The sequence below is a fragment of the Akebia trifoliata genome, chromosome 6 (genome assembly GCF_017979445.1).
Source record: "Akebia trifoliata isolate Shusen 1 chromosome 6, ASM1797944v1, whole genome shotgun sequence".
NCBI lineage: Eukaryota > Viridiplantae > Streptophyta > Magnoliopsida > Ranunculales > Lardizabalaceae > Akebia > Akebia trifoliata.
This window is the reverse complement of record NC_141380.1, coordinates 24,701,363-24,773,451: the sequence shown is the minus strand read 5'-3', so window position 1 is coordinate 24,773,451 and position 72,089 is coordinate 24,701,363. Positions and strand designations below refer to the sequence as shown.

At 34.7% G+C, this 72,089-nt stretch overlaps 3 protein-coding genes across 12 annotated transcripts; all 3 read right to left on the bottom strand.

Moving 5' to 3' along the window:
- Nucleotides 1-545: 545 nt before the first annotated feature.
- Nucleotides 546-5,053, bottom strand: LOC147400476 (uncharacterized). The gene is made up of 10 exons (XM_086444519.1): nucleotides 4,219-5,053; nucleotides 3,953-4,021; nucleotides 3,699-3,784; nucleotides 3,315-3,504; nucleotides 3,060-3,218; nucleotides 2,801-2,872; nucleotides 2,481-2,566; nucleotides 1,966-2,296; nucleotides 1,776-1,869; nucleotides 546-1,659 (listed from the first exon to the last, which is right to left on the bottom strand). The coding sequence occupies exons 1-10, from the start codon at nucleotides 4,669-4,671 to the stop codon at nucleotides 1,535-1,537; spliced, it is 1,665 nt and encodes a 554-aa protein (XP_086300645.1). The 5' UTR covers nucleotides 4,672-5,053; the 3' UTR covers nucleotides 546-1,534.
- Nucleotides 5,054-24,156: 19,103 nt separating this feature from the next.
- LOC147400475 (LIM domain-containing protein HDR3-like) lies at nucleotides 24,157-31,272 on the bottom strand. Of its 6 annotated transcripts, none has more exons than XR_015179351.1 (10): nucleotides 30,797-31,272; nucleotides 28,882-28,963; nucleotides 28,504-28,623; nucleotides 27,752-27,871; nucleotides 27,484-27,554; nucleotides 26,892-26,963; nucleotides 26,561-26,772; nucleotides 26,415-26,477; nucleotides 26,208-26,307; nucleotides 24,157-24,761 (listed from the first exon to the last, which is right to left on the bottom strand). XR_015179351.1 is itself a non-coding variant. In XM_086446174.1 (10 exons), the coding sequence occupies exons 6-9, from the start codon at nucleotides 26,899-26,901 to the stop codon at nucleotides 26,257-26,259; spliced, it is 336 nt and encodes a 111-aa protein (XP_086302300.1). In that variant the 5' UTR covers nucleotides 26,902-26,963; nucleotides 27,484-27,554; nucleotides 27,752-27,871; nucleotides 28,504-28,623; nucleotides 28,882-28,963; nucleotides 30,269-31,272; the 3' UTR covers nucleotides 24,157-24,761; nucleotides 26,208-26,256. The 6 variants fall into 6 exon arrangements, 5 of the variants coding, with proteins under 5 accessions (XP_086302300.1, XP_086302301.1, XP_086302303.1 ...); XM_086446174.1 differs by having other exon boundaries at nucleotides 30,269-31,272; XM_086446175.1 differs by lacking the exon at nucleotides 24,157-24,761 and adding an exon at nucleotides 26,014-26,083 and having other exon boundaries at nucleotides 30,269-31,272.
- Nucleotides 31,273-36,281: 5,009 nt separating this feature from the next.
- On the bottom strand, nucleotides 36,282-56,508 carry LOC147400474 (Aldolase superfamily protein). Of its 5 annotated transcripts, none has more exons than XM_086446168.1 (9): nucleotides 56,421-56,508; nucleotides 54,990-55,330; nucleotides 51,069-51,267; nucleotides 50,226-50,405; nucleotides 44,692-44,772; nucleotides 44,433-44,596; nucleotides 42,545-42,681; nucleotides 37,546-37,661; nucleotides 36,282-36,680 (listed from the first exon to the last, which is right to left on the bottom strand). In XM_086446168.1, the coding sequence occupies exons 2-9, from the start codon at nucleotides 55,310-55,312 to the stop codon at nucleotides 36,441-36,443; spliced, it is 1,440 nt and encodes a 479-aa protein (XP_086302294.1). In that variant the 5' UTR covers nucleotides 55,313-55,330; nucleotides 56,421-56,508; the 3' UTR covers nucleotides 36,282-36,440. The 5 variants fall into 5 exon arrangements, with proteins under 5 accessions (XP_086302294.1, XP_086302297.1, XP_086302293.1 ...); XM_086446171.1 differs by having other exon boundaries at nucleotides 54,990-55,182; nucleotides 56,421-56,489; XM_086446167.1 differs by lacking the exon at nucleotides 56,421-56,508 and adding an exon at nucleotides 56,130-56,396.
- Nucleotides 56,509-72,089: the final 15,581 nt, after the last annotated feature.

The window sequence follows — 72,089 nt, the reverse complement described above, 5'->3', positions numbered from 1 at the left end:
CCAGATTCCCTTCTCCTAGATTCATACTTCTCCCTCCGCCTCACCCGGCAATCAGCAAAGGGAGTTTCAAAAATTTCCGATTCCACATCGGAACCCTATTTGAGTGTGTAACCACAGCAGTCAAAGCGGCCATCTGTTGGGTTAAGATTTCAATCTGTCATGTGAGTCTTGCTGCATCATCACGTTCATGAATTTCTTCCGAAGGATGTCATTTTTGAGTCATGTCTAATCTGGCTCTAATACCAACTGACACAGGGTTGGAGAAGAACAAGTGATGAATCTGGCTACAAAACGCAACAACCTTCTGTAATTAATCAAAGCTCTCCAAGGAGAACCCAAAAAAATGACAGACAAAGTAAATAAACTTTTGTTTATTAAATTCTAAAGGAAAAATGTTGCAGAAAACTTACTTTCTTCACAACTTGGACCAAGAACAGCCAAGAATCAAAAGAATAAAATAGAATAGAAAAACCAATGAAACAGAACACAAAGGTACCAATCTTATTGCATGCTTACACAATAGAAGATTGAGATGAGATTCAGCATACTAAAAAATTAAGTTTTCCAAGCTAGAGGTTGAAAACGACTGGCTCTGCAAAGAAAAATCAAGGACTTTTTCGGTTACTTAATGAAGACTGTTTTGGCTGCCCACATTGGCTTGGTTCTGTGAGCAATCGGAGGTCATCTTCTGCTGATATTTCCACACATACACGAGCATAGGAAAAGCGTTTCTTCTCCTCCGTAGCTATATCCAAGTAGAGAGGATTCCCTACTGCGCTTGCAGCACACCAGAGACCTTCTACTGTCCTAAATTGTTTGGGTAATTTGTAAAGCTTAATCCAAACAGGTAGTTTAGCTGCCTCCCTTTTATCCAACTCAATCAGTTTATTCCAAGGCCTGGTAATCAGCAGCTTCCCTCCCACAAACCATGGGCCATTTTCCAGGACTCTAAACTCATCTTCGAGGTCCTCGAACTTAAAAAAGAACAGTCTATTGTCGTCTGAGTAGACTTCCATGCCACCTTTTGGTTTCCAAAGTCTTTCCATGTTAGTCTTTACCACTGTGAAAGGGACTTTAGCATTGAGGAAATGGCCTACAACACAGCTCTCACAGAACGCAGCTCCGTTAGCTACAACTGATTCAGGACATCATCCATGCCACCTTTTTCTGGTTTTGTAAAGTGAAATGCCCACACACACATCATCCCCTAACCCAGGAGATAGTTGTACTTCAAAGAATATACATAGAATCTCCAAGCTCAACTTCCACTAGATCAAGAGCTTTGAACTCATTTTAATTTAACACCAATAGTTAAATTCTGTACACACAGTTTGTAATACACTTAAATGAAAATCCCTTCAATATATATTAAGTACACTTAATTAACACATCAAAATTTTCTATCTATGTCTATTACACTTTCATACATGTATAAACTTTTTCTTACTTCCATTGCCAAAACTCAACAACTCAGGTCAAAGCAATAAGCTAGCACTGTTTTGGATTCTTAAAACAGTAAAATATGAGAAACTAGCTACCACCATCCATTCATCCGATGCTGGTTGCGGTTCCCATACCGTACAAGGAGACTTTTATGAACACGGCCTTTTGTCTTGCTTTTTTGCAACTCCACGATCTGTATCTTCCGTTGCTTCTTAACTGTATATGTATAAGAAAAATGTATTAATCCATCAGATTGCCTACAACACAGGTTGCCTAAAAATTAATAAAAGAAAAAAAATTATTTGGGGACTCGTAAGGGTGTTGAGTTTAACCATTTTCAGCATGTTGATAGCCTTCCCGCAGTTTCCTCTTTGCAGATTCCAGTTTTTGTAGTAAAGCTGGATCTTCGTCTGAATTCTTCGATTTCTAATAGTAGAACAAATGAGAAATTTAGATGGATATATAATTTGGGTTGAAATTGAAAGTCAGAAAACAAAATATTCCTGCTCTTAGAACACTTACGTCTTGTTGAACAGAGGTGGACTTATTTTGAATTCTGAATGCAATTGGTCCCTCCAACTGTGGCTTCTTCTTATCGTTAGTGGGTTGGTGCCCCAAACATAGCGTCGCTGAATCATCAGTACTTTTGGAGGGTCTGATTACAGCAGGTTCTTGTACTGTTGTCATCCTATTATACTGTCCATTGTTGTTCTCTGTATTGTTGGTGAGAACATTTGCATTATCATGAGGTGGTTGTATTTTTAGAACAAAGGGTGGTTGCTCATGTTGGTCCCTAACTTCGATAGCTGATGGTGTAACCTTGATCCATTCATCTACCACTTTCTTCCACTCACTGCAATTCACAGTAAAATATATATATAGTTTAAACTCTAAAGAGGAAGGAAGTGTTGTGTTAATTCTAAAAGCATAATTAGATTGGTAAATCATCTAGAAATTGTAAGTTGGGGAAGGCAATAGACCGAAGAAATACATGTAATTAATTAAAGTGATAATAAGATCATTTTATTTGATCATACATGATTAGAGTCTGAGAAATGTTACGAATTTGCTCTGATTTGTGCTTCTTCCGGAGAGAGTTGACAACCTTTCCAATCTCTGTATCCTATAAATTAAATCATCAGAAAAATAATTAAAGGAACTCCATGAATGCACGAGAAGTAGTCCACCAACTTATCTAAACATCAAGGAAAGAAGGAAAAAAAGAAAAAAAAGAAATGAATTCAATTAAAGAATCCAATCCAATTTCTTAAAATAATGAATACAATTCAAGCCAATCCTAATCAACAAACAAGATTTGTTTGTAACAAAAGTTTTTGTTTTAATTAAGGATTCAAACCTGGAGGGTCTGGACAGAGATAGCCATTAATTGAAGTCTCTTTAATGATTCCAACAACACCCCATTATTAGACTGTTAGCAACAACCAGCAAAAAATTAGAACCAACTAAAATTAAATTCAAAAAATTATGTAAGTACGTAGGCAAAAGATAATAAAATCTTTGATACATAAACAACAGAATTTCAAATTGTAACCAAACAAACATGGAGAATATTTTTGGAAATATAGACTAGTTAATATATTTGTAAGGAGACAAACCTCGTCTTTATTATTGGACATAAGTAGATGCTCTTTGATCCTCAGAACCTCCCCAATAATATTCAAACTCTCATCCTTTGATGCCGTGATCTCTCGTTTCACGTTCTTCTCATGATCATCATTTTTTTTATCATTGGTATATTTCCTTTCATCATCATTCTTATGATCACACATAACAAAAATAGAATTTAGTCATTAATTTGTCCTTTGAATAATTATAGTTAATATATGAAGAAAAACTATGATCACTACTACCTTAGGCTGAGGCTGAGAGAGCTCTATAGTATTAGGAAGGTCTTTTTTATCATATTCCAAGTGGTTTTGACAATTAGAAACCCTTTCTTTGTCAACAAGAGATGAGGTTTTATTAGAAGAATCGACAACACAATCCGATATAATAGCTGGTGTAGCCTCGATCCATTTGTCTACCACTTTCCTCCACCCACTGCAATATTCAAATTTAATGTTAATCGAAAACAAACAACTCAAGAATTAAAAAAAAAAAAAAAAAAATGAATTGATAGACAAAAGCATAATTTGCTAATTAGCTAATGTAGTCCATTAAATTAAGTAGCATGGCATGTATAACCTATTAATTAATTGAAGTGATAACAGTATCATATTTTTTTTTGATCATACATGATAAGAGTTCGACAAATGTTACGAATCTGCTTGGATTTGTCCTTCTTCCGGAGAGAATTAACAACCTTTCCAAACTCTGTATCCTGAAAATAAAATCCTCAAAAAATTAATTAAAAGAACTCCATTGTGCATAGGAGAAGTAGTGTCTACTACATCAGAATCAGAAATAAATTAATTAAAAAGATATACAAAAGTTTTAATTAGTTGGGGATTAACTTCAAGTAACATATATATTAGATTATAATTCGAACCTTGAGAGTCTCGAAAGAGAGTTCCATCAATTGAAGCCTCCTTAATGATTTCAACAATATCCCATCAGACTGTAAGCAACGAACAGTTAGAAGTTAGAACCAACAAATTAAAAAAGAAAAAAAATAATAATAATTGAAATATGTATGTAACCAAACAAACATCAAACCATTGACTCTTTTCTTTCTAACTAACCATCGAGAACTTAATAATTAGTAAAATTAAAGTAGAAAAATGTTGATTATTAATTAAGAGATTACTAGGAAACCTTATCATCATTATTTTTGGATAGAAGATGAAGAAGAAGCTGATCTTTGATCTCCTCAACCATTGAACGTTCATTTTTAATATTCTCCTCCTTTGATGATGTCGTCACTTGTTCAACAATTGGTTGTTTCACGTTCTTCTTCTTCTCATCATCAGCATCATCATCATCATGATCACTCTCATATTGATCATCAGTACAGTTTTCACTATCATCATCACCATCAGAGCCAGAGGAAACAATAGTGTTAGTGTTAAACCCAAGTAACTCAGCGATATCATCCCTTTGAGTCTTGAATTTGTTTGGCCAATCCAAAGCAGCGACGTAGATTCCATATTTGATAACCTCAAAGATATCAGAATCATGAGGAGCAGTCTTAAAGAAGTTACGCCAACTATCCATAGTCTTAAAATGGTTTCGCCAGTTATCGTCAAGATACCCAAAATGAGTAGCCATTAATTTCTCACCACCGCGTGTAACAGTTATTTTGAGGTAAAAAATAAAAACCCTAATGGAGAGAATTGCAATGGAGAAAAAAAAAATGGAAACAGAGCTGGAACAGAGCAGGAGACGAGAGGAGAGAGTGAGTTTGTGTCTCAATCTCAGATATTTTTTGTTTTTGTTAGTTAAGAGTGAGAAAAGCAGAATAAACTTTCTAATCTGCGCTTTCCAAGAAAGTAGCAACGAAAATAGAAAGTCGCTTTTTTATCCGTTGGTGCGACTTAAAAGATAACAGAATGATGAGGAGCAGTCTTAAAGTAGTTACGTCTTAATGATAATATTACTGCGGTGTTTCAAAGGCCATCCTACATCCAATACATCTTACTTTTAATATGCATTTCTCCTTTGAGCCCATTGAAAATGACTTAAATGTTTAAATTTTCTTGACCCACACACTAAGTGTTTGTTATTTTATATATATATATATATATATACATAGAGTAGCGTTCAATGGCCAACAGTTTGGCAAACACATTTTTCAAAACATGGGTTAGAGGTTTTGGAATGGACTGATTTTGGTGAGGATGATCTCTACGGTGAAGAAATCATCATCACCAAAAATCAGTCTATTCCAAAACTTCTAACCCCATCAAAAATGATTTATAAAAAATGGACGGTTCACAATTTTTCAACTTGTAAACTGGGGCTAAAAGTTTTGGAATAGGCTGATTTTTGGTGATGATGATTTCTTCACCGTAATGATCATCCTCACCAAAATCAGCCCATTCCAAAACCTCTAACTTATGTTTTGAAAAATGTTTTGCCAAAATGTTTGTTGCTGAACGTTTCCCATATATATATATATATGGGAACAAATCAAGGGACATGGAAAAATAAATGTAAAAACAATGTAACATTAATAAATTTTCAAAATATGGGTTAGAAGTTTTGGATTGAGCTGATTTTTGGTGAGAATAATCTCTGTGATGGGAAGATCATCCGGAAAAAAAATCAGTCCAATCTGAAACTTCTAACCCCCTTTAAAAGTGATTTAGAATGTGGACCATCGATTTTTAGCCAATTTTTGCCAATAATTTGTGAATCACTTTTGATGGATTTAGAAGCTTCAGATTGAGCTGATTTTTTGTGAGGATTATCTTCTCATCATAGTGACCATCCTCACAAAAAATCAACTCAATCCAAAACCTCTAACCCATATTTTGAAAAACCATTGTTTTTACATGGCCCTTGAACCACCCCTTATATATATAATAAATTTACATTAAAAATTTATAAAAATAATTATTTTAATTTAAATAAATTTAAAAATTTTATAATTCTATTAAAATTTCGGTACTATCTCCTCCTAAAAATGGATATATGAAATTTTTATAATAAAAAAATATCTGTATACTACACAATCCAACATCAACATAAAGATAAAGGGTGTTTTAGTAATTAAATAGTGATGATGAATTGTTTTTGGTCTCTATAGTAAATATGAAGGGTATTTTAATAAAGATGAAGGTTATTTTGGTAGTAATCCCCTTTTGAAAGATGAAGGGTATTTTGGTGAAGATGAAGGATATTTTGGTAATCCTATTTTATTTTTTAAGGTTAAGTTTAGTTGGAAATTTGATTAAAGATGAAGAGTATTTTGATAATTACTTTATATATTTTAAGGTTAAGTTTGGTTGAAATTTTGATTAAATATGAAAAGTATTTTGGTAAAGATGAAGGGTATTTTGATAATTTACTTTTTTTTAAAAGTTAAGTTTGGTTAAAATTTTAATTAAAGATGAAAGGTATTTTGATAATTCTCTTTTATTTTTTAAGGTTAAGTTTGGTTCGAAATTTGATTAAAAATGAATGATATTTTAGAAGATGAAAGGTATTTTGGTAATCTCCTTTTATTTTTTAAGGTTAAGTTTAGTTGAAATTTTGATTAAAAATAAAAAGTATTTCGTAATCTCCTTTCATTTTTTAAGGTTAAATTTAATTGAAAATTTGATTAAAGATGAAAGGTATTCTAGTAATCTCTTTTCATTTTTTTAGGTTAAATTTGGTTGGAAATTTGATTAAAGATAAAAAGGTATTTTGGAAGATAAAAGGTATTTTTGTAATATGAAGGGTATTTTGATAATCTTTTTTTGTTGTTTAATGTTAAGTTTGGTTAGAAATTTGATTAAGGATGAAGGGTATTTTGGTAAAGATGAAATATATTTTGATAATCTCCTTTCATTTTTAAGGTTAAGTTTAGCTGAAAATTTGATTAAAGATGAAGGGTATTTTAATAATCTCCTTTCGTTTTTTAAGGTTAAATTTAGTTAGAAATTTAATTAGATGAAGGGTATTTTGATAATTACACTTGAACCACTTTACATTTTTGATTTCATACAAAAATTATTTGAAAAGTTACTCTTTGACAATTTTCATTAAGAGTTGTTTTGGACTTCATTTGAATCCGTAGGAATAAAAAAACACTCAAACAAACAAACCCTAAATCATCCTTAATTAGTAATTCGTAATATTTTTGACAAAATAAATGAAAAATCCACTTAATTAGGAAAATTATCCTTATCATGGGGATATATACAATTAGGATAGGCATAAAATCCAACAATTGGAAATTATCCTTAGGGTGATTATCATGCCCTATTTCTCTAGTCATATATACCCAATTCCAATTCAATTTTAACCCCAAATTTAAGTATGGATATTGTCGTTCAAATTATACTACCTCGTGGTGCCTAGTTTCAAAATTCAACTCAACTAGAATGTCCATTGAGTCGAGTCAAGTCCAAAATTTGTGAATCAACTCGGACGAGTCAATATTTTAAAAGTAATTTTTAATAATTATAATAAATAAAAATAATTTTGTCAGGTTTTTTTACTTGATTCCTTGCAGTTTCAAGTTGACTTATACAAACTGTTGAGTTGACTCAATAAGGAATTGACTTGAGAAGGTGATTCCATCAAACTTTTGACTGCATTTTATCCACAAAATCCACTTGAGTGAGTCCATTCAATTGATTTTTTATTCAATTTGACAAGTTTAAAATTATGCAATAGTATAAAATTATGATTTGTATTGAATTCCTAATTGATGATATTTGGATCCACTAAGATGGTTGATAATATTTGATCCATTTCATTTAATGACTGCTGCATCTGTAACGTGCGGTTCTACTCCTAAAGTGAGTATCCAAAACAACAAAATCGGGCCTGAGTTAGTTTGTCCAACCTTAGCTTGAGCTTGAGCTTCAAAATCGGGTTGAGCTCAGGTCAACCAAAGTTCGGTAATTAGGGGCAGGTTGGACTTGTTCAACATCCCTAAATTGTACATCTCCAAATCCATCAATGAAAGAATACCTAGAAAAATCATACTAAATCAAAGTCCACATTAATAATATCTAATTGCTCACAAACCATAATAACAAGATAAAATAAAAATAATAAATTGAAAAAAATTCTCAATGATGCTTCTTTTTACTCCTTAGCCCTTAATATCAATACGATTAATATATTGACTCTTCATGTTGAAGAAATTTGTGCATACCACATATGAACAGGTGCGGCAATGGACTCAAAAAGAAAAAAAAAAAACTCATTTTTTTCCTAATTATAGGAAGGAGAGTACAAAATGATGATGAGGTGAAAAAGTGTACAAGCAATTTCATATTAGTATTCATCCATCAATTCAAATATTCAATTGTAGCTTGGAGAAGAGAATGGACAAAAGAAATACACATTAATTAAAGTGATAATAAGGTCATTTTATTTTATCATACATGATAAAAGTCCAAGAAATGTTACAAATCTGCTCTGATTTGTCCTTCTTCCGAAGAGAATTAACAACCTTTCTAATCTTTATATCAATTAAATCATCAGAAATTAATTAAAAGAACTCCATACGTGCATGAGAAGTAATCCACTAACTTCTCTAGACATCAAGGAAGGAATGAAGGAAGAAAATGAGAGAATACAATTTCTTAAAACATGAATAAAAAATCAAACCCACATCAAGAAACAACATTTATAATAAAAGTTTCAGTTGAGGATTCAAACCTAGAGAGTCTAGACAGAGATAGCCATCAATTGAAGTCTCCCTAATAATGATTCCATCACCAACCCATCATAGTGTAAATTGCTTGTTTAATTAGAACCAACAAAAGAACATGGAAAGTGTAGACCAAAGTTAATAAATTAAATCCTCCATTTCATAACAGAGTTTCAAATCTAACCAAACAAAGCCCTAAAATGAAAAACTTCTTAAAACCAAACTCAATATTTCAATAGAAATTCAGCCAAAAAAATAAAAATAAATCCCAACTTTGAGAATACGCAATTGAATCTTTCTAGAGAACCAAGATCATAATTATTAAAACTAGCTAGTAGTAATGTAAGGAGACAACCCTCGTGTTTATTATTGGAAAGAAGAAAAAGCACTTTGATCCTCAGAACCTCCTCAACAATCTAAGTCTCATACTTAAACTCCTTCTTCGATGTTGTGGCCTCTTTAACAAAGTGGTCATTAATATTGCTTGATGTCTTCACGTTCTTCTCATCATCAATCTGAAGACCACTAATATCTTCCTTCCATCACCATCAGAAACACCACTACTACTACTATTACTTCCAATATCAAACCCTTTGTACTCCTATTAAACCCTCCTCCAATATCTTTATCTTCATCTCCATCTCCTACTAGTGCTGCTAATTCAAAATGATGATGAGTTGAAGAAGAGTACAACCTTTCCACAATTTGAGCTCTTCGACTCTTGAATTTGTTGGGCCAATCCAAAGCAACTATGAGGATTCCATATTTCGATAACCTCAAAGATGTTTGAATTCTGAGGAGCACTATTAAAATAGTTCCTCCAGTGATCATCATCAACCTTACACTAAACAATATGTTAAAACTGTCATAAAACAAACAAAAAATATTTTTTTATAGGTAAATTTGAAAAATATCTTTTTAAAAATTAGGAAATTTTTTAGCAAGGTGAGAGGCCAAATTTTATTGAGCTAGATCAATTTTTTTTTTAAATATAGAAAATAATTAAACAAAGACACAACTTTTAAAAATTTTAAAAACAAAACCTAAGCTCCGATGGACTAACATGGCTTCAGAGCATCAATGGCCTATACTATCTTATTTTTCTAACCTATTTTAGGACCATGTCACTCCATTTTTCCTTATATATATATTTGTATAAATTATTATTTTCTTACCTCTCCGTCGACTCATCAACTAGTTGCAGTGCTTCAACTACTTTCTTTCTTTTCTTCTGGCTAAGCTCTTTGGCCATAGTCGCCTTTGCTAGCCTATTTCACCCCTTTATTGGGCTCTTCCCCCTTCTTCCACCTCCTCATCCTCAGACCCTACAATAGCTCATGATTTTTTCCCTTTTTCACTTTTCTTCTTGTCTCTCTCTTCCTCTTCAGCCTACTTCTTGGCCTCTTCTTCTTAAACCTCGAAATCAATATCGTCTACAGCTTCAAGTTCCTAAAAAATCTAAGTCTCCCAGCAACCTTTACATCACATCCCAATCCATTACATGATCTGTTACCAAATAGCTTCCTTTCGATGTCCATAAGGTGTGAATAGGGATGTTCTGAGCACTAGTGCTACCTCTTGAGTTTTCTTTCAAGATCCGGGATAGGGAGAAGCACTGAGTCTTTACGTGATGTTAAAGATATCCATTATACCCTAGGGTTTTTACACCAACCCTACCATCCGTTGCAACTTTCACCGTCTCTACCTTTGAGTTCGTGTTTAGAGAGAAGAAGATTAAGGGAAAAAATTAATTATTGATTAGCCTTAATTAGGCTATATAATGATTACATAATATAAGTAAAGTGAAAAGACCAAAAATGACATAGCCTAAAAAATAGATTTATTTAATACTCCCCCTCAAGTTGGTGCGTGGATATCAACAATGCCCAACTTGGACAAGACATCTTCAAATGAGGCTTTACTAATACCTTTAGTAAGAACATCAGCGAGTTGTTGAGATGTAGGAACAAATGGAGTACAAATTTGTCCAGAAATAATATTTTCTCTAATGAAATGACGATCAACTTCGATATGCTTCGTTCAATCATGCTGAACCGGATTTTCAGTTATGTTAATAGCTGACTTATTATCGCAATATAGTACGAAATAGACGGCACAGGAAAACATAAATCAGTTAGTAAGATCTTGAGCCACAACAACTAACATACTCCAAGTGTCATAGCTCTGTATTCTGACTCAGCATTCGACCGAGAACCACATCCTTCTTCTTATTGCGAGTTCAAATTAGAGAGAAGAAGATTAACTTTGATTAATTAGCCCTAATTAGGCTATATAGGAATTACATAAGATAACTTAAATAAATGAAAAAGACTAAACTATCCCTACTGACTTATTTAACACTCCCCCTCAAGTTTGTGCGTGGATATCAACAATGCCCAACTTGGACAAGACATCTTCAAAGGAGGTTTTACTAACACCTTTAGTAATAACATCAGTAAGTTGTTGAGAGGTAGGAATAAAGGGAGTACAAATCTGTCCAGAAACTATCTTTTCTCTAATGAAATGACGATCAACTTCTATGTGCTTCGTTCTATCATGCTGAACTGGATTTGCAGCTATGTTAATAGCTGATTTATTATCGCAATATAGTAAGAAGGGGACTGGCACAGGAAGACATAAATCAGCTAGTAAGATTTTGAACCACAACAACTCGCGTACTCCAAGTGCCATAGCTCTGTATTCTGACACAGCACTCGACCGAGAAACCACATCCTGCTTCTTACTACGCCAAGTTACCACCAACTTTAGTACAATACCCCAAAGTAAACCTTCTATCAGTCACTGAACCAGCATAATCTGCATCTGTCCATGCCTCAATGCGAAGATGACCATGATTGTTAAATAAGATACCTCGAACATGACATCCCTTAAGGTATCTAAGAATACGATAAACCACAGCAAGATGAGATGTTCGAGGCGAGTGCATAAACTGACTTACAACACTAACAGCATAGGCAATGTCAGGGCGAGTCATAGACAAGTAGATCAACTTTCCCACAAGACGCTGATATTGGCCAATATCTGACACACACTCCCCCTCAGAATCAGCCAACCTGTGATTCTGCTCAATACGAGTATCAGCTGGACGAGATCCAAGCTGACCAGAGGCACTGAGTAAATCAAGAACATACTTACGCTGAGAAATAAATATACCAGACTGGGACCGGGCAACCTCAATACCCAGAAAATAACGAAGATGTCCAAGGTCTTTAATCTCAAATTGACGTCCTAAGTAAGTTTTGACCTCGAGAATGCCATCGGCATCATCTCCAGTAATGACAATATCATCCACATACACAATCAAAGCAATAGTCTTGCCGTGGGAGTGACGCAAGAACAAGGTGTGATCAGCAGAACTCTGATGAAATCCAAACTGATGCATGGCCTTAGTGAAGTGCTCAGACCAGGCACGAGGAGACTGCTTCAGTCCATAAAGAGACCGGCGAAGACGACAAACATAGGTAGGCGAAGCAGAAGTAAGAAACCCAGGAGGTTGAACCATATAGACTTCTTCCTGAAGATCACCATTGAGAAAAGCATTCTTGACATCTAACTGAAAGAGAGGTCATCCTCTGATAGCAGCAATAGAAAGGAGAACGCGAATGGTGGTCATCTTAGCAACTGGAGCAAAAGTTTCCTGATAATCAAGCCCAAAAGTCTGAGCATAACCCTTGGCTACCAGACGGGCCTTATAACGAGCAATTGAACCATCCAGATTATGCTTAAGCGTGAATACCCAACGACATCCCATAGCTTTCCTGCCAGGCGGAAGAGGAACTAGTTCCCAAGTTTGAGTCTTTTCAAGAGCAGTCAACTCATCAATCATAGCTGCGTGCCACTCAGGATGGGCAATAGCATCTGCAACAGTAGTAGGAAGAGAAACAGCGGAAACAGAAGCAAGAAAACTCCGATAGGAGGGTGAAAGTGCTGAATCAGATATATAATTAGAAATAGGATAAGTACAAGTGCGCTTACCCTTACAAGTAGCAATAGGACGATCATCACAGGGAACAGACGGAGGCGGAGCTGGAAGAGAGGAGGCGAGCTGGTCGGACATAGGAGTGATGGTAGTATCACGTGGACGTCGAGAGTAAACCTGCAATGGAGGAAGGAAAGAACTGACCGGGAGTGGAGAAGGAGAAACAGGCATGGGAAGGGGCAATAAAGAAGGAAATGGATCATCAGGTGAATCTAAAGGAAACCACTCATATTGAATGCCAACAGACCCACTATAATAAGGAGTATGCTCAAAAAAGGAAACATCTCGAGAAATAAAACGTCGTCGAGAAGGAGGATGGTAACAACGGTATCCTTGCTGGGTAGAGGAATAACCTAGAAAGATACATTTTACGGTCTTAGGGTCAAGTTTAGTTCGATTTCGATCAAAAATTTGAACAAAACAGACACACCCAAAAACACGCGGAGGAAGTGGAAACACGGGACGATCTGGAGAGAGCTTAGAGAGGGGTGCGACAAACTGAAAAACACTGGATGGGGTCCGATTAATAAGGTAAACAGCAGTAAGAACTACATCGGCCCAATAGGATTGGGGTACGTTCATGCCAATCGAAATGGCACGAGCTAACTCTAAAATATGACGATTTTTTCGTTCTGATCGACCATTCTGCTGAGGGGTCTGAACATTAGACATTTGATGCTCAATGCCAGACTCTAAACAAAGTTTCAAGACCTCACTATAAGTGTACTCAGTACCATGATCAGAACGGAAGGTCTTGATGGTACGACCAAATTGGGTATGAACCATAGCAAGAAATTACTTGAAGATTCCATAAACCTCATTTTTGTGTTTCATAAGATAAACCCAAGTGGTACGACTGTAGTCATCGATGAACAAGACAAAATAACGAAAACCAAGAGTGGATATGACAGGTGAAGGACCCCACACATCAGAATGAATTAAGTCAAACATAGCAGGTGTAATAGGATGCATACTAATAGGATAAGAAGAACGCACATGTTTAGCTAATTGACAAGTTTCACAAGAAAAATCAAGCAAACTGTTATTATTAAATAAATTAGGGAACATGTGTTTCAAGTATCCAAAAGAAATATGTCCTAAGCGTAAATGCCAACGCATTACAAGAGCCTTATTAGACTGACTACTACTACTACTACTAAGCTGAAGAGCAGAATAGGTGCTAGGTGAATCGGGAACGTCCAAGAGATACAATCCATTCACTTCATGTCCAGTGCCAATCGTCCTCTTCGATTCCAGATCCTGAAAGACACAATGAGAGGAATAAAACGTTATACTGCAGTTCAAATTTTTTGTAAGACTACTAACGGAGACAAGGTTAGTAGTGAGTTGAGGAACATGTAATGTGTTAGTTAATGATAAAGAGGATGTAACAGGTACAAGACCTTTACCAGCTATGGGAGACAAAGAACCATCAGCAAGGCGAACCTTGCGATGACCAGAGCAAACACTATAGGTGTTAAATAGAGAGGACGTACCGGTCATGTTATCGGAGGCACCAGAATCAATGATCCATGGTGAGGAAGTGGTAGAAACACTGTGTGCAGATGCAAAGGTACCTGAGTGAGCGAAGGTAGAAACCGGCTGAGATGAAGTCTCTATCTGATTGAAGAATTTCCTGAACTTGTCAAGTTGGCTTGGGATAGAGATACCGAATCCGAAGAGGAGGTAGGAGCTGAAGGAGGTGCTAAGTCAGTCGTCTGCTGAGAAACGGCATGAGCTGAAGAGCGTTGAGACTGTTGACGATTATGATTAGGACGACCATGAAGTGCATAGCAGCGAGCCTTCACATGTCCCAATTTTCCACAATGATCACACTTATGTCGCTGACGGGTAGGTAGAGACCCACTGGAGGGTTGTAGAGGTAGAGAAGGTAGGCGAGCAACCATAGCGGAGTGATCTCCTGAAGAAAGAGGTAGGACAGTTGCGCGACGACTCTCATCAGCCAAGACATACGAATACGCAGTCTATAGGGATGGAAAAGGATCCATTCCCAATAAATGAACTCTCGCATACTCAAACTCATCACGGAGACCAACCAGAAACTGAAAAATCCGATTCTTATCCAAAATTGACGCATACAATGTCTCATCAAGAGGGTCCTTCCAAACATAGGAGGAGGAATAGAAGGTCAACTCCTCCCACCGAGCACGCAACTGTGATATATAGGTGGTAACTGAAGAATCACCTTGCGAAAGATGAGAAATCTCACGTTCTAAGTTAAAGATCCGAACGTTATTTTGACGTTGCGAGTAAATGCTCTTAGCCGAATCCCATATCTGTTTTGCTGTAGAGGAGAACATAAAACCAGCTACAATGTGTGGTTGCATAGATGTAACCAGCCACGATCGGACCATTGAGTCATTAGCAAACCAATGGGAGTAGGACGTATCGGTCGATGCAGGTTGTTTATCAGCTCCCGTGAGGTAGCCGATCTTTCCTTTGCCACCAATGAACATTTCAACCGATCGTGCCCAAAGAAGATAATTAGGACCATTTAATTTCACGGTGGTAATCTGAATGCCTGGAAAGTCGGTCGAGTGAGAAGGAAGACCACTTGAGTCATTATTATTACCAATAACTGAGGAAGATGACGTCTCAGAGGCCATATTAAATATGTATAAAAAAAAATCTCCGTATTTTTGGTTTGAAGGGAGTTCAAAGAGAACAAGGAAAAGCTCTTAACAGCACTTTTGCTGTTAGTACAGGCTCCAAACAGCCTCTATGCTAATTGTAGCCCTCGAACCAGATCCAAACGATGAACCCGGCTTTTGTTATGGTCGCAAACAGTCAAACTACGCTCTGTAGTGACTAAAGATCTCTAACTGCACCTCTGCAGTGATCGTATGCCTCAACTCAGCCTTCTGTTATGGTCGCAAGTCGTCAAACTGCCCTCTGCAGTTATCCGAAGTACCAAATAGCTCCTCTGCAGTTATCCGAAGTACCAAATAGCTTCCTGCTATGGTCGCAGACAGCAGAACAGCAACCTGCTGTGTCGTAGAAGCTAGAACAGCCTCTGCCGATGTTCAAAAACACAAAACCAGGTCACCTGCTGTGATCGCACAACTCATACAGCAACTATGATGATCGCACATTACCAAATCACTACCTTGAGTGTCGTAGGGCTTAGATACAGCCATTGCTGTGAGAATAGGTTGATCGCAGGCTTCGGTTAGATGATACAGTCTGATCGCAGGCTTCGATTAGATGATACAGCCTGATCACAGGCTTCGATTAGACAAAACAGCCTGATCGCATGATGCGATCAGGGTTTGGAATGAAAGAGAATTTTTTTTTTTTTTTTTTTTAAGATTCGATGGAGGCAGAGAACTTGGCTCTGATACCAAGTTCAAATTAGAGAGAAGAAGATTAACTTTGATTAATTAGCCCTAATTAGGCTATATAGGAATTACATAAGATAACTTAAATAAATGAAAAAGACTAAACTATCCCTACTGACTTATTTAACACTGCGCCAGGTTACCAAGTTACCACTAACTTTATTACAATACCCAGAAGTAGACCTTCTATCAATCACTGAATCAGCATAATCTGCATCTGTCCATGCCTCAACGCGAAGATGACCATGATTTTTGAATAAAATACCTCAACCAGGACATCCCTTAAGGTATATAAGAATACGATAAACAACATTAAGATTAGATGTTCAAAGCGAGTGCATAAACTAACTTACAACGCTAACAGCATAGGCAATGTTAGGGCGAGTCATCGACAAGTAGATTAATTTTCCCACAAGACGTTGATATTGACCAATAACTGACAAACACTCCCCCTCAGAATCAGCCAACCTGTGATTCTACTCAATAGGTGTATCAATTGGACAATATCCAAGCTAACCAGAGGCACGAAGTAGATCAAGGACATACTTACGTTGAGAAATAAATATATCGGACTAGGACCGTGCAACCTCAATACTTAGAAAATAGCGAAATATCCAAGGTACTTAATTTCAAATTGACGTCCTACGTAAGTTTTGACTGCGATAAGACCATCGTCATCATCACCAATAATGACAATATTATCCACATACACAAGCAGAACAACAATTTTGCCTTGGGAGTGATGCAAGAACAATGTGTGATTAGCAGAACTCTGATGAAATCCAAACTGATGCATAACCTTAGTGAAGTGCTTAGACCAGGCACGAGGAGACTACTTCAAGCCATAAAGAGAACGACGAAGACGAAAAACATGGGCAGGAGAAGCAGACGTAAGAAACCCAGAAGGTTGGACCATATAGACTTCTTCCTGAAGATCACCATTGAGGAAAACATTCTTGACATCTAACTGAAAAAGCGACCACCCTTTAATAGTGAGAACAAAAAGGAGAACGCGAATGGTAGTCATCTTGGCAATCGGAGCAAAAGTTTCCTGATAATCAAGCCCATAAGTCTGAGCATAACCCTTGGCCACCAGACGGGCCTTATAATAGGGTAAAGCAATTCTCACATCAGCTCACTTAATAAATCGTACTCCATCTCGAGTTCTTGATTTTAAAAGTCCCTAGGAGATTTTTTCCAAATATTTTCCTGATTTTGCATCTCACTATCAATTGTCACCTCGAGTTTTTAGATGTGTCTCGTTTGTTTATATTCATTCTCATGATCGTAGTAAACTTGATCATCGAGCTCTTAGGTGTGTCTTCATAGGGTATTCCTCAACTCAAAAGGGCTATAAATGTTATCATCCACCATTTTGTAAAATCTTTATGTTCGTCGATGTAATTTTTGTTGAAAGTGAAAGTTTTTTCCAACCTTCTCTTCAAAGGGAGACACTTACTAGTGAAGATAAGGACCAAGGGGATCATGGCTTTCTAATAGACTTTCTTGCTCAAGCTAGCCAACCACCAACCCAAAACACTCCACCATTTTCCTTATCTAAAACTGAACCACCAAAACAACTTGAACAAGAAGAAGTTGAGCCATCAAAACAACCTGAAGCTGGACAGCTTGAACCTATAACCCCAGGACATACTCGTATTGAATCAGTTGTCATGAAACCATGCAAGTTTACTCAAGGAAGAGAGGTTCCACTACTAAGTCGAAGCTAACTCAAGCGTCCGAACTAGCTCTCGGAAATGAGGTAAATACTAATATCCCTGTCATCAAGTTGTCTTCTGAAGTTTTTGAAAAAAATGATCTTGACTTACCCATTACAGTTAGCAAAGGTATTAGAAATTATACAAAATATCCATTGTCTCATTTTGTGTCATTCGAAAAAGTGTCACCATCACACAAAAGCTTTCTCACCCATTTAAACTCCACAACCATATCACAAACACTATCTGAGGCCCTAAGCAAAAAAGAATGGAGACATGTTATGAAAGTTGAAATGAATGCACTCGCGAAGAACAAAACCTGGGAGTTGGTGGAGCTGCCCAAAGAAAAGAAACCTGTTGGATGCAAATGGGTGTTTTCTCTAAAGTATAAAATTGATGGATCACTTGAACGATACAAGGTCAGGTTAGTTGCAAAGGGTTGTACACAGTCCTATCGAGTGGGCTATGAATAAACATTTGCACCGGTGGCTAAGATGAACACAGTAAGGATTTTGTTGTCATTGGTAGTCAACTTAGATTGGAGTTTACACTAATTCGACGTAAAAAACGTCTTTCTTCACGGAGACCTAGAGGAAGATATTTATATGGTGAGGCCTCCAGGATTTAATGACAATTCAGGATATAAGAAGGTATGCAGGTTGAAGAAAGTATTGTATGGGTTAAAACAATCTCCACAAGCATGGTTTGGAAGGTTTACAAAGACAATGTTAGGAATGAGTTACAAACAAAGTTAAGGTGATCGCATTCTATTCATAAAACACTCGGCCTTTGAGAGAGTAACTGCATTACTGGTATATGTGGACGATATTGTTGTCATTGGTAATGATGCAAAAGAAGAAGGAGTACTCAAGAAACGTCTTGCAGAAGAATTTGAAATAAAGGACCTAGGCAAGTTGAAGTATTTCCTAGGTATAGAGGTTGCTCATTCAAAGGAAGAAATATTTATCTCACAACAGAAGTATGTGCTAGATCTTCTCAAGGAAACTAGAAAAATAGGTTGTAGGCCCATGGAGACACCGATAGAAGTAAAACATAGGCTAAGTGAAGCTCTAGAAGATGAGATTGTAGACAAAGGGATGTATCAACGTTTAGTTGGAAGACTGATTTATCTCTCTCATACTAGGCCTGACATAGTATATTTTGTTAGTGTGGTTAGCCAATTCATGCACAATCCTAAGAGTATACACCTGCAAGCCGTATACCGCATCCTTCAATACTTAAAAGATAGTCCAGGGAAGGGAATTTTATTTAAAAAGGGAGCAAACTTACATTTGAAAGCATACATAGACTCAGATTATGCAGGGTCTGTGGTGGATAGAAGATCGATGTCCGGTTATTGTACATTTCTAAGAGGAAATCTAGTTACATGGAGAAGTAAAAAGCAATCGCTTATAGCAAGATCAAGTGCAGAGACAGAGTTTCGGGCAATGGCACAAGGAATTTGTGAACTTCTGTGGATCAAAATAATTCTGGAAGATCTTAGAATCACCTGGATCAACCAATGAGGTTGTATTGTGATAACAAATCAGCCATCAATATTGTTCATAATCCAGTACAACATGATCGTATAAAACATGTGGAAGTGGATCGACATTTCATAAAGGAAAAACTAGACAGTGATTTAATTTGTACCCCATACATTTCAACAGAAAGGCAACTTGCAGATGTTCTAACGAAATGATTACCTGGAACCACATTTCAAAAGGTCATTGGCAAGCTAGGAATGGAAAACATATATTCACCAGCTTGAGGAGGAGTGCTAAAAAATTTCTAAGGCTTATTTTAGGAAAATAGGATATTCTTTTTTATTATTCTTGATCACTCTTGACTTTCTAGAACATTATTGTAACCTTCTACAATAGGATAGTTTTCTAGAATATTATTGTAATCTTCTACAATAAGATAATTTTCTAGAATATTCTTGTAATATAATAGATTATTTATAAATACCCTATTAGGGCATTTGTAATGGGTATCCAAGAATTCTCAATAAATTCAATTTTCTACAATTTTATTGTGAGTCTAAACATTATTTCTGTTCCAAACACTTTATCTGAGGCATTGTCAAAAAGGGAGTGAAGGAATGCTATGAGAGAGGAGATGGAAGTATTAGAAAAAAAACAAAACATGGGAGATTGTTGATAAGCCAAAAGGAAAGAATTTAGTGGGTTGCAAATGAGTTTTCAATTTAAAATACAAAGCTGATGGTTCTCTTGAGAGGTATAAGGCGAGATTGGTTGCTAAAGGCTATACTTAGACCTATGAAATTGATTATCAAGAGACATTTGCTCCTGTGACAAAATGAACATTGTGAGAATCTTGTTATCTCTGACAGCTCATGCAACATCAATAGTATGATGTGAAGAATGCCATCCTGCATGGTGACCTAGAAAAGGAAATTTACATGAGCATTCCACCAGGATTTGAAGGAAAGGGAACAACCAACAAGGTGTGCAGACTGAAGAAGGCCCTATACGAACTAAACCAGTCAATTAGAGCTTGGTTTGGGAGATTTGCTAGAGTAATGAAAGAAACATGATACAAACAGAGTCAAGGACACCATATCCTTTTCATCAAACATTCAGCAACAGGGGGAGTGACAACCCTTTTGATATATGTTGATAATATTATTGTCACAAGAAATGATGAAAAGGAGAAAGAAGCTCTGCAACAATGCTTGATCAAAGAATTTGAAATAAAGGAGCTTAGAAAACTGAAGTATTCCTTGGAATTGAAGTTTTATACTCAAGACAAGGAATTTTTATCTTACAACAAAATATGTGACGAATCTCTTGAAGGAAACCGAAAAACTCGATTGTAAACCAGTAGCAACACCTATTGAGCCAAATCAGAAGCTAAGGGAAGCAAAAGAAGAACTAGCCGTTGATAGAGAAATGTACCAGAGATTGGCAGGAAAGCTCATATACCTTACTCATACTCAACCAGACATTGCATACTCAGTAAGCATAATTAGTTGGTTCATGCATGATTCGAGAAAGACACACCTGCAAACAGCCTACTGTGTGTTACACTACTTGAAGGGTAGTCCGGGAAAAGGAGTTCTATTCAAAACGAATAATTAACTCACATTGGAGGCGTACACAAACGCAGACAATGCAGACTCTTCAGCAATAGGAGATCGACATCTGGTTATTGCACATTTCTTGGTGGAAATTTGGTAACCTAGAGAAGTAAAAAAGTAAAATGTTGTGGCAAGGTCGAGTGCTGAATCAGAGTTCAGAGCGTTGGCCCAAGGAATATGTGAATTACTGTGGTTGAAGATCATCTTGGATGATTTGACAATCAAGTGGGAAGGTCCTATGAAGCTGTATTGTGACAATAAGTCAGCAATAAACATTGCTCATAACCCAGTTCAGCATGACAAGACAAAACATATCGAGATTGACAGTCACTTCATCAAAGAAAATTTGGAGGGAGGTCTTATTTGCATGCCTTACGTGCCTTCAGGGAGTCAACTAGTAGATGTCTTAACCAAAGGACTCAACATTGCAATTTTCCATGGAATTATTTCCAAGCTGGGAATGGAAGACATCTATTCTCTAGCTTGAGGGGGAGTGTTGAATTATATAGTTGCCATGGTTGATTTGTATAGTTGTCATAGACTAATTGTTAGGAAAGAAATCAGAGTGTGACTTGTATAGTTGTCATAGACTAATTGTTAGAAAAGAAATCAGGGTGTATATTTAGTTAGGAAAATTATTCTAATCCCTCAAATCATGGGATTTGTAATTGTAAGAATATTTTCTGATTTAGGTAGATTAGTTTCCTATTTTTATCCCTAGAATAATTTATATATTTCTATGTACCAATTATTCTAATTCAATGAAAAATTATCATTTTTTATCCCTTTTTTACGATAAAAAGTAATAAAGCAATTTCATTTTCTCCAATTATTGGGTTTTATTCTTTATATGAGATTTGTTTAGATTATTAATTGAACACAATTTTATGATTTCCTAGTAAAAAAGAACCAGGGAACTTCGGTCTTCAGTTCGTGCATGACTTCATTCTATTTTAGCAAATTTTTAAAAAAGAGAGATGAAAACTTCATTATCTCTCTCTTTTTACTCTAAGCTTCATCTCCATTCCCCATAGTTTCAACAAATATCTGTTTCATCCCCCTCTCTCTGTCTCTTGCGTGCGAGCAAACCCTAATATCTCTCACCGCTCATGAACCCAAAACTTTGATCCATTTTGCAAAGAAATCGGTGAATCTAGCAGAGATCTGCATCTCCTCTAATTGAAGGATCTCGAGTTGAGGTCTCTCAATTTGATTGCGGAGTTTGAACAATCCAATGCGACTTTTTGATAATTCAGCCCCCTTGATGACACCTATATGCTTAGGTGTTACCACTCTTGTGAATCAGCTAAAGTTGCTGAATTAATACCCTTGACCCTGGTCAATCGCATTTTACCCAGGTTGATTTGTTAATCTACCCTTGTAACAACCTAGTTTCGACATACGTTCTCTGTTTTCAACATTTAAATATTTGATTCTCGATAATTTTTTGAGACCAACTCACTTCAATTAATATTTCATCAAACCATTTTTTTTTAAATGGTTACTTTTCGATTCCCATAGTATGTATCTCAAGATTTTTAGATTTTTCATATAACTTCGAATTTGAACATACTTACAATCGATCCTATATTCTTTGATCATTCCAAATCTAATAGTAGTACCAGATTTCCTAAAAAGCATCTCTATAAAATTTTAAGTATTTACATCATTATTTAACTACATTTAATCGTCAGGATTTGCGATGACTGTCAGGTAATTACATTTCGCTTGAAAACTGATTGGCTTTCAATATGACATTAAGGTGTTATATTTCAAGCAAATGACATTATGAGTAAGTTAACTTTTCTTATGTAGTTGTGGAGATTATGGTCAAATTCAAGGGTGGATGTGGAAGGAAACATTAATAAGCCCAGAAAGGCCTATTCGTATGCAAGGTAATCCATGTGTGAGCAGTAAGTAACTATTGTTCTAAATAATCTATTTTGCTTTTTTGTTGATTCCTTTTTGAAATGGTATTTCTTTTATGAAAGTACTCATTTTTGCTAGCATAGGTAAGAATAGAACTTACCATTTTCGTATCTATTATCTCAAATTCCAGCTTCTAAGTTTAGATTCAAGATTCAAGCTTTCATACATCGTCATCTAGTCCGTTAGCTCAAATATCAGGGTCAGTAACATGATTCCTATATCTCCATAATACTCTATCTTGGCTCATATCTTTAGTGTGTGTTTGGTAACACTTCTGAAGTCTGAATGGAGGTGTTATACTACCTTTAAAATTCAGACTTAAGAAGTTTTATTGCCATTTGTTTCGTTTCAGATTTCAGCCTTAAGAACCAAAATTCAGAACTTTTGGTTCAACGATGGAGGGATAATGGATGAAACTTCTGAATTCCGAATTATTATTTTTTTTCTAAAATACCCTCATCAAAATACTGATTTCTATCACTTATCCATTCTTTATACAAATCTTAAAACTTTACTTTTAACTTTTCTACCTCTCCTTTTTCTTCTACCTCTTCTTCCTCTACAATTGTGCTATAAAGATCTCTCCACTTTTCCTTTTGCTTAGGTAGTTAACATCTCAATCCACTTTTCCTTTTGATTTTGTTTGTTAAATTTGTACTTTTCTTTAAACTAGAATCTGTTTATGTTGCCGATGTTTCAGATTTCTATCCTCTATGATGTCTACTTGTATTTCTCTCTGTTCTAATGGAATTCTTTTGTAGTGTTTATGTTTCAATTCTATTGCAAAACTAACATTTAAAAGATAATGTAGTGTGTATTTTATAAATTTAAATTCTGTTATATAGAAACCCAAGAAACATCATTCATTATTTCTCGATACTTCTCAATCTTTTTTGGTCCCTATGTAGCTTTTCGGCTTGAATGACTTCCACATTCCAATTCCTTATAATTTTCTCCTCAATTGTTGATCAACCTTTCGTAACCCTCAATAGTTCCAAGCATCAAGAGTGTTCTGCTCCCTTCTACACTAAGATTGTTTTGGTCTTCGTTAATATCCCATCTGAACTCATTTGGTTAACAATTAGATAAAGACTAGTTCTATCATTTGTTTTAATTCTGATTAACAGGTCAAAAATAAATAAATAAAGGATCTAGATTACAGAACAAACCAACGACCATCTTTTTAGGTTTTAGATTAGATAAAGACTCGGGATCCAATATGGTATCTCGTTCCTAATAAAATAAGATTGGTGGCGAGATTTAATTGGTGTTTAAAAAACTTATGGCTCCTAAACAAGTCGTTCACGCAGTACAATGTGTTTATTTTCTAATCAAATTGTGCCACATAGACACCATTCCTATATGTAGGAACAGGAAACCAATTTCTTTCCTCGGAAACTTCCAACTCCAACGACCTCACATTAAAACCTATTGTGTAAAATACTTCCATACCCCTCTTGAGGTCACTCCAGTACAACTCCTTCAACTATGATCTACTATGAGAGATAAAAATAAAGAATAATGCTCAAGGGACCTCAGAATAGTTTAGGACTGAGTTGTTTGAGCTGAAACGCTTATTTCAAGCCTTGAAGTGAAAGTTAATCAATAAAAGTTACTAAGGAAACAAATGATAGAACTTGAACACAAAAGCAACTTAAATGATATTTGAATCAAAATATGTGAGAGTTATCCTAGCATACCACCGAAACCAGACAACGTTTGTGGGATCCAAACTAATCAATTCGTTAATCAAAAAGTGTAAAATAAAAATCTTATTAAAAATTAATCTTTTGTTTAATAAAAAATAAAATACATTCATGACCACTCACAATGATATTGCTAAATTCAGGTGTCAAAGTGATACCACCAGGCCAGCGTGATTAGAGATGTACAACTCTGTTCTGCTTGGCTGGCTACCATCTGATCTTGTTTTTCTCTATAAAATAGAAATCATATATGATATATCCATAAAAAATAATCAAGTATCTACCCACATATAATTTTGACTTTCTAAAATTCGTCGGGCCAAGCCCAACATTTTTTCTTTTCAATTCTTACAGCTTTCACGTAGTGACTGTTACACTAAAACTTGGTAGTAAAAAAAAGACAAAGGAGGAATCATACATTCGAAGTGAAAAAGCAGTAAGAAATTGGTTTCCTTCTTAGACATATGAAAAAAGTTGGTCATCTTTGCCATGGCAAGTTGGGTGGAGGCACAAAAGGGGTCCATTTCATGGACATCTTCCTCTTTCCTTGTGGCAAGTTTCTGCCCAAATAGGACTAAAATAGGCAGATTTTTTTAATCTTTTTTTACTTCCTTTTATTATATTATTTAAAAATAGAAGCATGTTCATGGCCCCTGCTGACAGCAAGAACATGCTTCTTTTATCCATGTAGCAGAAGGCTATTGCAATGAAATTTGCCAAGGTAGAAATGAAGGTGGATGACGAGAGGCCAGCATTCGGGACCAGCTTCTCAGCTGCCACATGTAATAAAACCTGAAAGTGGAGATTTCTTTCATGTCTGTAAAGAACCCATCCCAAATGCAGATATCTTTTACATAAGTGAAATTATTAGCAAGTCATCTTGCACCATTGCTGGGAAAACAGAACTATAAATTTAAATTTGACTTTATATATTAGTCTATAATTCCTGTTCTTACTCCCTGTTTATACTTCTGCTTGTGGGGCTCACATGGATATAACATTGGATTGTCAAATCGTACAATGAATTCTCCATATAGTGGATACCATTTTCAAAACAGATTAATGCATTCTGATTTTCCTGCTGCATGAAAGTTGACTAAAAAGATCTAGACCATTGGATTAAGCCATTACTTAAATATATGTTTCATACGGTTAGCAGTGTTGGAAGGGAGCAATTTTCAGCAATGATATGGTTTGATTGTCTAACATGATATTCATGTGTGATGAGGACAATTAAGGAGTAAGAATAGGGAGTTATCAATGGTTGGAAATTCATTGTGACAATGACAATTGACAGCTAGCTCTGGATAAATGGTTGGAATCAGTATGGAAGCTTTCTGTACCCATGGTAGAGCCACCAAGAATGAAGTTTTAAACAGCATGGTGGAAGAAGGGATTTCAGATTCACAAGCATTAATTATAAACAAGGACCCTATGTAGGCAATCCTTGTATCTTCAATATGTTGGGACAAAGAACATATCTGTTTACTTCAGAATATTTTTCATTTAAATATTTCGAAACTTTCAAATGACCAAGTATGTTCATGTCATCCTGGATCCACATCAGAGTATATTTTCAAGATTCAAAGAAGGGAAGCATCTGCACTATTTACTTAAGATGCATGCTTCCTTGATTAAAGAACTTAAATAGTAAAAACGTATGTGTAAAGTACTACCTTGGAAGGCCATACAAAACAAGAATTGCTGTAACCTCACATTTCTGAGTCAGCTTTTGTTGATGTGTTTGCATTCCCCCAATTCTTGGCCTTTAAGTATCTAATATGTTTATGAAAAAGTGAAACACAAGGAGAAGTATAATAAATATTTGCTAGTTCAGTCAATGAAGTAAAAGAAAATTTCACAATATAAATATCTAGTCATACACTGCTAACAGTCTGCTCCTCGGAAAGACATTTACTTCTTCTCTCAGGCATGTGATGATAGCCCTGGAATTAAGAACCAGTGTTGAGTGAAGAGAGAGCTTCCACAGAACTAAATAGAAGAAAATAAAAGAAATGATGATAATTACATTCTTTTCCCCCTCAATAGCTTCAGTAAGTGCTTGTCTTTCAACCAGAAGCATGGGTATCTGTTGATCCAGCTTCATGTTCATTCCTTCATAGTAATCTCTGATGCCATGTAAAGTAATTGGCAATCGCCGGTATCCATGATAGCAGACTCCATACATTCTAAACATAGATTCCGTCCGTCTTCCAGAGAAATGTATCTCGAGTTCCATGACTTCAGCACCAAAATAGACAACTTTAAGCAAGCAGAATAACCTTGAGGTACTTAATAGTGTTTGAAATAAAAAAATTTGTTGAGATAAACATACTTAATGCAATAGGAAGTCACCATACCTCCAACCATTCACAGCTACAACAACGAGCTGTGTTATCATGCTAAATTCAACCAGCACCATTTGTTGGAATCTGGAAAGTTGACAAACTATGAGATTGGACTTTTAAAATAAGTCAAATCAAATATTCAAATTCAGAGGAAACTAAAGTAACATACATAAGAAACCCAAAACTTGGATATGTGAATGCCAAACAAATTCTGATTTTCGTATGTGATGAAATTTTTTCTGATATTCAAAAGTTGCACTGTATGTGCAGTATATTAATTCTTTTCTTTACCCAAATGTATAGCTATATACAACACAATAAAAGCGACTATGTTATATTTTAAGGTATATCAATTCTACAATACGTTACATAAATTTGATTCAAACTGTATCTTTATAAGAACAATTTCATTAATTGTTTCCAAAATAAGTGGGCAAGCTAAGTATAAAGCAGCAACTACATGAGTAACATGTGCTACAAGAACCACTACTCAAGCCTGAAGGTAATAATGAAGAACTTCGTTATAAGTTAAATAATCTGATAATATGGATTAATGGAGAACCAATTAAAGTATGTTCGAATACGCCCAGAAAGTATTTCTTACAAATTGAAGGCACACTTTGCAATTGGGATGGTGCAATTCTTTGAAGCAGGACTTGTGGTATGGATTCCTCCCTGACAAAGCAAAATTGATTCAACAGAAGGAAAAAAAACCATCCAAGAGTTGGATATAATGGAATATTTGACAAGTTAAGAATAATTCTATCATGATATAATGTAGAGTTCCAAACTTGAAGAGGTATTGTTCAAGTTTACAGAGAATAAACAAAGACATGACATAAGTGCAAAGAAGTCCAACAACAATATTGTACCTCATGCCCGTTGATTGGCTGACCACAAGCATGACAGCGAAACATTCAGAGTGCCAGGAAGCTCCCATGCATCCTAAATAATTACCAGAGCCTATTTCACAGTTACAGCCGCCACAAAATCTGCATGGTGCATATACAAATCATGATGGTCATACAAAACTGAGGGTGGGATTTCTGACTTAAAATATCGCCTTGACTTGGGATAAACATTTTGATGATTCATATACAACGAAGTAATATAAAATTGTTTTTCAGAATTGTGTACAATGATTCACATATTCACTTTAGAAGAAAAGTGCCATGACTCCACATGCAAAAAACTTTAGAATACTGATTTCAGTCTTGAATTTTACATAAATAGTAATGAATTTGAAAGAAATGAGGCTTATTTTAAAGCATAGACATGATATTGCTAGTCACTGTATTTCCTGTCTATATGCAAAAACATGAATCCTAGAGAGTCAATATTGACTCTTTTGAGTCACCTAGTCAAACAAAAAACCAGGGACAGCTCGGATGTGTCATGATGATTTTGTTTACCTACATACACAATGGTTTGATCTAGTAGCCTGAAAAAATGGATCAAAAGTTTAGTAACAAGTTGATTACCAAGTTTCCAGTGATGTTATAAGCGCAGGTAAGGCAACTAACAATTTTGATTCAATAAGTCTAAAAATGGCTCAAATCTACCAAGCATAAGTTGAATTGCAAAGTTTTCCTGCTAATATTAAAATAACATTGGAAAAATTAACCTATATCCTCTAGAGAAAAATGGCGTGGAGCACAAGGAGGATATGAAGGCATATTCAAGCTATCTTGAAGTGCTTTAGCAAGGTCCTCATCTTCATCATTGTCTGCAGGCCTTCCATATCCTGTAGAAATCCAAATTATTCACGAGTATGTTATAACATGGTAAAAGGATGAGGTCAAAACACTCTGAGATATTAAAGATGCCCATGAGAGAGAGAGAGAGTCGAGCACAAAGGCATATATTCAATAGAGAGAGAGAGAGAGAGAGTAAAGCACAAAGGTTAAAGTGAATGAATATGATGTTATTAAAGGCATATAAATTAGACTGAATGAATGTGATATTAAACCTTACTTCAAAATTTTAATATTTGGGAACTTACCATTTTGTTTCCTTCAATCTTCAGCCAAAGAAAGTGCCATTCCATGGTACATTTCCTCATTCTCAGCTCTTGATTGATCATCCTGATTTTGCAACATATACAAAGCTAAGCAATGCAACAGTTGGACAAAATTGGCATACCCATTTATAGATAACTATCTCTAGCAAAATGGAAATAGCAAGCCATGTAGCCCAAATTGTCAAGGCACATGGAAAAAGTTATATCTATTCACACAATTAATTTGGTTTTGGGAAAATATATTTCTAAATACTCAATTGCATTGTATTTTGCACATACTCATATGCAGTTGCACCATCCAAATTCATTGCAGATGTCTTCTAACCTTGTGAACAGTTTCCATTCATTTCAAGGGTTTAAGATGTCAAAGAAAATCCCTTTTCTCATTTTGTAACAAATTTTCATTAAATTCACTTTTTCTGTTGTACTTTCCCTGTATCTGCTCAATAATCTCCCTTTCCTTGGTGCAAAGCCATTGGATGAGACCTTAGAGTGCTCTCCTAACCTATGGATGACTTCTCTCGCTCACCAATGTAAAACCATGCAGTCCTTCATTAGAAATATTTCAGTAAAACTTGATTTTTTTTTAAATGCCAAAGGGAACCAAACAAGTAACTAAATGTGTGTGATTACCTGGTATAAAAGTTTTGTATGTTTAGCAAAGGGGCATTGCACTAGAATGCAACCGAAAAGGCAGGGACGGATTTACAATGGGGGCACTTGCCCCCACAAGAATTTTCAAATTTTATAAGGATTTATGGGCTACTACAACTAATAACAGAGGCAAAAAAAAAAAAAAAATTGCAGTCATTGCCCCCCCCCCCCACACACACACAAAAAATAAATAAAAAAATAAAATTTATAACAGTGTTAATTGCCCCCATGAAGACAAAGTCCTAGCTCCACCCCTACAAAGAGGTCCCTCTGACATGCTGGGTAGGAGTTCAAGAGACATTTTATGAAGCCCTAGTAGAGGACATCTCTCAAGGTATGTATAAAGCTTATTTTCTGATCATGTTATTCATGAACGCCACAGTGGGAAAGTAGAGGACATTTCCCACTTTAATTGTTCATGTTTTGTATACGAAACAGCGGCTACCAAGGGAAAATTCCAAGGTAGGCTCCCCACCTGACTGTCGAGGATCATTGCTGAGATGTATGGGATTCAACAATATAATGATGTTAGAGAATTTACCTTCTACTTAACAGCTTTTGTGAGTTCATAATGTACAAATAACATTAGATATCATTAATTAACATGGGATAATTAACCAATAAATTAGTAAGCACAATCACTACTCCATGCAACATAAAAAAATGTTACAACCCGCAAGGACAACAATCACTATGGCTAAATCAAATTTCATACCCCAAGAGCACTCCATGAATTGAGTAAGAATGGAATCCGGCTTTGTTTTATCATCTTCTTATTGGAATTATTTATTGATCGATTAGAGCAAAGAACATGTCCTGAACACGGCATACATCCCAAGTGTCTAAAATGAAAATCGAAATTTGTCCATGCAAATAATGAACTCCTGTCACCCCATTATAACCATTTGAGTTGCTTCATAAATAATTTAGCTAACCAAAATCTGTAGAGCCAATGATACTGATTATCTAACATAATCCAGTCAAATAAAATCCATCTAGACCAAACGTCCAAAATCAAAAGGACCACAACTCCTAAGATGTTTAGGATAGAAGCCAAATTTCTCAAGAGAAATTACATGGAGTCAATTATGTGTTATGCCCTCCAAACAATGAGGGTTGTTTGTATTAAAATTGGATTCACATACAACATGAGAAACTACAGCCCCGGCTCTTTATCAACTACTCAAGGATTAGAAATGTTGCCAAATGTTACCATTTCACTTGACATGATGAGGCAACTTACTCAATAGGCCATCCAAATCAGGAGAGATAGCTTCTTTAAACTCGAATCTGGAAAGGAGTAATGCTTCCCAAGAACTAGCCCCAGGAGCAACATCCGTTCCAATCATTTCTGTGAGCACTTGTCGTGCTTCGGAAGCGAGGCCCCGTTTACACAACCCACATATCATCTCATCAAAAATTATCGACGTAGGAACAAACCCTTTACGCAACATCACCTCCAACAACCCAAAAGCTTCTACTACTTCACCTTCACAGATTAATCTATCAATCAAAATCATGTTCATATGCGAGTTCACTTTGACACCTTTCTGCCCCATCTTCTTCAGAACCTCCCTCGCTTTCCTCAACTCCCCAGCCTTACACAGTGCCCCTATAAGTGTATTATATGTAGTAACATCAGGCTTGCAACCCAATTCTTCCATACAAACAAGCATCTTAAATCCCATTTCAAAATTATTCTGAATGAATAAACCCTAGACATAAATATTGTAGGTATAAATATCAGGAATTACACCCAACACAAGCATTTCATCAAACACCTCCTCTGCTTTGTAAAATTGGCCAGCAGAGACAATCCCATCTAACACCCTAGTGTAACAAACAACATTAGGTTTGATTCCACTCATCTTCATTTGGTTTAATATATCCAAAGCATCTAACCATCTCCCTAACTTAACCAGAAAACCAATCACATTGCTATAATCAAACCCATTTGGGGAGAACCCAACCGTCCGGATCTCTCCCAAGAAACCCAGTACTTCAACCGAAGAAAGATCCCTGCTTTTGCACAAGGACAAAAGAATCAAGGAATACAATTTGGTGAGGCATCAGATTTAAGATCTCGATTGCGTAACTGAACTTGTTGATCTTGCAAAGAACAGTGATTAATATCCGAAAGCCAGCTTCTTCAAGCCTAATGTTCATTGCTTCATGAGAGTTCAATAAGACTTGATGAACCATTTGACGACATTCTTTTTCTTACAGAGAACGGATAGAATTGCGTGGAGGGAGGACACAGAAGGGTACACCTGAAGTTGGGGATTCTGAAGAAGATTTCAATGGCATCTTAAATCTTGTTTGCAAACCCGTAGATTCTGATGAGATTCACGAAGATACGTTCAGGTGGATTGAATTCTCGATTTTTTCGAGGTGGTCGAGGATTGGAGGGAGTTGCTGGAATTGAGAGTTTTGGGTTAGAATTTTGATGATGAAAGAGTAGGCAGAAGGGGTGGGATCACAAGCGTAGATGCTAAAGGAGTTGATGAGAACTGAGAGGAGATGAGGTTCTTTAGAGCTTTGTTGATGTTAATGTTGTTGTAGTTATTGTTGTTGTTGTGAGGTTGCTGCTTTCTTAAGGGCTTCCATTGCTAGTTGTTGGTTGAAGGTTTGTTGCCATTTGCCTTTGTAGGGTAAGAGAGGCCATTTTTTTCTTCCCAAAATAGTACTTTGAGTTAGAGAGGAAGAGTTCAATAACACCATCTGTCTCTGGAGCTGAAACTATACCTGTAAGAGACCCACAAAATATCACTATAACCATCAAAGAACTCATATCCCAATAGGTATCTCTACGTAGCAATTTCACTCTCCAGACGAGATTCTCAACCTCCCATAAATCTTGTATTTTCTTTTTCTTAATCATAAATCTCTTACACCCATAAAAAAAAATACATTATGTTGGGGATTTGTCAAAAGCTAAACTTTCTTCAATAAATTACATGATTTGAATCAAATATAATTAGAATTTTCCCCCCCAAAATACTACTACACAATTAAGATTAAATTCAAAACAAAAACATTCAATAAAAAACGACAATACTATAATTAAAACACAAAATCAATATTTAAAAACCGACTTTTAAGATCAGATCTACAAATCACCATCATAAAAACAAAAAATAAAATAAAAAATGAACCTTGATCAAGACAAATGAGAGAGGTGGGATTGTGAGAGACGATGGACAGGTTCAATAGATTTGGCTTCCACTTAGCTCTAAGATCATGAACCTTGATCTTTTCTGTTCAGATTCACCAAAAAAATGAAAATTGTGTCCAAGTAAATAATGATTAAAACAAATTCAGAGATCGAAGAGTTTGTAGAATCATAAACCCTAGATCTTATCTTCAATAAACTGAATAGCGTTATGAATCCATCAACCTGAGAAATCGAAAGATTACTTTAAAGCTCTAGTTAACCCTAGATCTCATCTTCACTCCATCATTTTCAGTATTGAGAGATCGAGAAATTAGATATAGAGAGAGATGTGATTGAGGGAGACAACCAGAGAGAGAGAAAGAGGAAAAAAATCTTAAACAAGAGAGAGAGTGAGAGACATGGAAAAATCGTAGAGAAATTTTTCTAAAAATCGTGGGGCCGTGGTCATCAAATTTGGGTTTCTAAAATTCGTCAGGCCAAACCCAACAAATTTTTTTTTTTTTTCAATTTTTACAATTTTCACGTCCAGGATCTCTTCCACCATGTTAATCCAATCCAAGAACTCCTTAGGCTGCAAATCAAGTCTGTCAAACTTCATCCTAGATTCCCTTCTCCTAGATTCATAATTCTCCCTCCACCTCGCTCGGCAATTAGCAAAGGGATTTTCAGAAATTTGCGATTCCACATCAAAACTCTTATTTTGGTGTGTAACCACAACAGTTAAAGCGGCCATCTATTGGGTTAAGATTTCAATTTCTCGAAAAAAAATAAAAAATGACTAAAATGCATATAAGGCTTTTACTTGTGCGTGGAGAACAAGGGTGAGGTGGATCATACACCCCACCTAAGCCAATTGGACTGTCATTCAGGAGTCGTTGCATAACTCAAGGGCACAAGAAAAAGGACGAGGAGGCTCCATGAGAGAGAGAGAGAGAGAGAGAGAGATGGGGAGAGGGAAAGAAAGAGAGACTCCCATGTGATCTAGAAAATGGGTAAAAGATCCAACCACCCTCTTTGATGTCCTAAAATTATGTTTTATGGACAAATGAGCGTTAAATTATTAAAATGGCCTTTTCATCTAATGATCATTTGCCTCGGGATATATCAGAAAAAGATTTGTGCTATGCATATCTCGAGGCAAATGATCTATGGTTCTATAATGGGGGCATATGTCAAAGAGTAACGTCAGAAAACCATTACACAAATAAAAAATATGACAACCTATATCCAACGAAACCAATAAGAATTGGATGCCATAATAAGGCCCAAATTCTTAAAATCTTATTTTTCATGCTATGGTGGTCATTTTTCTTTTCTCCCCTCAAAACTTATTTTCAAAAATGGTAAAGTACCATTTTCGAAATTAATTGAATAGTGCACCATTTTGAGAATTAATCAATTTTTGTGTCTCATTTTTATTTGTATAAATTTCCACACCCCCTATTGTACTATGTATTGTGTTGCCTGAGAATTTGAGTTCTTTATTCTCTCTTTTCCCCTCATGTGATAAGTACTATAAGGAATTTAGGTTTATCGAAAATTTGTTTTTATTAGCTGATATAGTGCGGAAGCACTGCATGAATTCCTATTGAAATTTGTACAATAAAAGGAGCAAGAAGTCAATTTTCAGCTGCCGTAACTCTACGTTACCTCCCTAAACATGGAACCTAACTTCTTGTTTCCTTTCATGGCTATTTTTACAATTTTTCCATTCCCAAAGGTCAAGTGTGTTGATATGGCATCATTACACTAATTACACTAGACATTGACATTGTTGGTATGGTCCACTAAACAAATCTTCTTATAATATTGAAAATGTAACAAGAATGACTAATCAAATCCTATAAACTATGAGGTAATATAAATCCATTGATTCTCACTAAAGTTGGAAATTATAATAATAACTAGGTCAAAGAATCTAGCAATCTTCATCTCTGGTAATTTCTTGTTTGTCCTTTCTAGCAACATTACATTATAACAAAGAGCCAATTGAATTGTTCATGTCATAAAATATAGGGATTTTTCTCAAAACATGCGCAACTTATGTCCAAATTTCGATTTTGATATATTGTTTATTTTAATTCCCAAAACATGCATTTTGAGTGAATTTTTTACTTTTATAATCAATGAATTCACTGGTATATCTATGAATTCATAACTATTAAAAGGGGCCAACTTACCAATTTGCACGTTATAAAAATGTCGAATGCATGTTTTGAAAATTAAAATAAACAGTATACCAAACTGGGAATTTTGTCATATTCAACTCACGACATGGAGATTCAGCCATAAAAATAAATAAAAAAAGAGAGCAGCTACTGCCACACCAACTTTTGCTAATGCCCCCCCAAGATGTATGCAATTTCATTCGTGATTTACATATGAATTGGGGTGATATCAACAGAAGTTGACTGGCAATAGTATCTCATAAAAAAAATTGTACCCTATACATATGGCGTGTTTGATTGCACAGCAAACTCAAAGGAAACTAGTTTGCCATGGATTTGATGGTGTTAGAGTACAAGACAAATTGAAAAGGGGTGGAAAATTATCTTCCACATGAAAAAGATTTGTCGGGAGATGGCCAAAATTTTCTCACCCTTCCCCGCTAAGAAAATGATTTGCCGCATTACAAGAAATTCATATCTCAAAAATGCCCTCATTCTTCTATTTAAATTTCATACAAACAGGGTCATTTTGGTCAAAACTATAAAATTGCGAACTAACGACCCTATAAACAAGGTCATTTTTTACAACAACAAAAAGCCCTCAGTTTATATTTTAAATTATTAAATAGAACTCATCTCAGTGTCCTCAGTCTCATGCCATCTAAAAATTTAACCAAAGAAAGGAAACACTTCCCCAAGTAAGATTTCAAATCTTACCAATGGTGTTTGAGTTCAAATGGATTATCAAACTAGCAATCCAACACCACAGCCCTCTGGATTTCATTAAGAAACCCAGATTAAAAAAAATAATAAAAATAAAAAACATAATCCTTTTTGAACTTAATCCAAGGTTTTGATAATGGTCGACCACTGAACTCTGTTTTAAAATTAAAATTTAGAGGTGTAAATAATCTTTTTTAATTAATTTTGGTTTTTAATTTCATAGAATATTGTCCTCTACATCTATGTAAAGCATCAAACCATGTTTTTGGATGCCACAAGGTTAGCTCAAGGACCCTTGTAAGATTTGAAATCTTACCATGGTAAGGCTAGACTTGCTAAAAAAATCTAAATAAAAAAACCTATACCACCAAGGATTTGCCAGTACATCATTTGCTTGCTTGGCAAATGATTTGCCAGGTAATAATTTCCCCTGCAATCAAACACAGTTACATTGGTCCAGTTGACCAGTCTGTCTGTCATTGACCAGTCAAAAAATGTGTCTCACCCATCCATTGGTGAAGTTAAATGACCAAAGCACACCCATACACACATTTCCGACCAACCCGAGTGACATGTTGGTCCCAAAAAAAAAATAATAATAAAAGATCTTCGACATGCATACCTACCTGAATTCAACATTCAAACAAAATATACATAGGATCTCCAAGAAGATTTTTCTCTAGATCAAGAGCTTTGCACTCAATTTATTTGTGATTGTATGTATGTAACAAGATAATTTAGATAACAAAAGAATTACATAAAAAGTATGACCGATCCCTTTTAATGGTGTCTATATATATTTGAATATAGGATGATATAACTTAAATGCAGGATGTGATCCTGCTCAAAGCAATGGCCGTCTTTGACCCAGATGGGCGGCCCAAATGCTTGCTAATGAATTCCCCAGCCGACATGAGCTTGCTGAGGTCTACATTGGTCTTCACGCCGAGGCCGTTGAGCATGTACACAACATCCTCGGTAGCGACATTCCCAGAAGCACCCTTAGCATATGGACAACCTCCAAGGCCTGCAACAGATGAATCCACTGCGCTAATCCCCATCTGTAAAAAGCACAAATTTTCAGGTAATTCATTGAGTGAAAGGAAATTTCACATCAAGTGGAAGAAGTCATCCAGTGAAAAGTATTTGCAGAAGTTGTGTACAGTAATCTAGGTAGGAGTTTTTTTAGAGCTGCTATTGGCACCCCAATTTATACACCCCAATTAAAAATAAAGAAAATAAGTTAATAGTTGAGAACAAGTAAAATTTGGGGTGCCAATAGAAGCTCTCATTTTTTTTTGGCTAGATTTTTATAGTTTTTGTTTAGGATTTTATATCAGCCTAAACACAATTGTAAACTACTGAAATTCTTTGAACAGTGTTATATGTTTTGTAATTTTGAGATTATAATCCGAACCAAACCATGATAATTATTGAAGAATGTGTTTTAATCTTTAAATGGGGTGTCATACATAATTTAAGAAATTGGGGTCTAACAAGTAAAAGTTGGGATGCCAATAGCACCTCTCTTTTTTTTCTGTCTTGGAATGGGGGAAAGGGGTGTCATTTTTTTCTTTTCGTGCTGCTTTTATGGTTGTTATCTGTTTTATTTTGCCTTTCATAAAGCCCTACAATTAAGTATTATTATGTGAACAGAAAAAATAAAGAAAGAAAGTAGAATTGTGGATTTAAAAAAGGTACATTTTTATATCTTTGATACACATGGCTATACTATACATGTTCCAAAAATACGTAAAATTTGTAATATAATATGCCAACTTGCAAACAAGTGCCTCAAGTACCCTGCATGCTTAAGATACAGTTTCACCCCACCCACCCAAATAAACACAATTTTGGATGAATGGATGTCCACAAAAATGACATTCGGGTTTTTTTTTTTCTCTATTCATGTAGAAGGTAGCCTACCTGAAGGGATATCAAAATATTAGAGAGAGCTTGGCCATAGGTGTCATGGAAATGGACGGCGAGCTTCTCAACAGGAACAACAGCCATTACAGCTTCAAGCATTGGAATAACAGTACCTGTCCCAGGAAAGAATAAACAAAGAATGAAAAGCAGAAACAAGTGTTATACAGAATTTAATAAAACACAAATATCCAACAGGGAAAAGAAATTATATAGCTCTATCACATCAAATTAGACTTCATCGAGTTAGGGAATTAGTGAGCTACAAGTATTAGGTACTCATGGATATTCATAGGGGTATGCAGGTTAATGGAACAGTAACTCTACCATCTCCTTGGTGCCTTGTAAAATCAAACTAATGGTTCTTTAAAAAATATATAAGAAATTTATCATTTGTAGTTGTATTCCTTCATTTGCACAATATGTTTAGCACTGATGACTAACAAGTGACACAACTATATATTTCCACTGAGGTTAAATAGCAATGATACAATGTTGACCATTATCTGTGATCTGCCCACCACCACCATAAATGCTTCAAACCTATAATAGTTTTAGGTGAATCTAATCGATTCAAGCATTCAAAGTAGAAAAAAATCAACTCGACCCAATCCAATAACCACCCAAACGTTCTAGGGATGAAGCACAGGCCTCCTTTAGAACATTCACTAACCAAGTTGTCTCTTCAACAGTAAAAACCAGGTCACCAGCAGTGATTCAACCTTTTTACCTCTTTCCCAAACCCTGAAAGCTCTCAGGTTCTTGATCCAGGTTTCCTGAATCTCAAATAGTTTAGAATACACTTGGACTAGAAAACTCCACAAGAATCTGCTTCCCTTTTCTTCCACCCGCCTTCCAGCTCAAGCCTCTCATTTACCCCAAGAAATTCACACGAACTTGATCAAAATACTACAGATTTTTTAATTTAATTTCAGAAACATGAAGAAATGCCATGAGATACCTAGAAGAACAGCCTTCTTCAAAAGGAATGTGATGTGTGTGTGTTCTGTGCAAAGATGGGGGAACCCCAATTTTAAAAAACATGGATAAAGTCCTCTTTATAACAGTGAAGATGCAAGCAACGGCACAGAGATATATAGATAATGTTGTAATGGAAATGATGAATGCTTTGGTGCAACACTAGGTGAGAGCGTGCCCTGGCCATAATGGAGGTAGAGAGAGGCGTATACAACAAAGCATGCTGTAATAGCAGGACATAAATTAAAATATCTAGAATGTCCATATGATTTTAGTTTTGATAACAAAAAGTGGATAAAGTATGAGAGCTGCTCTTGGCACCCCAACTTTTACTTATTACACCCAGATTAAAAAATAAAGAAACAAGCGAAAGGTTGAGAATAAGTAAAAGTTAGGGTGCCAATAGAATCTCTCTCATTGCTCTTGCTAAATTTCTATTTTTGGGTTTAGGATCTTATGTGAGGCTAATCATAATTGTAAACAACTACTTAAATTGTCTGAAGGAGTGTTTAATGTTTTGTAATGTTGAGATTATAATTTGAGCAAAACCTTTGTAATCTTTGAAGAGTGTTTTAATCTTTGATTGGGGCGTGCTAAATAATTTAAGAAATTGGGGTGTAATAAGTAAAAGTTGGGGTACCAATAGCAGCTCTCTAAAGTATTTGTACCATCTTTTCCAAAACAAGGGAAAATATTATAATCACAATGGCACTTGGTCATAAATAGCCTGCATATGTGTCTGCGTGTGTGAAGCTTACATTTTGTTTCTGCAAGTTTCAGGACCTACACATGAAATGGAAACCCACAGACATGTGACCATATCAATGTAGATCATTGAGGTCTAGGCAACTGTGCCCGATCATCTGGTCAGGAGCCTCTGTTTCAGAAGATCAGAGATGGCTAAACCTTGAACAGCAAATCCTAACGATCATGGTAGGCCATCTTCTGGATGGGACAGAAGCTCACTCTGTTCAACCAAGCCATACAATCAAAAAGCCTTGTATAATTTGTAATTCAATATTTTACCTCTTGCGAAACAGGAATGGTTGGAGAGATCGATTGAGGAGGAGGTGTTGGTGGCAATTTGTTCTTTGAATGAAAATAAAGCCCGGAGTCTGGAAGGGATTTCTTTAGCCTTCTATAAGAAGTGTAGGGACATTGTCTCGGAAGACCTTATGAATGTGGTTTGGGATCTATAGGAGAGAAATTATTTGGACTATGGTTTGAATAATATCTTTGTGGCTCTAATCCCTAAGAAAGTCGAGGTGGAAGATATTGGTGATTTTAGACCCATTAGTTTGGTGGGCTCCATTTATAAGATCATAGCAAAAGTCCTCGAACGAGATTGAATGATGTTTTACAGGATTTGATAGGATAAGAACAGCGGGGGGCTTCCATTAAGGGCAGACAAATTCTGGATTCTACTCATAGCAAACAAATGCATCAATTCAAGAGTAAAGGATAAAAATCCAAGAGTTGTGCGCAAGATCGACATTCAGAAAGCATCTGATCAGGTGAGTTGGGATTTTCTGGAATACATGTTGGGTAGGGTGGGTTTTGGAGTGAGATGGATAGGATGAATTATGAAGTGTCTCCTCAACCTCCTTCTCGGATCTAGTTAATGGCAATCCCGCTGGCTTTTTTGAAGGGTTGAGACAACGTAACCCCCTCTCCCCTTTTATGTTTGCCATAATTATGGAGGCTCTGGGTAGGATGTTTTCTAGAGAGGTCAACATAGGTGTTTTATCAAGTTTCAGATTTGATGAGGGTGGTCCTTTGATTTCTCACCTCCAGTTCGCCAAAGATAAGATTGTTTTCCTTGAGGACTCAAGAGATTAGGTGCAGTATTTGAGGGCTCTGCTTTGTTGTTTTGAGGTTATTTCTGGTTTGCAAGTCAATCTCCATAAAAGTAGATTGTTTGGGGTCGGTTGTCGAATGAGCTTCTAACTTTGGCGGCCATTTTGGGATGTCGTCCCAATACCTTTGTCTTCTTACTTGGGTCTTCCGTTAGGGGCGGCTTATAGTAGCATAAGGATTTGGGATCAAGTGGTAGAAAGGATAGGTAATAGGTTAAATTTGTGGAAAGTAAGGTACTTGTCGAAGGAGGAGGGGGGAGTTGATTCTAACCAAAAGTACTCTTGCAAGCATCCCATACTACTTTATCTCTTTTTCTCGATGCCTAAGGTGGCAGAGGTTAAGCTAGAGAAGTTAATGAAGGGTTTTTTATGGAATGATAAGGAGGAGAATAGGAAGTACCATTTGATGAGGTGGAAAATTATATGTTCCCCAAAGAAGAACGGAGGTTTGGGGATTCGAGGTCTGAAAAGGATAAACAAGGCCCTTTGGGTAATTGGTTGTGGCATGTTGGGGAGGAGAGGAGTCTGTGGAGAAGAGTGATCAAAGCAAAGTATGGTGAGAAAACTGTTGTTGGGAGATTCGGGAGGCAAAGTCCTCCTATGGTTGCAGTGTATGGAAAGTTCGTAAAGTTTCTCGTGAGTTCAATAAGGGGTTTAAGCTTAAGATGGGAAAAGGGGATAGGGTGAGGTTTCGGGAAGACTAATGGTGTGGTAATTCGACTCTACTGCATCCATACCCTTGTCTTTATGCAACTTCTTTGAAAAAGAACACTTTGATTCAAGATTGTCTGATTTGAAATGGGTAAGAGTTCTCATGGAATTTGGGTTTTAGAAGGAACTTTAATGACTGGGAATCGTTCTTAAGGCTTGTTTCTTCTTTCCAATTTGTTAAAAATAAGGAGGACCAAAGAGAATGGAGCGAGTAAGGATAAAAGGTTCTCTATGCGCTCTTTCCACAAAGCTCTCTTGCCTCCTTTTGCTTTAGCTTTCTCGGAAATTGCAATTTGGCCTCCTCTTGTACCTTCTGAAGTTACATTCTTTGTTTGGCTAGCCTCTCCTGGGAGGGATTCTAACTTTGGACAACTTAATCAAACATGATCTTCAACTCCTAACTTTTGCTTCCTGTGCAAGAAGAATGGTGAATCTGGTAATCATATTCTTTTACATTATCCTTTCTCTTCCACAGTTTGGTCCCACATTCTGTCACTTCCAATTGGATTGGGTTTTCCCCTGTATTATTTTTTATCTTTTCGTAGGGTGGACAAATAATACTTCCATCAATAGAAAAAGGTGTTTGTGGGTTATCCTTCCTTCCACTATTTGCTGAGAGCTCTAAAAAGAGAGGAACAAAAGGGTGTTCCAGGGGGAGGAAAAGGCTCTCCACTAGGTTATTTTGGATATCAAGGGTTTACTTCTCTTATGGTGTAAACTTTGTAAAGACTTCCAAGGGGTGTTCTTTGAAGACTTTGTCTTCAAGTGGGAGTAGGTTTGCAATGCTTAATTCTTTGTGAGGGGGTAGTATTTGTTTTGCTTGCTTATGTTCTTTCCTTCTCTTTTGTTCTGTTTTGCTTCTTGTAAAGGGGCCACCCCAGCCTCTTCTAAGTTTTTTTCAGTAAATTTTTATACTTATCAAAAAAAGAAAAGGCGAAAATACATTGATTGAACAGTTCAGGTATGACCAAACCTATGGTGGTCTACTATTAGGACGGCTCTGGATTATGGCCTTGTGGCCAGGTGTATGACATCTGCATTAATGATAGAGTTTATGATTTTACTGCCTAGAATGAAAATCCTTAATAAGAATATTATGATTACTCGATGCTAAGGAGCATGACTGATCCAAAGCATAGCCTAATACGTGGGCACTCTGGATCGATAAGCATGTGATCATGTACAATGAGGTACACAACATATGGGCTGTCAAACATTACCTACATATCATATATAATTGTAAAATGCGAGACAAGTCGTGTTTTGTTTTTGGTTAAGATGATTTATCAGACATGTTAAATATGGTAGTTTATACAATGCAAACACTAATTAGTTAGGTTTAAAAAAGTTATGTTTTATGGTAATTTCATTTCTTGAACAAAATACATTCAACAAGTTCTTAATTGTCAATTAATATATTAAATTCAAAAGAGTAAAGTCGTTTAGAATACTACCAGGTGTACCAACCCCAATTGTATCACCAAGGGAGATCTCACAGCAACCCATATCATAAAGCTCTTTCACCACATATGCCACCTTTGACGGAGGTACTGCCCCTTCCATTGGACACCCGACAACACACGAAACATACCTTCCATTATAAAGTATCAATTACTTCATATCAGGCACCAATAAAAAAATAAGCTAGATGCTTCTTTCCAAACATTGATTACCATAAACAATATAATGGTCTTGAACATGCTTTTGAAAATCGAAATTAGAATGGAAATCGAGCAGAAAATAGAGAATTTGATCCTACCATTGATCAAAACCATGGGAAATCTTGATCATACTAGGAGTTCCAGTGGAAGTTTTATAATGAAAAATTCCATACATTGGAAATTCTCATCCCATGTCGAGTACTTTTTCTGATATTTATATCATGTATATTGATAATCACAAAAGAACAAGAGCATAATTTTTACTACTTGTACAAAGAAAAACTTGGGTTAGCCACAAGGATTCACTAACCCACCATTGAAAACATCTGTCCAGATTAATTTTCAAAACACACCCTTACAACTACTTAATTTTCACCCCTCCAATATCATCCATTACTATTTATCAAAAAAAAAAAAAATATCATCCATTACTTACAAAAGATCCCATCTTTATCTACGTCATTTCTTTCTTCCACATTTTAACTATGCAGTCATAGCAAGCATATAATGTCAGCAGAATCCACACCAAGAATATCCATTGTCAGATGTGCAATGAAATGTAGACATGGTCCAAGCTAAACATGTATACGTGAGATAACGAAGTCCTAACTGAGTTTCTAAAACAGACGGATTAGTTAGAACCATGTGTGATTTTAGGAGTTAACAATTAAGTAAATAAAAAAAATACTGAAATATCTGAGTCAACTAGATGTTCATCTGTCCAAGTAATCTCACAGAAATGAAGTAAACAACATGAACAGGGACTCAAGATTCTAAATGCACCTATTAACAAAGATATGGACCTGCCCGTATGTCTCCAACACACCAATCCCCACAAATTCAATTCACTTATCACATCTGTACAGTTTAATTCAAATGCCGAGAGAATTTTCTTTTAATATTTTGGTTCATTTTGAAATATACAGTACAAAAAATGAATTTAGATATCTGAAAACAAATTGATTGAAATAAACTTAATCTTTGGAAAAGGCCAAAGGGTTATGCATGTCGGTCAACATTAAGTGATTTGTTTGGTTGGTAGCTTCACAATTTACTAAATGAGAAAGATATAGATAGTAGCTATTGGCACCCCAACTTTTACTTATTACACCCCAATTAAAAGTAAAGAAAATAAGTGAATGGTTGAGAATAAGTAAAAGTTGGGCTGCCAATAGAAGCTCTCTCATTTTTTTGCTAGATTCTTTTTATCTTTTTGGGTTTAGGATTTTATGTGAGCCTCATCATAATTGTAAACAAGCATTGAAATTGTTTGAATTAGTGTTATAACGTTTTGCAATGTTGAGATTAGACTAATGATAAACTAACGCTCTAAACCTGATGCTCTTTGTACACTCTCTGACATGACATGTGAACAGAACCATAGATCTTTTTCTTTGGGATAGATCTTTTTACTTGTGTATCCCAAAGAAAAAGATATATGGTTCTATGGACTGCCCGGTCAGAGAGCATACAAAAAGCATCAGTTTATCACGACTCTTGAGATTATAATTTGAGCCAAACCTTTGACTTGTTTGAAGAGTGTGCTTTAATCTTTAATTTGGGTGTGATAAATAATTTAAAAAATTTGGGGTCTAATAAGTAAAAGTCGGGGTGCAAATAGCATTCCTTCCAGAAAGGCAGGAGAAGGAAGGGTTTTAATAGGAAATGGATAAGAACATACCCACGAACAGGAATTGAGAGATTTCTGGCAGCAGAAGCAACAGCACGATAGCGAGTGAGGCTATCTTCAATGCTACAATTAATGTTAGACTTAGAAAAGGATTCAGTGGCAGATGCAAAGATAGCAACTTCTTTAGCTCCAGCTGCAACTGCGGCTTCAAAACCCTAGAAGCATGCAATAAAAAATATTAACAATTCCCCTCACGAAAAATTTGCAGTTGTTTATGGTCTGCAATTTTAATTCTAAAAAGCTTTCTTACTTTCAGATTTGGTACTAATACAGGGAAACTAACTCCCTCCACCTTTTGGATTGCTTCCATTACATCCTTTGCATCTGCTAGCTGTAATATATAAATATAATAATTCAGATCCAGTTGCATTGAGTTCAGTTTGATGGAACTAAAATACTATTATGCTAATTAAAAGTAGGTACAATGCGACCCAAATCCAACAAACAACAAGAATCGTAAACCTGAAGTGACATTCATGCAAGTAATTTTGGAGTAAACTTAATTGCACATGAATGACAACCATATCGTCTATCGAAAAGTAGAATGATATTAGACCCACACGAGAATTAAAACTAAAACAAAAATTTGGAATGTTGGAAAATAGAAAAACTAAAAAAGATAATCATGGCTACAGATAAAATATTTATAAAAGATTTTTTTTATTCTTAATGAGTCCAATAACTCGGTGCTAGCAGGAGTCAAACCCAGGTCTATGGAATCATCACCCAAAGACTTTTACCAACTAAGCTAGCTAGAAACTATTAAATCTATAAAAGATTGCTTATGATATGGAAGTTTTTATTTTTGATAAGTGAGAGAAATTTTATTAGAAAGGAGGTCAAGGTGGCCTCCAAGAAGATACAAGAGCACACTTAGCTTCTCTCACAACAAGAAGACCCCACCTAAACAAGAAATCCTCAAAGAAGAAGCTTGTAAAATCCTCTGATTGCTTACACCAAAAGAAATCAAAACCTGATATATTAACCAAAGCATCTTCAACTGATTGATCGTTTCCAACAAAAGTGCACTCATTCCTTTCCTCCCACAAGTCCCAACAAATGGCAAAGGGCATGATATTCAAAAGAAACCTTTTTCAATAAAAAAAAATGATGAGGACTGCCAGCATTTTAGGAAATGAAGCATGGAGCTGGGTTGACACCAAGCAACATTAAATAAGGAGAAAAAATGAGACCATACTAAGGAAGCAAAATGACAATGCAATAACAAATGATCAATTGATTCCCCATCAACTTACACCATACAACAATAATCCACAATAATCATGCCCTTCGACTAAAGATGATCAATAGTTGGGAGTTTATAAAGAGCCGCTACCACATAAAAAATGCGACTTTAAAAGGTATATGTCATGCCTCAAAATCCTAACACGCATCCCCTTGATTAAGTGTTAGAATCTTGACGTGTGAGATATTTCTCATACAATGATAAAAACATATAACTCAATAATTTCAAACAACAATACCATATATTACAGCAGCAGCATATAATTATAATCTCAGATAATCTGTTCTCTAGTTTCTCTCTTTCCTCTTCTTCTTCTAGAACTAATCTACAACTATAAATAAAGGGAGTTGTGAGATTAGGATTAATCAACCCTTCTCCCATTATTTATATATTAACTATTCAGAATTACAAACTCGTCCTCATAATACTAGAAATTAGTTAGACCTCCTCTAATATACTCAAAATATCAAACTTAGCTATTTCTACACTCCCCCTCAGTGGGGCATAGATATCAATCATGCCCAACTTGCTAAGAGCTTCAACCAATTTCTTCTTTGGAACCCCTTTAGTCAATACATCTGCCAGTTGATCTTTAGATTTCACATAAGGAAGACAAATAATTTGGGACTCCACTTTCTCTCTAATAAAGTGTCTATCAACCTCAATGTGCTTTGTACGGTCGTGTTGAATCAGATTGAGAGCTATATTGATAGTTACCTTATTATCGCAATAGAGTCTCACAAGTTCAGCCACTATAAAGCAACCACGGTTTGTTTCTTATTTCTCCGAGTAACTAAATTACCTCCAACGAAAGTGCAATACCCCAAAGTTGATCAACGATCTTCTTTAGTTCTAGCCCAATATGTATCTATGAATGCTTCTATTTTGAAATGGCCATGATTACCATATAAATTTCCTTTCTCGGAATGGCCTTCAAATACCTAAGAACTCTTTCTGCCGCTTCTAGGTGAGAAGTTCATGAGACATGCATGTACTGACTAATAGCATTAACCGCATAGGCTATGTCCTGTCTAGTCAACTGCAAATAAAGAAGACATTCCACCAATCTCTGAAAATTGCCCAACATCTGTTGATAATTCTCCTTCCGTGTCATCAAGCTTCTGATTCGGATCCATTGGAATATCTGCAGGTTTGGTGCTGAATTTTCTAGTATCACGAAGTAAGTCCAACACATACTTACATTGGGAAATAAGTATAACTTTCTTGGACTAAATTACCTCAATGCCAAGAAAATATATAAGATCTCCCAAGTCCTTAATTTCAAATTCATAAGCTAAAATTTCTTCAACCTTTGTATCTCATGGGGGCAATTTCTCATAACCACAATATCATCAAAATACATGATGAGGATTGGGATCAATTCCTTCTCCTTTTTCACAAGAGAGTATGATCTGCATGACTCTGAACGTTAGCCACATGTTTCACTACTTTGCTAAATCTATTGAACCAGGCCCAGGGAAATTGTTTCAACCCATAAATGGATTTTTTTAATCTACACACCCTTCCTTTGCTTTTTGGAGTCTGAAAACCTAGAGGAGGATTCATGTATATTTTTTCTTCTAGTTCTCCATTTAAAAAAATATTTTTCACATTTAACTAATGTAAAGGCCAAGATAAATTTGCAACAAGGGATAACAACACCCTAATAGTGTTCATCTTGGCTACAAGTGCAAACATTTCTGTATAATCAATCCCCTAGGTCTGAGTATACCCTTTAGCTACAAGTCTTTCCTTGTACCTTTCCACTGTGACATCTATTCTGTGCTTTATAGTAAACACCCACTTGCAGTCCATTGACTCTTTTCCTTTTGGTGAAGTTACCATTTCCCAAGTATTATTTTTTAATAGAGCATCCATTTCTTCTTAGATTGTGATTTTCCATTCAAGGCTTCTACAACACTATGAGGAACGGGAATAGAAGATATAGAAGACACAAAGGCACGATATGCAAGGGATAATGAAGAATAGAATATGTGGTTAGAAATAAGGTGCGCTGTGCAGGAATGTATTCCCTTACGTAAGGCAATAGGAATTTCAAATTAGTAGAATTAACAGGAGCAACAGAAAAACTATTACCTGGCACTGGGGAATCCAACTAGTTAGTGTGATCAGCGAGAGTCTCTTGTTGGATTATCTTATGACGACGAAAAAAAACTTGTAACTCTTTTCTTTTGTCAATTGACTCTCCAGACAAAGGCACATAAGATGAAGTATTACATATATCAGTCGATAGAGGAGCTACAACAGGCAAAGGTAAGGAATTTTGATTATGCCGCTCTTCCATACTCATCATCTCCCCTTGAGAGAGAGGCAGTAGAACGAAAGTACAGAGTAGACTAAAAAAAAGTGATATCTCTAATGACATATCGTTTCCCAGTGGATGGATCCAAACACTTGTATCCTTTCTGAGTTAATGAATATCCCAAGAAAACATTTTGAATAGCCTTAGCATCTAACTTTGTATGATTAAGACCAAAAAAATGGATGAAGTAAAGACAACCAAAACCACGAAGAGGCAAATGAAAAGGAGAATACCTGGAACTAACAGTTGAAGGAGAGACAAAAAATGCAAGACCCGGAATGGCATACGATTGATAAGATATGTAGCAGTAAGTAGAGTATCACCCCAAAACTTCTTGGGAACAAACATGGATAGACACTTCCGTCAAACTACTTCTAGAAGATGATTCTTTCTCTCTGTTACACCATTTTGTTGTGAAATGTAAACACATGAACTTTGGTGAACAATCCCATGCTCTACAAGGTACTATTTCAAATCGCCTTCAAAGTATTCTTGAACATTATCCGATCTGAAAATTTTTATGGACTTGTCAAATTGAGTTTGAATCATTTTGTGAAATAATTTTATCTGTCTTGGAATGTCATCTCTAATGTAAATCAAGTAGGTCGAAGTATATCTACTATAGTCATCCACAAAAGAAATAAAATATCGGTATCCCCCTTTAGCTATAACAGGTGTTGGTCTTCATACATCAATGTGCACAATTGTAAAAATAGAAGATCTTTTGTTACTTGGATAAAAAAATATTTTACAATGCTTGACTAACTGACAGACTTCACATCATGAAAGTCTATTAGAGCCAACATCAGATCTTCCTTAATAAACTCCCACCTGAACTTATAAAATGCCATAGAAAAGTCATCTGGCTCGGAGGCCTTATCTCCATACATGTTGTCAAAAGCCTAAAAGATCTCATCCTCTGTAAAAGGCCATTCTACCCAATCCCTCAACTCCTATGAGATATACTCGGCCTCCAAATTATCCAAGAACAGACGATTAGGGCATTCTTCAATGTAAAGGTTCTAGTAGAACTTCACGATCGCTTCTTTAATGCTAAAATCATCATCTACCAACCTTTCATTGACCCGATGAAATTGGACCTCTTTTGGGAATTTGCTACTTCGTGGAAAAACTTGGTATTGTTATCCCCCTCTTTGGGCCATCTCACCCCTTGACTTTTGCCTCCAACTTATATTTTAGAGAAACGATACTTTTTGAAAATCCGATCTTAAGTTGGCTTGAGAAGCCCTTTTCTCCAATGAAAGCAGCCCCTCTCTCTCTCTCTCTCTCTCTCTCCTCTTCATTCATGTCTAGCTTCTCAATCTCCTCCAACAAAGCTTCCTTCCTAACTTCTACTCTCCCAAAAGTTTCATTGTTCAAAACATTTAACTTCTCCTTGAGAACTTTTAACTTCTACCTAAACCTAGCCCTACCTGATACATCGAAATTATTCCACCAAGCTATTAACAAATCAAAGAAACTTTCATGTTTGAGCTACATATTTCAACTCGATCCTACAAATCATTTAAACTATCTTGTCAATTGACTCGGAAACTAATCAAGTAGATTAGTAAATTTGTCGACTAATATTTAAGATTCATATCGTAAGAGTTATATCCACAAGGAGACAATATAGAAATATTTCATATATTACATAAAATTACATAAAAGCTCCAACGTTTAAGTACGTACATGTACATATACATATACATATACCCTATTTGTAGTCCCGCTAGAGCCCATGTGTATAACATTTGGAAGCTCCAACTGTTCGTTTAGTCATCCTCAATACGATGATCATCACCACCAAAAGCCAGTCAATTCAAACTATATTAACTATATAAAAAGGCTGACTTAAATTAACAGTTCAGAATTTTCGAAGTCAAATCAACTGTTAAAGAAGTTACTGTGTAAGAACATATCACAAAATTTGTGAGGATGATCTCCAAGGTATGGACATTCGCCATACAGTTGGATCTCTAACATAATATTCATATGAATCCTACAAATGGTAGTACAAATAGTGTAAGTATAGACTAACCATTGAAGTTGGTCTATTAACACTCACAAACTTTACCAACTTACCAAGCTGGCACCTTCAACATTTGACAATATAAGTACAACAAAGGAACAGATCATTGAAGTTACCTACACAAGTGGACATAATCAACTAAAACCATTTATAAATAAATAAATAAATAAAAATCTGAAATACCTGTGGTACCCATTTTGGTGAGACAAAGCTCGTAGCCTCAAGAACACGCAATCCAGAAGAGACAAGCCTTTGTATCAGTCCAATCTTTACAGCCGTAGGTACAATATTTTTCTCATTTTGCAATCCATCTCTTGGGCCAACTTCCACAATCTTTACAAACCTTGGTATACCTCTTAAAAACTGTGGTACCAAATAAACCACGTAGAAAAGAGAACAATGAAAAAGAGAATGTTAACATTAAATGGCATCTTGTCACGTCAGTCCTCAATCCTAAGGGTTTTGGCCTAAAATAGCGAAATTATGTTTTAAGAGAAGGTTATTGACTTACATTACCAAAACTAGAGTTTATGCCTTGTGGTAGGATACTGAAACTTAATGACTCAGCAACATTACATAGCTCATGGCTAAACAGAAATAATAAATTCAACACAAAATGGATATGGAGGCAACATATTCAAAATGAATTTATTAAAAAAAAAAAAAACTGTAACTAACATTGTATAAACTTGTAAGTACAGATCCTTGATCAAATAAATTATGTCATAAAATGGAGAAAAACTAGGAAATTTATTGATCATACAGGTTTCATTGGCAGAGCAATAGAAGTGAAACACTTCACAAATTATCATTATTTTATTTTATTTTTGGATGGGTAAGCTGGACTTGAACCCACAACTTCAGAGTTGCTTTTGCAATGTGTCAAACCAACTGAACTATGGGTCTAAAGCCCTCGAAACAACACTTCACAAATTTCAGATAAACAAAAACTGAAAAATTAAATACATGGGATTCTCAACAATGGAAAATAAATAAATAGAAGGGGCACTTGGAATTTCAGAGCACCTTATTCGTTAGATTCCGTATGTCCTTGCCATTGCATTGGGAGCTATACGGACGATCTGGCAAATAGCATGAATCAAAAATACTTTCAGATACCCTATGGTTCCTACCCATGCTTGAAGTCCTCAGTTTTAAGGAGTCTCCCCGAAAAATGTCCCTTGTTTGTCTTTTCCATGGGAATGTCTCCCCTGGGTACTCTTCACTGCAAAAGAAAACGTCATTAATGTTACTTTTCATGGCAAATAAAACAATTCAATATGATAAATGATAAACATAGATATATATATATATATATATATATATATATATATATATATATATATATATATATATATATATATATATATGCATATGCCAAAACTTTCCGTATTAAAAGAGAAAAGGAATGGCCAAGATGACCATACCAAATAAGAGGCACAAGATACAACAAGAAAGAAAAAAAAAACGACAACAACAATATGCTCCTGTTTTTATTATAAATGTTCTTCTAATATTCATACGACCAAATCAAGAAAAAAAATCTTCTGACTATGTAAAATAATTAATAATAATTTCTCTTGCAGTTGCTTTAGTCATTGTTCAAAATCTTGCTCTACTTTGGAATGTTTTGGCTATAAGATATATAGGTGTCTGAGATACCAGAATGAAACAATCAAATTTGTTCCGTACACATGTTTATTTAGCACTGTATTGTTTGTCACATGGTACTTAAGGAACAAGCAGAATTTATTATACATGCAAGAATTTATTATGACCCACTTTCAGGTGGTGCTTTCTCTACTGCACCAGTACATAAATGTGATGTGTCAAGTCCAAGGAGCCAACTTTGGCTCAAAAAAAGTCATAAGAAGGTGCACATACTTGAAACGGTTGTCTTCATTTTTATTTTTTTCTTTTGTGTGTGTGTGTGTGTTAATTGCGGGGGGAGGTGGGCATAGTTAGGAAGGTGGGGCTTCAATCCCCGGTCCGAGGTATTACCCAACCACAATACCACTCATAGGTTTTACCAACTAACCAAGGTGACAATAGTCGTATTTTTGGTGAGACCTTTTTTTTGTATGGGTATATTTTGGGCAAGACTAAGTCATAACTTTGCCTTATATTGCTTTGATCAAAATTTTAAAATGAAATAATACAGAACTAGCATGTTTTGTTCAGCTGATTCAATCTTTGGGGCAAGGCTTCAATGATGATGATGGCATAACATAGAAGTAAATTACTGTAAAAAAAAAATTATCGATAAGCCTATTTTTAATGAGTTCGGTAACTAGGTGCTAGTGGGATTTGACCCCAAGTCTCAGGAATAATCACCCAAAGACTTTACCAACTAAGCTAGCTAGCACCTGCGTTTTTTGTTTTTCTTTTCTTCTTTTTTTCCTTCTTTTTTTTGTAACAAACGGCTGACAAAATTACAATTTTGCACGGAGATTCCTGATATGGTAGGATAAAAGTAGAAGGAATGAAATTCCGACCTGAAAAGTTGCCTACCTCCTAAAATGTGCACATGCCAAATTTTTTATCTTCCAAAATCAAAATACATGCATAGATAAGAGCCTCTAATAAAATATAGTGACACCATGCTTTATAATTTGTTTTTTTAACTTAAAAAAACCAATATGATACTATTTACATCAATGCCAAATACAATGAAACTCTTAATGTTTGCCAACCTTTTAAAATATAAGATTTATTATAACATACTATTAAGGGAAAAGGAAAAAAAAATTGAGGAAGACCAAGGTATTAAATTTCGATTTCGGTGTCTATTTCGGTTAGTCAAGAAATGGAAATATTTCAATTAGTGTGGAAATTAATACAATTTTTGGACATGATAGAAATATTGAAGAAATGTTCATTGATCCTATAGGAAATGATAAAATAGGCACTAAAACACACCCATTAAGTCATCAAGATACAATAAAGAACCATATGGATTGTGAAATTGAAGAACAACATCTTGCTACACTGAAATAACAATAATAATTTGCGTTAGCCGTTAATGACATACAACTTAATGTGTACAACATTGAAATGAATAAACTATTAAATTGCATTCAAGTGTTATTATAATTTCTTATTTTTGGAATAAGTATGAATAAGTTGCTAATGTATCCAACTAATTAAAACATGGCTAATTGTGTGCTTGTTATATAGACGTACCAATACACTTAGAATAATCAAAATAAGATGAAATAGATAAGATAACTAACTAATCATAATTCATTTATACCAACGGATGAATGTTATGGGCAATATTTTATTAGTAAATACAATGTGTAATTTACAAGTTCTTTCTAAAAGCAATTATAATTTTTTTCAAAAACAAAATAATTCGGTCGAAGTTTACTATTCCTCGAAATATTGCATTTTTATACTTAAAATTTGATATTTCGATTGAAATTCACTAGTCATCGAAATATTTTGTGAAATGAATAGTGATTTCCACCAAATATATACAAAAAAGAAATTGTCGGTTAAATTTTGTGTCGGAACATGTGATAATGGAAATATGTCAAAATTTAATATTATAAGGAAGACACAAGAGAAGAAAAAATCTATATTACCACAGGTTACGAGAAAATTACATAAAAAGCATCCATGCGATATTAGTACCTAATGTGTCATCTATGCTAGACATGTTAAGATACCCAAACATAAATTGTCTACCACCATGACAATTTCTTACAAGTATGCAAAGGAAAAGCGAGTCATCATCTCAAGAATAGAATTAGTTTACTAATGGTAACAACATGAGATAGAAAATAAAAACAAACAGTCAAGGACAAAGAGTTAAAACTTAAAAATTTTCCAAGTCCGGTTTTGAAGTGGCCAGGCAGCTTCAAAATTTTGTAGGAACACTCCTGGTAACATGACACATGGCTTTTTGTATTTATTTCCCGCCCTTACTTTTTGTTAATATTTGGGATACATCCTTGGAGATGCCACATGTAATTCAAAGGAGAGGGTTGATGCCAAACAGTGAGGGGAGATAAGAAAATATAGGGGTTTAGGATATTTTAGTTGGGGATTGGGTTAAGGATTTGGGCTAGGATAGGGTAAACCATAAAGTAAAATATTTTTTTTTGCAATTATGACGGGATAGATGAAAAGGGTTAAAGATTTGTGGGGTAAGGAAATGGCTAATGGTTAAAGACTTGTAGGTTTCAAGAATCGAGAAAAGAGTTTCAAGAATCAAGAAAATCAAAAACAAGGAACTAAAAGAAAATCAAGAAAAAAATAGAATATCAAAATTAAAATTTAAAAAAAAAATAAAAATAAAAAGATAGAACCTTGGAATCACACCAAGAATGGTGAACTCACTTCACTCCGTTAAAGAGACTCATTCTTTTTTTTTTTTATAAGCGTAAAGAAACTCATTCTTTATTCATCAAATCTTCATTGTTCATTAATAATAATAATAATAATAATAAACCCTAATACAATCTATATAAAGAAAATAAATCAAGAAACCTAGTCAAACTAAAATACCAAATAAATAAAATTAATTTTCGTAACTTTCTCTCTCCTTATTTTCAAACTCTAATAAACTTAAATAAAAGACAAACTAAAGTTACCAAATTGCCCCTAAATATTATACTAGGACCATAAAATAAACTCAAAAAACATAAAATTAAAGTTCTAAAATAGAATTCTAAATAAAAACTAAAATCTACTCTTCAAAATTTGATGTCCCCATGAAGAGTTCTACCAAATCTTTGAAGCAAGATGGCCGCTTCAAAGTTTTTCCAATTTTTCCACTACAACATGTCTAAATTTCTCTTCGTCAAGCATAACCCACGCACACTAATAAATAAATAAAAGAAAAAGAAATAAAAAGTAAATTAGAGAAAAGGAATTTTTCTTACTAATAAAATGTTGATCATACTATAACCAAAATATTCAGCTTAGTAAAGATGCACTTACTTGCAGTTGTTGGATGAGCTGCAATTCCTCCCCTCAATCCAGCAGTTTCCCATTCCCATTTCATCTACTCGAGGCCTGCAAGCACTAGAGGAGAACTTTCGAAGTCTATCCACACAACTCTTGTTTTGCAAGTTGTCAAGACTAAGTGGTTCCTCCAAACTCGACATATTGGAAATGGATGTGAAAAGGGGAACTGGAATAAATGAATGAGAGAAGTAAGTGTTCCACCATGAACAATTACGCACGGCCTTAGTTGTTATCATTAGGTCAGCAGCAGTACATGAAGCATTCATTCGTCTCAAGAAAATACTATTCAAGTACATTTCTAGAATTCAAAGTACCTGATTTCAATTCAAGAAATTTCTTTTATAAGGGACGGGAAAAGATTTTAAATCACGGCATGTTTTAATAATCTTCTCAAGCTTTCGTAAGAAATGAAGAACAGATTTTATAAAACATGTAATGTTTTCTTCATTTTAAGTAAAGTTTTTTGAAGAAAAAAAAAAACTCAGTATCTAAAGGCGTAGTCACAAAATTCTCCAAATTTTTCCTAAAATTCTCCAAATAAGGGACTAACTGATTAATTTGATGAATTAATAAATGATTTATTGATTGATAGAGGAAATACAGTAAAACTGAAACCCTTCAACCTCAACATTTTATTTTCTTCAACATTCAAATTTCAAGAACATGATATTCCTGAAATTTTCCAGATCCTTTTTCACAAATTGAATAGGGAACTTGAAAAGTTCAAACCATTAAATCATAAAATATCAAATAGAAATTGGAAATGTTGATAGAAATAATGTCTTTTGATTAGAATAAAAATTCTAAACCAAAAACTACTAATAAAAAACAACAGAAAATATTCACAACCCTTGAACAAAAATGAAAATTCCAATAATGTTAGACCCCAAATCAATCTTCTAAACATTTAATAAACGAAATAAAATCTATCAAACACCTATAAACTAAATAAAAATGTAAAACATAATTTTTATTCTCTTTCTGCTTTTACAATAAAGGATCAACCCACAACAAAGGATCGAATAGATAGTCAGTTAAACATCTAGGGCATGATTCATCTGCAAATTTCAATAAATAAATAACAGAAATTTTAGTAAGAAGAAACGAACAGACCTGAAATCGAGTCACGGCCTGTAAAAAATAGAATAATCAAGACAGACTAAGAGAAGCCAAGTTCGAATTCTAGGGCTTCTGAATCGGATGCAAGAAGAGAAGCCTTAGAGAAAAAGATTACAAAATAAATTTCTTTTTTGTTTTATTGGGTTAGATGAAATGACAATGAACGTTATTAAGTTTGTTTGGTAGATGAAATGTTTCTCTTTTAAGCTATCATTAATACGCCACTACATACTACGAGAGACAGAGAGAGAAGAACCGGTAGGTGACATTCGGTTGGAAGTCGACCCTTTGTTTCCTCGGCGATTAAAACCCAGGATCCGACGATGAATGCGATATTTTAAATAAAAATTAATTTTGTGCTGTTTTCAATATACACACACACAAAAAGAGAGAGAGAGATTTAGCTGGCAAACCCAACTCTTGCATTTTTATTATAAAAACTCCCTTGGAGTTTTGACAACTCCAAGGGAAACTTATTTTATTAAGCTTGTTACAGAGCAAACCCTACAGTGGTATCCATGTCATAAAATTCAAATTTATGATGTTAATTTGTTACTCAATATACCAATATAACTTAGAATGGATTCTAACTGCAATAATTTGTGGAAAATAAAAAATGTGATCTATTGTCACTAGGTTATAAAAGACAAAATTTTAAGAACTTTGAAAAAAAAATATTTTTACCGTTAACTTTAGTTAAAATTTTGGGAGTTCGTTAGTCATTCATTTTTAACAGATATGATCAGGGTCTAGTAAGTGGTTTCTAGAACTCTTATTGCATGAACTTTATAGATAAAATATACATTGAAGCCCCTTATTAAACATAGTGCATTATTGGTTCATAATAATTATTATTTTTCATAAAATGATATATTTTGAAAACTAATTACTGTTATTTTCATGTAATAAGAAAAAATCGTAAATTTTCAAAAATAAATCAGAAAATATCGGATCAATGTTGTCTCTGTAGATCGATTCTTACTTGCCAAAGTTATTATTTTATTTTGTCATTAATCTACACCAAACAACCTACAATCAAGTTCAAAAAGGGTTTCTTTTTTGAATTTTTTATTTATTTTGAATCTAAGTTTTTCCATGAAACTTAGAAGGTCGTATTGTTGGATTGCTAATTTGATCATCTAGAAGGTTCGAAATCTTATTAAATAAGTCATGGTAGCATAATTCATAAAGTAAGGTTTGTCAAAGTAATGAACTTGATAAAATAAAGGAGTTTTTGTAATAAAATTACAACAAATAGACATGCCGATAAATATCTCCAAAATATATAGGAAAAGGTTTCATGGACGAAGGGACCATGTAAAACATGGACCGAGGTTCACATTTGAGCCACATGAACTACCGCATTGGTCCAAATGACAACTTAGCATCTTGTTTGTTGCTAGATTGACCATGAAAAAAAAAAGAATTCTCCCAAAAAAATATTTCTTAGCATTGGATCTTGAGTTGAAAAATGGATGGTCATTGAACTCTAAAATTTAAATCCAACAGTTAAAAATTCTCTTTTTTTAATTACAATTTTTTAGAATGCATAAAATTTTATGCTCTATATACATGTGGTCCATCTCTCTCTCTCTCTCTCTCTCTCTCTCTCTCTCTCTCTCTATATATATATATATATATATATATATATATAGGGTCAGGTTCAAAGGACAACCATTTCTACACACATGTAGACAACGTGTTTTGTCTTATATGGGCAAAACTTGTAACCCCATCAAAATTGATTTACAAAAATTGGACGGTCTATAATTTTTCAACAAAAATTGGACGGTCTAGAAGTTTCATAATGAGTTGATTTTTGGCAAGGATGATCTCCTCACCACAGAGATCATCCTCACAAAAAATCAGCCCATTCCAAATATTTTTGCCCATATAAGACAAAACACGTTATCTATATGTGTGTTGAAATGGTTGTCGTTTGAACCTGATATATGGGTCAGGTTCAAACGACAACCATTTCAACACACATATAGATAACGTGTTTTGTCTTATATGGGCAAAAATGTTTGAAATGGGCTGATTTTTTGTGAGGATGATCTCTGTGGTGAGGAGATCATCCTTGCCAAAAATCAACTCATTATGAAACTTCTAGACCGTCCAATTTTTGTTGAAAAATTATAGATCGTCCAATTTTTGTAAATCAATTTTGATGGGGTTACAAGTTTTGGAATGGGATGATTTTTTGCCAGGATGATCTCCTCATCACAAAGATCATCCTCACAAAAAATCAGCCCATTCCAAACATTTTTGCCCATATAAGACAAACACGTTGTCTATATGTGTGTCGCAATGTGTGTCGTAGGAACCCGACCCTATATATATATATATATATATATATGTGGGAAATGTTCAGCAACAAACATTTTTCAAAACATGGGTTAGAGGTTTTGGAATGAGCTGATTTTTGGTGAGGATGATCACTACGATGAGGAGATCATCATCACCAAAAATCAGCCCATTCCAAAACTTCTAACCCCATCAAAAATAGTTTACAAAAATGGACGGTCCATGATTTTTCAACTTGTAAACATGGGGCTAGAAGTTTTGGAATGGACTGATTTTTGGTGAGGATGATCTCCTCACCGTGGAGATCATCCTCACCAAAAATCAGCCCATTCCAAAACCTCTAACCCATGTTTTGAAAAATGTTTTGCCAAAATGTTTGTTGCTGAACGGGACCCTATATATATATATATATACACACACACACACACACACACAACACACACACACACACACAAACAGTATTCCGTAAACAACGTTTTGCCCTATATGGCAAAAGGTTTCGGAATGAGTTGATTTTTTGTGAGGATGATCTCTATGGTGAGGAGATCATCCTCACAAAAAAGTCAGTTGATTCTAAAACTTCTAATCCTCTAAAAAGGGGTTACAAACTAATAGTTAAAATGAATCGTCCATGATTCTTCAACTTATAAATTAGAACTAATACTTTCAGAATAAATTGATTTTTCGTGAGGATAATCCCCTCACCATAGAGATCATCCTTACAAAAAAAAAAAAATTAGCCTATTTTGAAACTTTTTGCCTAAATAAGACAAAACATGTTGTCACTCTATATTATATATATATATATATATATATATATATATATATGGATCAGGTTCAAAGGACAACCATTTCTACACACATATAGACAACGTGTTTTGTCTTATATGGGCAAAAATGTTTGGAATGGACTGATTTTTGTGAGGATGATCTCTGTGATAAGGGGATCATCCTGGCAAAAAATCATCCCATTCCAAACTTGTAACCCCATCATAATTGATTTACAAAAATTGGACGGTCTATAATTTTTCAACAAAAATTGGACGGTCTAAAAGTTTCATAATGAGCTGATTTTTGGCAAGGATGATCTCCTCATCACAGAGATCATCCTCACAAAAAATCAGTCCATTCCAAATATTTTTGCCCATATAAGACAAAACACGTTGTCTATATGTGTGTAGAAATGGTTGTCCTTTGAACCTGACCCTATATATATATAGAACAGCGTTCCTAAGACTCATATTGGGACTCACATTGCGACACACCGTTTTGTCTTATATGGGCAAAAATATTTGGAATGGGCTGATTTTTTGTGAGAATGATCTCTATGGTGAGGAGATCATCCTTGCCAAAAATCAGCTCATTATGAAACTTCTAGACCGTCCAATTTTTGTTGAAAAATTATAGATCGTCCAATTTTTGTAAATCAATTTTGATGGGGTTAGAAGTTTTGGACTGGGATGATTTTTTGCCAGGATGATCCCCTCATCACAGAGATCATCCTCACAAAAAATCAGCTCATTCCAAACATTTTTGCCCATATAAGACAAAACGGTGTGTCGCAATGTGAGTCTCAATATGAGTCTTAGGAACGTGACCCATATATATATATATATATAGGGTCCCGTTCAGCACCCTAAGCTTTACCACACACTTTAACAAACGTGTTTTGTCCTACATGGGTTAGAATTTTTGGAATGGGCTGATTTTTGGTGAGGATGATCTCTATGGTGAGGAGATCATCCTCACCAAAAATCAGCTCATTCCAAAACTTCTAACCCCATCAAAAATGGTTTACAAAAAATGGACGGTCCACGATTTTTCAACGTGTAAACATGGGGCTAAACATTTCGGAATGGGCTGATTTTTGGGGAGGATGATCTTCTAATCATAGAGATCATCCTCACCAAAAATCAGCCCATTCCAAAACTTTTAACCCATGTAGGACAAAAAACGTTTGTTAAAGTGTGTGGTAAAACTTAGGGTGCTGAACATTTCCCTATATATTCAGCACCCTAAGTTTTACCACACACTTTAACAAACGTTTTTTGTCCTACATGGGTTAAAAGTTTTGGAATGGGCTGATTTTTGGTGAGGATGATCTCTATGATTAGAAGATCATCCTCCCCAAAAATCAGCCCATTCCGAAATGTTTAGCCCCATGTTTACACGTTGAAAAATCGTGGACCGTCCATTTTTTGTAAACCATTTTTGATGGGGTTAGAAGTTTTGGAATGAGCTGATTTTTGGTGAGGATGATCTCCTCACCATAGAGATCATCCTCACCAAAAATCAACCCATTCCAAAAATTCTAACCCATGTAGGACAAAACACATTTGTTAAAGTGTGTGGTAAAGCTTAGGGTGCTGAACGGGACCCATATATATATGGGTAGCTTCAATGGCTAACTTTTTGGCAAAACATTTTTCAAAACATGAATTAGAAGTTTTGGAATGGGCTGATTTTTGGTGAGGATGATCTCTACGGTGAGGAGATCATCCTCACCAAAAATCAGCCCATTCCAAAACTTCTAACCCATGTTTTCAAGTTGAAAAATTGTGGACCGTCCATTTTTTGTAAACTATTTTTGATGGGGTTAGAAGTTTTGGAATGGACTGATTTTTGGTGATGATGATCTCCTCACTGTAGAGATCATCCTCACCAAAAATCAGCCCATTCCAAAACTTCTAACTCATGTTTTGAAAAATGTTTTGCCATAAAGTTTGCTAAAAAGTTTGCCATTGAACGTGACCTTATATATATATGGGAAATGTTCAGCACCCTAAGTTTTACCACACACTTTAACAAACGTTTTTTGTCTTACATGGGTTAGAAGTTTTGGAATGAGCTGATTTTTGGTGAGGATGATCTCTATGATTAGAAGATCATCCTCCCCAAAAATCAGCCCATTCCGAAATGTTTAGCCCCATGTTTACACGTTGAAAAATCGTGGACCGTCCATTTTTTGTAAATCAATTTTGATGGGATTAGAAGTTTTGGAATGAGCTGATTTTTGGTGAGGATGATCTCCTCACCATAGAGATCATCCTCACCAAAAATCAGCTCATTCCGAAACTTCTAACCCATGTAAGACAAAACGCGTTTGTTAAAGTGTGTGGTAAAACTAAGGGTGGCGAACGGGACCCTATATATATATCACATCTTTATCTCTCTCTCATAAAAATATTAAACGGGTTGAGAGCAATCCCTACTAATAACCACCTCAACTACCTAGAAACCACCCAAACCTCTTGTAATTACTTCACTCTATTTCAAAGCCTCTCTCTCCTATTGCACCTTCAAGTAAATACAAATGTCTTTTCTATCCTCTATATCAAATTTCAATTGTAGATGTAATATTTGGTATTATTTTGACTACGATATGAATACAATTCTAATAGTTTGAATGTACCATGTTTTAAACGTCATTTTTTATTATCAATTATCATCTAAAATTATTTATCTGTTTGTTGGATTTAGCTTGATAATGTAGTTGCAAGGATGGAGAAATTGGTGTTTCTAAGTTTCTTACACGGCTTCAATTGGTTTAGATGCACTTGGTTTTCCATCATTAACAAGCAATAACCCTGTTCTGTCATTGTATATGCCATGACATCACCCCTTCTTTCTTCAATAGAATGTGTCGTGATAGTTGTTAAAAAATCATGTCTCTCATCTAATCTTATAATCATGTAAGAAAAAAAATATCAGATTTTTATGTATGTTGATTCCATTTTTCTTTAGTTTAACTTCTCAAATTTGAAATCGTCACCAAATTTAAAAAGGATTCCACGTGTAAAGCCTACACTTCTCAAGATTGCAAGATGGATAACATGTGCAACACGTACAACATGGCCCTCAAATAAAAAAGATTAGTTTTCAATTTTGTTTCCTTTTGGGTTTTCGATTCTCAGAAGAATGTCCAAATATGAAAACCCGTGATAAGCACCTCCTTCTATGCCACTCAATTGTCTCATTTGAGAAACACGAAAGAATTTTAATTTTATATTTGTATGTTTTTTCAGGAAATCTGAAAGTGAGATTCAGAAATCTGACTCATAGTCTTGCAATTAATCACGGATTGTATTCTCTTCAACCCCACAACTCTCCATCTATTTTTCCAAATTCGTTCAATAAGAGTTGAGAAACCCTTTTTTGTATGAATAATGATAAACATTTTGCTACCATTTTGGGACTATTTTCTTGTTGTTTCTAACCGCAAATATACACGAAATAGCTTTTTACCAAGTCGTGTTTCATAACAGCTATACCAAAGATTTGTGCTCCGGAGACACAAAGGTGACAAAATGATGTGGTGTTGTGCACATTAGCTTTCCTTCAGATACATATAAAAAGCATTTATGGTAATCTACGCGCCACCACATCATTTTTGTCATTTTTGTGTCTCCCTTTGTGTCATTCCGGCATTTTACTATATAAAAATACGGTGTCTCCCGTATTTATTGGAAAACAATTATACTTTATAAAAATTGACTTGGTTTAGGAACCCAATCCCAATTTTTCCTAAACTCCCGTCAAAACAGGAAAGTTTTGGATGATGTAAGACTAGCCTTACTAATTTCAATTCTTACTATAGAGTTCTTGAAACTCTCCTGTCATCCTAAAACATTATCCCATGGTACAGGTTGCTGATGACAAAATTCCATGAACTTTTGAAAAAAAATTTAAAAAATAAGTTATTTTCAATGTTGAATTTCTATTTTAAATTGGAAAAATGACTATTAAAATCAAATTTTGGTAAGCACGGGCCAATAAGTCTTTAGTGTTGAAATATGTACCATTTAAAGTCAAATTTTAGAAATACTATCCTTCGGATGATCTTTTATAACTTCCATCTAACTTTTGATAATAAAGTACCCAAAATATCCTATTTTAATTAAAACACCTAAATTAGAATTAAAAACCGTTGAATGGCAAATTTGAGTTGGTGATAAAATTGAACTCAATAGTGGGTGATAAGGTGTGTTTTGCCACCAAACCTATTCATCACTCAGTGTTTTTATCTACCATAAAAACTTATTTATCTTTGTTTCTCTCAATACTAAGATTTCCTCTGAGATACACACCAGGTTGTTTTTGGTAGCTTAGTAGGGTCTTCATAGCAAGCATGAATCAATTTTATTATTCAATCTTCTTCCTTTGGAGTGATAATTTTTTGACATGTCCTTGTACATTTATTTTCTCTGATTGGGGATATTTAAAATCCATTTTTCTTGGACATCTAACAGTCTAGATCCTACTGAATCTATATATTTGTTTCATTTCTTGAGAAGATTATCACAAGAATTATTCTAAATATCCACACATTGCAACTATTTTCTTCCATTTTTAGTAGTTCCCTCTTGCATGTTTAGGATGTGATAGATCATGAGATTTCAAATTGTGCGTTTCATGGCATAACAACTGCATTTCAATTTGGGATTTCATTTATTAAATATCTTTTATTTCTTGCACAAGTTATATAAAATCTCTACACATATGGCAACAAGTTTATATCAAGTCATCGAGAGACTGGAACCATTGTTGTCCACACTATAGGAAGAAGGGATTGAATGTGTAGGATAAATGTTTGAAAGTGTCGAAGATTTTCAATTGACACTGAAATTTTTTGTTATTGCTCATCAATTTGTCTACTCCTTCATCCAGAACAACAAAGAACATAATAAGTTACAATGCTTAGTTAAGGGGTATGATTAGAAGGTATTCGCGAACAAAGTTAATATGATAAATATGTTCATAATTTACAAGTACATGAGTTTACTCACACACACAATGTAAAAGATAATGTCACCTACATAGATAAAGATCTCAAAGAAGTTGGTTGCTAGTGTTGCGAGTAAAAAAATTAGGGATATGCCAGCTTATACACCTATAGAAATAGTGAAAGATTTTTTCGAGGTTATGTTGTTAACTTATCGTATAAGCGAGCATGGAGAGGAAAAGAATTTGCAAATAGTGAAATTCATGGTGTAGTAAAAGACTTTTATATGCGATTACCATGGTATTGTAATAGGATAATGGAGTCCGACCTTGGGTCCATAGCGATTCATATAGTAATTGTGGTGCCCTGCCAAACGGTAACACAAATCCCAATGTCAAATCTCAAGGTACTAGGTGGCACCTCGAAATTTCGGCATGGCCTCCTTTGTATATGTTAGCGTTCAACGGAACACAACACCTGATAATCTAATATAACAAAACCTGTATATACAGAGGCAAATATAGAAAATTAACAGCGGAAGACTAATTACATCTAACATGTAAGTAGATCAAAGTGCGGAAGATTTAACAATATACAGGCTTACCAAAATACTCTCACTCTAACATAGGCCTAAACTCTCAATCCAAAAATCTATATACATCTTAGATGAAACTGACAACACTAAGGGATGTAGCCCTAGTGCTCACCAGGCAATAGACTTTGATCGTCGATCTGACCGACCAGATACTCCTCAATTACTGACTCTACGCCTGTCTCGGTAACTGCAAGTGCTGAAACTAAAAAAAATAAGAAGGAAATGATGAGTAACGGGAGTTACCCAGTAAGTCCACAACCAATTCCTACTAATAACCCTTCCTAAATATGATCGAATAAAGCATACTGAACATTTTAATACATGTAAGATTTTACATAATAAAATATGATCAATTGGTACATATAGCTAGGGATGAGCAACTAAACGGTTTAAAAATTACACATAGCATCAATCATCCATGCTCATTATACATTTTTCATTTTATGTAAATACAGTTGACAACATTGAAGTAATAGACATGCTTTTCAATTTATAATTCGAAACATAACAACAGATACATAGTACAAATGGTGGAGTAATGGAATTTGAGCTTTGGGATTCACGACTGGATCGCTCCCAGTCGGGACATGATATTCTTCAATAACATCGTAGTTCCTGATTTTGTGGCTGATCACTGTTTACCACGCTTACAGGACCATTTATTTGACTCAGGCTGGCCGTTTGACGTGACCGTAAGCAATGAGTTTCTTTTTGATGTGTCAGAACGTTCGACTACTACTAGATTGTTAGTGATTACTGACCAATCATCTTCGTCTATGCCTATCAGGTGTACATGTGATTCCCAAAATAACACTCCACTGTATACGACCACCTTTACAATACACATTCACTGGTAAAGATAAGAAAGGAATGGACCCGGATTCCAGTTATGACTCCACTCTCATACGCGTCCCATAGCACGTATGAGCTTGGTGGTCCCTATCGTACATCCCAAGATAGTGCACCCCTCCGGATGATGTGACGCACTATTCCTTCAGGCATTCATAAACCCTTTAACAGCTCACAAAATAACTACGTATATATATGATTTTTCATTTAAAACAAAAGAGAAATTAACAGAACAGGGTTGATAATGGATATCCAGTTCCTACCATGCAACTGTGGCCACCCGGCCTAAAAATAAATGACAGTACTCAGCACACGCGCTAACATAATCGTAAATAAACATGTAACCATTTCATTAATAACCTGGATATCCTTTCACCAACCTACATACAACATACAATGTAAAATGCAGACATTACCCCTCGGGTGTGATTCTGATTCTGACATTTTACCGTTAATTCCCTTTTTCATTCTCTCGACATTCTCACTTTTCGTCTCTTCAAGTCAAACCATTCATTTTCAATCTTTAAAGTCATTTTTTGTCTTTTCATCGAAAAACATCAGGATTTATTCAAAATGAGGTCCCGACGATGTACGTGACCAAAGCTATTAAAAACAATGAAAGTTGATGGAAATTTGGCTAAGTGGCGAAAACTCAAATTTTCAAAGTTCTCGAAATTGGAATCGAATTTTTAGAAATGAAAGTCTCGATCACGAGATTCGACACCATATAGTTTTTGTAATCTAATTCAAAGTAATGCAAAAGTTATCACATTTTGAAAATTTGCCGAAAACGTCGAAATCTACGTTTTGTTCTTGAAACCAAAATTTAGATTTTGATTCTTTGAGATTCGGATCTCGAAACCATTCACATTATTCTGAAATGGGGAGTAAAACCTTAATTTCATTAAAAACATTAAAGTAAATGTCCTCTTTAATGTTTACTTTCCATTACTTCAATGTTTATTTTCCATTTACTTTAATGTTTTTAATGAAAATAAACATTAAAGTAATGGAAAGTAAACATTAAAGAGGACATTTACTTTAATGTTTTTAATGAAATAAAGGATGATAAACATTAAAGTAAATGGAAAGTAAACATTAAAGAGGACATTTACTTTAATGTTTTTAATGAAATAAAGGATGGAAAATCAAGTATAGGCAATGAGAAAATCAAGCCAAGAGTCAGAGTTTGTTTTTGACTCAGAAAAATACTGTCAGCGGCAGAAGCTTGTTCTGTTAGTGGAACCGACGGTTCCTGCCGACAAAAGGATTTTATCGGCGGCAGAAGGTTGATTCTGTCGGTGGGACCTACGGCATCAACCGACAAAACTGAAACTTCACGATTTTTGGGTTCTTTCAATCCATTTTTCGGGTCTTTCATCCGTTCTTCGAATCATTCAACCTACCTATGAATTTTAATATTTAAAACATAAATAAAACACATCAAATCTCTATTTCTAGCATGAATTTCAATTCAAATAAAGATTTCTACGATTTAAAATAAACAATAAGTTTTGTTAAAATAACCTAAATGCACATTTCCAAAATCCAAGGTTATTACTAAGAATTGAGAGTCCCTTACCGTTGTGAACGTCAAGGATATAAGCTAGCACTACAAATCAAGGTTGGATGGCTCGAGAGTCGAGGTTGGGCTGACTTGGATGCAAAATAGGCGAGGGTTTGCAAAACATTTGAGGACAATGCTCTTCTTCGCTTCTACAATAAAAGGGTAACTCTAACTCCTACTCGATGGAGCCTTTGGATGGAAGGTGTAGAGTTTCCTTCGCACTATACGGCTGGTTATTGATGGAGGGTAAGGAAAACGAACGATAATGGACAACCAAAGATGGTGAAGTTGTAGTCCTCGTCGTGACCGACAACTTTGCCTTCTTCGCGAGGTTCAACTTGGCCTCGATCGCGCTAGAACTTGATGGAAATGGGTCGAAACCCTTGGGTTGAAAAGCGGCTGTCGTTTGATTTTATGGAGAAGAAGAGAAAAGAATAAAAAGAAACCACTCTCTTTTAAATAAAAGACTTGAGGGGTAAACTTGTAATTCTCTTTTCATTGTTCTTAGTTTTGGCAACAACTCGGTCATTCGGACTCGAAAAATGACGAACGGGTATTCCATTTCGAATAATTTTTCGCTACGGATCTAATGGTGACGTTGAATTTTCTAGATTCTCCCTCTAATGAAAATTTCACTGATTGGGTCCCACTTAACACGAAATTAGAGGATTCTATAATTTTTCCATCCGAACTCGAATTCGAACTTGCTTATAGGCTAACATATATATTTCGATCATTTTGAACATAATGGCGAAGTCAATTTTCCTTGAAATTAATCATAACAATATTCAAGTAGTTTACTCTAAGTCTCTTCTTCTATATTTTCTTTCAAATCTCACCATTTAATTTCCTTGAGATATGAGTTGAAAATCTGGGGTATTACAGTAATAAAGGATTTATGTTTTCACCAATTATTTGTTGCATTCCACACATCCTTCCATGATTTTCGATCTACTTGTCGTCCCATTTTATTTATCGATAGGACATTTTTTAAAGCAAAATTCGAGGGGACATTATTTACAACGACAATTGTCGACTTTAATACTGGCATATTCCCATAGCATTTTCTATTGTTAGCTCGAAGACATATGAAGACTGGAAGTAATTTTTATTAAATCTAAAGATGACATTGAATGGTGACTGAAATATCATATTTGTTTCAGACAGGTGAATGTGCCTCGATTCATGAGTGCGAAGCTATTTTTTTTAGATTCACCAGTTAATTTTATGGTCTAAGAACCAAAGATGACTCTAAACAAATAAGAAACACAAAACTATGAAGAGATTGTGAGTACGATGATCAGGTTACGGGATTGGAAGGTGTTAAACATTAATCTCGTTGGACTAAAATCGATCTCCACTTTTCTCAATGATTTACATTATAAAAATAGGTTAAATTTAGAATAAAGATAAGAAAAATTATTTTTGTTTTTACCTGAGTGATTGTGACGATTGGTTCCCTTATAAACTTGTGGTGAACATTCCTCATGTGAATCTTCTCAATTTGTCTTTACTTCTGAATCTGCTCCCAATGTTTGAGATGTGACTTTCTTCTTCTAGATCTAAATCTTTTTCTAGCTTTTTGAGATATTTTTTATGGGTTTCTGAATGTTTTTAGATTGAAAGTTAGGACTGGGGGTTATATATTGACTTGGACTCCAAATTTAGGGTTTTGGAAAAAAATTTAGAGAGTTTTTGACCTCTGATTTCTAAGATTTTTTAATACCTCCGAGGAGCTTTATTGATAAGATTAGGATTTGATTAGGTCTTTTTTAGATAAAGACTATCTCTAACTAATCTTTTAAGTGGTTTAGATAAGATTTCAATTAGTTTTTATTTGGATTTTGATTTTTTAACTTACGTAAGATGAATTTTTTTTAATTTTGGAGAACCCCCCAATAAAAGATTCTTTATTAAATTATTTTGGATTCTTTGATACCCCCCTAATAGAGGGTTCTTTATTAAATATCAGGTGGGCCCCACTTGAATAAATGGGCTGCCACTTGATATTTGGCCCATAGGCTTAATTGATTGAAATTACTTGTTCAAAAATTTTAATTTGATTTATTAAAATTTCACTTTATATTAATTATTAATTTTAGATTTTTGAATTTTAAGGTTGAAAAATTATCATTTTGTTCTCAAAATTGAATTTTGCGTTGGGATATCATTTTTTGACGTTTTGAAAAGTTTCGAAATCAATATTTCGTAAGGAATTTAATGAGAATATTGGTTTGCATCACTTATGGGTTCTTAACATAAAATGATGGTAGACCCTATGAGGGGGCATTTTTGTAATTTTGTCAATTTTTGTGGAAATTGATAAAATAATTTATTTGATTTTAGTTTGTTGTTTTATGTATTTGAAAGGATTTTCCTAAGTGTAATGTAACCTATAGGGATGTTCTGGTGTCAGGGGTATTTTGATAATTTTTTATTATAAAACTTCTTTTAGTCTCAAAATGATGATTTCTATATTTTGCGTCATATTTTTCTAACGTAGTGAGGTTTTCAAAGTTTATTTACTTGAAATATCTCATCTGAATTTTGACAACACATCTACTAACAAATAAAAACTTTAAAATATTCATCTATCATCAGGAATCGCCACAATCAAGTTGACGAGTTGATTAATCAAGCGAGTGAAAAAAAAGAGGTGTCTACAATAGGAATCAAAATATACTTCATACTATAGAAGATACTTTTGGGTTTAGATTTCATTCACATTGTTATCGTCATTTGGAGCAAAATCTTAGACAACACTTAGGGGATGTCACTTCTCAAAGCAAGTTCGACAATCCTTGAAGAATTTACTTTATAAAATGGCTTATTCAAGGTTTGAGGCGGATTACCAAAAAACATTGAATCAGATTAAGCTTATTTCACTTAAAGCTTATGATTGGGTGATAAGACAATCACCTCAACATTGGGCGAAATGCAACTTTTCGGCCAAGCATTATGATTTACTTACATCCAATCATGTAGAATCATATAACAAATGGATTATAGAAGCATGTGATATGCCAATTTTAGGACTTATTGATGAGATTAGAACAAAAATGATGGATTTGATTAATCGGCATCGTGAAGAAGAATGGAGTGCTGCAATTGATCATTTAGTTGATTTGAAAATAAAGAGAAATGCAACATGAAGAGAGAGTTTGAAGGCTTATCAAGCATTACAATTTGAATTTAGGGTACATGGAGGATCGGTATACCATCGTGTGAATCTACAAGACATGACATGCTTATGTTATTATTTGATGTTTATCGGTATTCCGTGCATTTGAAACTACATTGTTCAATGTATCCTTATGTTGACGATTGTTATAAAAGACATACACAAGATATGATTTATTCACATCACATATAACCTATGTGGACACATGACATGCCACAATTAGAAGGTGATGAGAAAGAAAACACCTTGGAAACCAACATATAACCTCCACGTACTCATCATCCACCAGGTAGGCTGAAGAAGAGACGTATTGAATCACAAGAAGTTGAAAAAAGGTCGATACATTGCAGTTGTTGTCACGAAGAATAACAAAATCGTGTTATATGTTGAGCTTCAATTTAAAGATGCATATAAATAGGTTTTTAGTGATTATATTCTACTTCTTTTGAAGTTTATTTTTAAAATTTTCATTAATTTCTTTTGAATAACTATATTTTTGTGAGGCATCATCCTAGTTTTGTAGGATTTTTTTAATAGTTATTATTTTTTATAAGGTTCTTTTTAGTCTTGGTTATGTACGATTTTTCTAATAGTCATTATTTTTTATAAGGTTCTTTTATACCATTTAAATTGATTCAATGTAGGCCCAAGTTCTTGATCTAGCCATTTTAAATGAATGGTTGGGAATAAGTAAAAGTTGGGGTGCCAAAAGAAGCTCTTTCATGTTTTTACTAGATTTTTTTTGGGTTTAGGATTTTACGAGTCTAATTATTATTATAAAAAACTACTGAAATTGTTTGATTGAATGTTGTAATGTTTAGATTATAATTTGAGCCAATGTTTGAAGTGTATGATTAAATGATGAGATAAGAGATTAGATAGCAATCTGCAATTGCATAAGGGATAAAAAGAGCTAGATTTGTAATTATTGATTAATAATAGTAGATTCTCAATTATAAAATTTTATTTTTAAAAAAATGGGCAAGCAATAATTACAAATTTAAAAGTTGGGGTGTGATAAATAATTTAAGAAATTGGGGTGTAATAGGTAAAAGTTGGAGTGCCAATAACAGTTCTCTTCTTTTAATCAATTTACAATCTTGTTGATAGAAAAAATGAAAAATACAAACGCATAAAGGATTAGGGCATTTTCAATAATTTATTAAACATTTAAGGATAAATTAATAACTTAATATATATGATGGGTATTTCTAGTAGTTTTGGAAAAAAAAATTAAGACGGAAGTTACATAAAGCCTTTACTTGGAAAACGTTTCTAAAAGAGAGTCTTTAAAGGTCCATATTTTATAACTAGAGAATTGTTAGTCCGTATTTCAATAAAAGTGATTGTAAAAGTAAGTTTCTCTTTTAAATTTGAGAGTTGGATTAAAGTTTGATAGCCATCCATTTTTTAAACCTTGGATCAAGCAAAAAAAATGTTTTTTCTAATTTTTATTGGGTATGAGTAAAATTTTTAAAATTTTCAACACCTAATATCATAGTGAGAAAGTCGGTGTTTGGGAATAATTCAACAATAGAAAGCTTCGGCAAAAGTTGGGAAAATATTAAATAAATTAAAAAAAATAAAAGTAATTTTAAAAAGAATATGTATTTTATATAATAGATTAAATGATAAAAATAACACTTAAAAAATGCTAAAAATACTTTGAGATTTTTTTAAAAAAACCATCGATTAAATCACAATTAATCATGGCTTTTTTTTCAAAACTTCAC

What these genes read in the sequence shown, in the direction of transcription:
- LOC147400475 (XM_086446174.1), bottom strand. An exon ending in CTATTGAGGGGGAAAAGAAT is followed by an intron (nt 26,478 to 26,560) that starts GTAATTATCATC and finishes TCTTAATTCCAG; the next exon opens with GGCTATCATCACATGCCTGA. An exon ending in AGGAGCAGACTGTTAGCAGT is followed by an intron (nt 26,308 to 26,414) that starts GTATGACTAGAT and finishes TAAACATATTAG; the next exon opens with ATACTTAAAGGCCAAGAATT.
- LOC147400474 (XM_086446168.1), bottom strand. Translation starts at nt 55,312, where the DNA reads ATGTACTTGAATAGTATTTTCTTGAGACGAATGAATGCTTCATGTACT. An exon ending in AGCTCATCCAACAACTGCAA is followed by an intron (nt 51,268 to 54,989) that starts GTAAGTGCATCT and finishes TTTCTTTTGCAG; the next exon opens with TGAAGAGTACCCAGGGGAGA. An exon ending in ATATTTTGATATCCCTTCAG is followed by an intron (nt 36,681 to 37,545) that starts GTAGGCTACCTT and finishes TGCTTTTTACAG; the next exon opens with ATGGGGATTAGCGCAGTGGA.
- LOC147400476 (XM_086444519.1), bottom strand. Translation starts at nt 4,671, where the DNA reads ATGGCTACTCATTTTGGGTATCTTGACGATAACTGGCGAAACCATTTT. An exon ending in ATTTGTCGAACTCTTATCAT is followed by an intron (nt 3,505 to 3,698) that starts GTATGATCAAAA and finishes TGAATATTGCAG; the next exon opens with TGGGTGGAGGAAAGTGGTAG. An exon ending in TGTCCAATAATAAAGACGAG is followed by an intron (nt 2,873 to 3,059) that starts GTTTGTCTCCTT and finishes TGTTGCTAACAG; the next exon opens with TCTAATAATGGGGTGTTGTT.